The 72,089-nt window shown below is 38.5% G+C and overlaps 2 long non-coding RNA genes and 1 pseudogene across 3 annotated transcripts; 1 reads left to right on the top strand and 2 right to left on the bottom strand.

Annotated features, from left to right (window-relative positions):
- Positions 1–23,123: 23,123 nt before the first annotated feature.
- Positions 23,124–23,951, bottom strand: LOC145539601 (DNA polymerase eta pseudogene; annotated as a pseudogene).
- Positions 23,952–24,077: 126 nt separating this feature from the next.
- Positions 24,078–41,018, top strand: LOC145538678 (uncharacterized). The gene is made up of 5 exons (XR_014077175.1): positions 24,078–24,206; positions 27,496–27,571; positions 28,387–28,525; positions 29,902–30,146; positions 38,849–41,018. It is a non-coding gene; the product is annotated as an uncharacterized LOC145538678 (long non-coding RNA).
- LOC145538677 (uncharacterized) lies at positions 39,887–62,914 on the bottom strand. Of its 2 annotated transcripts, none has more exons than XR_014077173.1 (3): positions 62,423–62,914; positions 61,063–61,226; positions 39,887–42,010 (listed from the first exon to the last, which is right to left on the bottom strand). It is a non-coding gene; the product is annotated as an uncharacterized LOC145538677 (long non-coding RNA). The 2 variants fall into 2 exon arrangements; XR_014077174.1 differs by having other exon boundaries at positions 62,665–62,914.
- Positions 62,915–72,089: the final 9,175 nt, after the last annotated feature.

Below are 72,089 nucleotides of genomic sequence, written 5' to 3'. Positions count from 1 at the left end.
GTGTATTTTCAGTGATTTTAAAAAATGAGCTACAAATACTGATACTTTGATGTACAGTATGCATCTCTCATTCCCTCTTGTACTTTCTTACCCCTTCTATGTTGATTTTTCTCTGCAACAACAGATGAAACAAGGTCATAACACCATCAATTCAATTTCTTCCCAGTTACCTTGCCACTTGCCTAGTATTTTTATTCATTGGAAGTGGGATAACAAATGCAAGATTTAAAAAAGGCATTTTAAAGTAGCAGTAATTTATTCACAACTCAGACTCTGAGTTTTACATTTTAAAATGTAAAACTCACCATCTGATACACATAGTGCATGACAGATATGTCACTTTCCTAAGTTGTGTTCTAAGAAAACCTACACTTGTTTTAATTGGCCCTCCCTTCTTTGACTGATTTGAAGGTTGCTACACATACCCATGATGAAATGACATGACAAGAGCTTTCTAGGAATGCTGTTGCTGCAAGTGTATGTAATGGATTATTTTAGGGCAAATTTTAAAGATAATGAGTGAAAATAAGAAAAAGAAATGAAATAATTTAGGAATAAAAACAACAATTTATTGAGCACCTACTATGTACAAGATGCTTTATAAACATTTTCCATTTAAATGACCTTATAAAGTATGTATTATTACCTTATTTCATAGCTCAAGAATCAGTGGCACAGAGAGGTTGAATAACACATGCAACAGTTTACAACCTCTTTGGTACCAGTGACCCATTTTGTGGAAGACAATTTTTCCATGGGCCAGGAATGGGGGAGACAGTTTCAGGATGATTCAAGCACATTATATTTATTGTGCACTTGATTTCTAGTCTAATGCTGCTGCCAATCTGACAGGAGTATCGGTTCACGGCCCAGAGGTTGGGGACCCCTGATATGAAAGACAGAAGAGTTTTGGTTAAAACCCAGGTATATCTGACTCTGGAGCTCAGACTTATTCCATGTAACAGATAGGAAAGCAGTGACACATTTTGTTTTTATCAGTAGAAAAGTCGTGTGCATCAACCCATTCTCTGTCTTTGTCCCTGCTTCTTCCAAATAAGTCAGCAAGGATAGGAATAATAATTTGAGTGGATCAGCCCAATTTTGAAGAATGGATTGCTGTGCCAGCACTCAGTATATTTGTCTATCTCTAGAACATAAGTATACAATGTTTACTGCTCATCAACTTATAAGGAAAGAACACCTATCAACTTAAGAACCTTCATATCTTCTGGTAATTATCTATGCTTACAATGAATGAAAACATTTCTTTTATTATATTTTTGAGATATTTTTTCAAGAAATAAATTGGGACAAAGAAGGAAGGGAAAGAAATAAACTCCATTGAAATGCTTGTGAGTGTTCACACATTCTCAGCATTCACATAGTAGATGCTCAGCACGTGTTGGTGCATTAAAAAGTTTATTTTTCCATTTTTTTTTACAGTAGGTCATTGTTGGTTATCTATTTTAAATATAGCAGTGTGTACATGTAAATCCCAAACTCTAAATCTTTCCCCCCTCCTTCTCCTATAAGTTCTCTCTCTGAGTCTGTTTCTGTTTTTAAAATAAATTCATTTGTATCATTTTTTTAGATTTCCCCATATAAGCAATAGCAATATGATATTTGTATTTCTCTGACTTACTTCATTTAATATGATAATCTCCAGATCCATCCATGTTTCTGCAAATGGCATTATTTCATTCTTTTTAATGGCCAAGTAATATTCCATTGCATATATGTACCACATCTTCTTTATCCATTCCTCTGTTGATGGACATTTAGGCTGCTTCCATTTCTTGGCTATTGTAAACAGTGCTGCAATGAACATTAGGGAGCATTTATCTCTTCAAACCATGTTTTCCTCCAGATACATGTCCAGGAGTGGGATTGCTAGATCATATGTAATTCATTTTTAGTTTTTTAAGAAACCTTCATACTGTTCTCCATAGTGGTTGTACTAATTGATATTACTACCAACAGCATAGGAGGATTCCCTTTTCTCCACACCTTCTCCAGCATTTATTATTTGTAGAATTTTTGATGACGGCCATTCTGACTGGTGTGAGGTGATGTATCATTGTAGTTTTGATTTGGACTTCTCTAATACTCAGCAATGCTAAACATCTTTTCAAGTGCCTCTTGGCCATCTGTATGTCTTTTTTGGAGAAATGTCTGTTTAGGTCTTCTGCTCATTTTTTGATTGGGTTGTTTGTCTTTTGGATATTGAGCTGCATGAGCTGTTTGTAAATTTGGGGGACTAATCCCTTGTCAGTTGCACCATTTGTGAATATTTTCTCCCTTTTGGTGTGTTTTAGTTTTTGTTTTGTTTGTGGTTTCCATTGCTGTACAAAAGGTTTGAGTTTAACTAGGTCTCATTTACTTATTTTTGGTCTTATTTCCATTACTCTGGGAGGCAGATGGAAAAAGATATTGCCAAAATTTATGTCAAAGAGTATTAGGCCTATGTTTTCCTCTGTTTTAGAGTATCTGGTCTTACATTTAGGCTTTTAATCCATTTTGACTTTATTTTTGTGTATGATGAAAAAACTGGCTTAAAACTCAACATTCAAAAAACTAAGATCATGACAGCCAGTCCCATCACTTCATGGCAAAGAGATAGGGAAACAATGTAAACAGTGACTGATTTTTTTCTTGGGCTCCTAAATCACAGCATATGGTGATGGCAGCCATGAAATTAAAAGATGCTTGTTCCTTGGAAGAAAAGCTTTGACCAACCTAGACAGCATATTAAAAAGCAGAGACATTACTTTGCCAACAAAGGTCTGTCTAGTCAAAGCTATGGTTTTTCTAGTAGTCATGTATAGATGTGAGAGTTGGACCATAAAGAAGGCTGAACACCAAACAACTGATGCTTTTGAACTGTGGTGTTAGAGAAGACTCCTGAGAGTCCCTTGGAAGGCAAGGAGATCAAACCAGTCAATCCTAAAGGAAATCAATCTTGAATATTCATTGGAAGGACTGATGTTGAAGCTGAAGCTACAATACTTTGGCTACCTGATGTGAAGAATTGACTCACTGGAAAAGGCCCTGATGCTGGGGAAGATAGAAGGCAGGAGGACTAGGGGATGGCAGAGGATGAGATGGTTGGATGGCATCACTGACTCAATGGACATGAGTTTGAGCAAGCTTCAGGAGATGGTGAAGGACAGGGAAGCCTGGTGTGCTGCAGTCCATGGGGTTGCAGAGTCAGATGTGACTGAGTGACTGAACAACAAAAATAATAATGGTGTTAAAGAATGTTCTAGCTTCATTTTTCAATGTGGCTGTCCAGTTTTCCCAGCACCATTTATTGAAGAGACTGTCTTTTTCATTGTTATAGTCTTGCTTCTTTTGTCATAGATTAATTGACCATGGGTTTATCTCTGGGCTTTCTACAGTGTTTAACTGATCTATATTTCTGTTTTTGTGCCAGTTACCATACTGTTTTATTCCCTACACTAAATGGCATGCAAAATCTTAGTTTCCCAACTAGGGCCTGAACCAGTGCCCCTTGTAGTAGAACAGTGAAGTCTTAATCACTGGACTGCCAGGGGAGTCTCATACTGTTTTGATGTAGCTTTGGAGTATAGTTTGAAGTCAGGGAGAACCTGATTCCTGCACCTCCATTTTTCTTTCTCAAGATTGCTTTGGCTGTTTGGGGTCTTTTGTGTCTCCATATAAATTTTAAGATTTTTGGATCTAGTTCTGTGAAATATGCCATTGGTAACTTGATAGAGATTGCATTAAATGTGTAGATGTCTTGCATAGTATAGTCATTTTAACAATATTGATTCTCCTAATACAAGAATGTGGTATATGTTTCCATCTGTATGTCATTTTTATTTCCTTTATCAGTATCTTATAGTTTTCAAAGTACAGGCCTTTTGTCTCCTTAGATAGGATTGTTTTTGGGTATTCTTTTTGATGAGATGTTAAATGGGATTGTTTCTTTACTTTCTCTTTCTCATCTTTTGTTGTTAGTGTATAGAAATGCAAGAGATTTCTATGTATTAATTTTGTATCCTGCTACTTTACCAAATCCATTGATGATCTCCAATAATTTTCTGGTAGCATCTTTAGGATTTTCTATGTATAGTATCATGTCATCTGCAAACTTTACTTTTTCTTTTCCAATTTTGATTCCTTTTCTTTTTCTTCTTTGACTGCCACACCCAGGACTTCCAAAACTATGTTGAATAAAAGTGATGAGCTGACACTCTTGTCTTGTTCTTGATCTTAGGGAAAATCCTTTAGTTTTTCACCATTGAGTATGATGTTATCTGCAGGTCTGACATGGTGGTAATGATAGTTTAGCCACTAATTCATGTCTGACTCTTTGTGACCCCATGGACTGTAGCCCTAAAGGCTCCTTCTGTCCATGGGTTTTTCGAGGCAAGAATACTGGAGTGGGTTGCTATTTCCTTCTCCAGGGGATCTTCCCCACCCAGCGACTGAACCTGGGTCTCCTGCATTGCAGGTGGACTCTTTACCAACTGAGCCACCAGGGAGGCAAGGTCTGCCATGTAAGGACTTTATTATGTTTAGGTATGTTCCCTCTATGTTCACTGTCTGGAGAGTTGTTTTTTTTTTTTTTATCATAAGTGGGTGTTGACTGTTGTCAAAAGCTTTTGCACCTATTGGGATGATCTGCTACTGCTAAGTCGCTTCAGTCGTGTCTGACTCTGCGCGACCCCACAGACGGCAGCCCACCAGGCTCCGCCATCCCTGGGATTCTCCAGGCAAGAACACTGGAGTGGGTTGCCATTTCCTTCTCCAGTGCACGAAAGTGAAAAGTGAAAATGAAGTCACTCAGTCGTGTCCGACTCTTTGCAACCCCATGGACTGCAGCCTACCAGGCTCCTCCATCCATGGGATTTTCCAGGCAAGAGTACTGGAGTGGATTGCCATTGCCCGATGATCATATGGTTTTTATTCTCCAACTTGTTGATGTGGCATATCACAGTGATTGATTTTGTGGATATTGAAGAATCTTTACATCCCTGGGATAAATCCCACTTGACCATGGTGTATGATCCTTTTAATGTATTGTTTAATTTGGATTGCTAGTATTTCATTGAGGATTTTTGCATCTATGTTCATTAGTGTTATTGGCCTGTAATTATCTTTTCTTTTGGTGGTATATTTGTCTGGTTTTGGTATCGAAGTGATGATTGCCTCACTTCAAGAATTTTGAAGTATTCCTTCCTCTGGAATTTTTTCAAATAGTTTTAGAAGGATAGGTGTTAATTCTTCTCTAAATGTTTGATAGAAGTTAACTGTGAAGCCATCTATACTTTTGCTTGCTGGGAGTTTTTAATCACAGTTTTTGTTTCAGTACTTATGATTGGTCTGTTCATATTTTCTATTTCTTCCTGGTTCAGTTTTGGGATACTGTACTTTTCTAAGAATTTTTCCATTTGTTTCAGGTTGTCCATTGTATTGGCATATAGTTGCTTGTAGTAGTCTCTTATGATCTTTTGTATTTCCATTGTGTCTGTTGTAACTTCTGCTTTTTCATTTATAATTTTATTTATTTGAGCCTTCTCCATTTTTTCTTGATGAGTCTTGCTAATGGTTTATTAATTTTGCTTATCTTTTCAAAGAACAAACTTTTACTTACATTGATCTTTTCTATTGTCTTCTTGGTCTCTATGCCATTTATTTCTGCTCTGATCTTTATGATTTCTTTCCTTCTGCTAACTTTGAGTTTTGTTTGTCCTTCTTTAGTTGCTTTAGATGTAAGTTTCCATTGTGTATTTGTGATTAATTTTTTTGTTTGTTTGTTTTCTGAGTTAAGACTGTTTTGCTATGAACTTTATCCTTAGAACTGCTTTTGCTACATTCCATAGGTTTTGGATCTTTGTACTTTCATTTTGTTTCTAGTTTTGTTTTTTTAAATTTTCTCTTTGATTTCTTCAAGGATCCATTGGTTATTTAGTAGCATATTGTTTTGCCTCCAAGTGTTTGTGTTTTTTAGTTTTTTGGGTTTTTTTGTAATTGATTTATAATCTCATAGTGTTGTGGTCAGAAAAATGCTTAACATGATTTCAATATTCTTAAATTTACTGAAGCTTGCTTTATGGTCCAGCATGTAATCAATCCTGGAGAATGTTCCATGTGCATTTGAGAAGAATGTGTATTCTGCCGTGTTTGGATGGAATGCTCTGTAAATATCAGTTATGTCCATCTGAACTTCCCTGGCGGCTCAGATGATAAGGAATCCACCTGCAATGCAGGAGAACTGGGTTTGATCCTTGGGTTGGGTCCATCTAGTATAAAGTGTTATTTAAGGCTTATGCATTCTTATTAATTTTCTTTCTGGATGATTAATTGATGAAAGTGGGATTTAAAGTCCCTCACTATTATTGTGTTATTGTCAATTTCCCCCTTTATGGCTGTTGGTTTTTGCCTTACATATTGAGGTGCTCCTATGTTGGCTGCATATATACTTACAATTGTTATATCTTCTTCTTCTTTGACTTGTCCCTTGACCATTATGTAGCGTCTTTCTTTGTCTCTTATAACAGCTTTTATTTTAAAGTCTAGTTTGTATGATATGGGTACAGCTACTCCAGCTTTCTTTTGATTTCCATTTTCACAGAATACCTTTTTCCATTCTGTCATTTTCGATCTGTATGTGTCCCTAGATCTGAAGTGGGTCTCTTGTAGACATATATAGGTCCTTTTTGGTATCCACTGATCCAGTCTTTGTCTTTTGGTTGCAACAGTTAATCCATTTACATTTAAGGTAATTATCAATATGTATATTCTTACTGCCATTTTGTTAATTGTTTTGGATTTGTTTTGTTTCGATTTTTTTTCTTCCCTTCCTCTTTTGTTCTCTTTTCTTGTAATTTGATGACTAAATTTAGGATGTTTGGATTCTTTTTTCATTTTGTGTGTGCATCTATTGTAGATTTTTGATTTGCAATGATATATTTTTGATTTTTGATTTGTTATCATGAGATTTTGATATAGCAGTCTACATATAAACAAGAATATTTTAAGTTGCTGGTCTTTTAATTTCATATGTATTTCTAATATCCTCCATTTGTGCTTTCTTTTTACAATTGCTGGTTTTAATATCACATTTATGTGCACACGGTTTCCTACCTTTACTGTATGTAAAGCTCCTTTACTGGGGAGTTTTCCATTCATAATGTTCCTCTTTATAGTTGTGGCTTTTTGTTTTCTGTTTAGAGAAGTTCCTTTAACATTTGTTGCAAAGCTGGTCTGGTGGTGTTGAATTCTCTTAGCTTTTGCTTGTTTGTAAAGTTTTTGATTTATTCAGCAAATCTGAATGAGAGCCTTGCTAGGTAGAATATTCTTGGTTGTAGGTTATTCCCTTTCACCACTTAAATATGCTGTGCCACTCCCTTCTGGTCTACAGAGTTTCTGCTGAATAATCAGCTGATAATCTTATGGGAGTTTCCTTGTATTTTATTTGTTGCTCTTCCTTTGTTGTTTTTAGTATTTTTTCTTTGTCTTTAGTTTTTGTCACTTTGATTACAGTAAGTCCCCTACATATGAATCTTTAAGTTGTGTACTTTCAAAGATGAGAACGTGTGTTCCATCAATATCAGTATAAGGAAAATTGTAACTTGCTCTCTGTCTCCTATTGCTGATGATCCTTCAGCTCTACCATCTCCCACCTCCTCTCCCTCTTTTAGTCAGTAACTCTTGCCTGTTCACTTAATACCAGACCCTGTATGCCAGATGTTGTTCTGTACTATTGTACTTTTCAAGGTACTGTACAGTAAGATTAAAAATGTTTTATTTTTTGTGTTTGTTTTTTATGTATTATTTGTGTGAAAAGTATTATACACCCATTAAAGTACAGTACTGTTGGACTTAAAAATTGCACTTATGAATGTGCTCTCAGAATGGAACTCATTTGTGTGTAGGGGACTTGCTGTACTGAGACAATGGAGCCTTATGTATCTCACCATGTCTCTTCTTGGGTTTATCCTGCCTTAGACTCTGTACTTCCTGGACTTGGGTGACTGTTTTCCTTTCCCATGTTAGACAATTTTTCAGCTATTATGTCTTCAAATATTTTCTTAGGTCCCATCTCTCTCTCTCCTCCTTCTGCTGCTGCTGCTAAGTTGCTTCAGTCGTGTCCGACTCTGTGCAACCCCATAGATGGCAGCCCACCAGGCTCCCCCGTCCCTGGGAGTCTCCAGGCAAGAATACTGGAGTGGGTTGCCATTTCCTTCTCCAGTGCATGAAAGGGAAAAGTGAAAGTGAAGTCGCTCAGTCATGTCCGACTCCTAGCGACCCCATGGGTCTGCAGCCTACCAGGCTCCTCCACCCATGGGATTTTCCAGGCAAGAGTACTGGAGTGGGGTGCCATTGCCTTCTCTGTCTCCTCCTTCTAGGAACCCTATAATGCGAATGTTGCTCCATATAATATCTCAAAGTTCTATTAGACTGTTTGCATGCCTTATCATTCTTCTTTCTTTATTCTGTTCCATGGCAGTGATTTCCACCATTCTGTCCTTCAGGTCCCTTATGCATTCTTCTGCCTCAGTTATTCTGCTATTGATTCCTTCTAGTGTATTTTCCATTTCACTTATTATATTGTCCATCTATGTTTGTTCTTTATTTCTCATAGGTCTTTGTTAAACACTTTTTGCATCTTCTCAATCCTTGCCTCTATTCTTTTTCTGAGGTCTTGGATCATCTTCACTATCATTATTCTGAATTTTTTTTCTAGCAGGTTGCCTATCTTCACTTCACTTAGTTGTTCTTCTGGGGTTTTATCTTGTTCTTTCATCTGGGACATATTCCTCTGCTGTCTCATTTTGTCTAACTTCCTGTGATTCTACTTTCTGTTCCATAAGCTACAGGACTGTAGTTCTTCTTGCTTCTGCTGTCTGCCCTCTGGTGAATGAGGCTATCTAAGATGCTTGTGCAGGCTTCCTGATGGGAGGGACTCCACTGATTGGTGGAACTAGTCCTTGTTCCTCTGTTGAGCAAGGCTGTGCTCAGGAAAACTTTACGTAGCCTGTCCATTGATCAGTGGAGCTGTGTTCCTGCCCTGTTGGTTGTTTGGCCTGTGGCATCCCAGCACTGGAGCCTATAGGCTGTTGGGTGAAGCTAACGGTGGCCTCCAGGAGAGTTTACAACAATGAGTACTTCCAGAACTGCTGCTGTCAGTGTCTTTGTCCTTGCAGTGTGTCACAACTACTCCTCCTCCCTCGCCTCCACAGGAGACCCTCCAATACTAGCAGGTAGGTCTGGCAAAGTCTCTTATGAAGCCACTGTTTTCTTCCACCCTTGGGTTCTGGTGCACATAGGACCTTGTGTGTGCCCACCAAGAGTAGAGTCTCTGTTTCCCCTGGTTCCATAGATTTTCTGCAGTGAAACCCCACTGGTTATCAGAGCCTAGATTCTTTGCAGCTCCCTCCTTCTGTTGCTAGATACTCAGGCTTGGAAACATGACGTGGGGCTCTGGACTTTCACTCCTATGGGAGGGACTCCATGGTACAATTGCTCTCTAGTCCGTGGGTCACCCACCCAGTGAATATAGGATTTGAACTTATCATGATTGTGTCCCTCCTACTGTCATTGTGGCTTCTTCTTTGTCTTTGGCTGTAGGGTATTTTTTGGTAGGTTTCAATGTTTTTTGGTGGATGGTTGTTCAGCAATTAGCTGTGATTTTGGTGTTTCTGTAAGGAGGGGTAAGTTCATAACTTTCTACTCCACCATTTTAAGCTTGAGCAGTCCAAAGAGTTAAGTTTAGAAAGGAAGAGAAAGAATGAAAAAAGGCAAAGATATGTGGTGAGATGGTCATGAGAATTTTGCTGTTGTTCTGTAATTCTATTCTAAATTTGTGTCTCTACCATCATTCTGATTTATTGAGCATATACTATGTGATATAATGTGATAGAGGGAATTGTTTAGAAAGTAAACCTTAATTATTACATATTTATTTCATTAGACATTTTCATTAAGCTTTGATGTCTGAGACATTGTATTAGGCACTTAAAGTGAATCTCCCTTCACTTATTGAATGTGAATTTAAAGGAGGGTACATATTCTGGTCCCATTTGTCAGAAACAACCCCACAAAGGGCATGGAAAAGACAAATGAAGTAATTACCATTTATATTATTCATGACCCTCAGGGCATATATATCATGTAATCAAATGTATATACACCTTTTTTTTTCCCATTTGGGAAGCAAACCATCTCCCTTTTCTTTCCATAGACTTAATTGAAAAACTCTCTTCAGAATACTAAGAGAAACTGTAACTCAAGTGCAACTTTTAATAGATATGTAAGTTAGCTTCTCACATGAAGTCTGATAAAAAATTTATAAAAAGCGGGCAATAAACTTAATAAGGTGTTATATTAATATGCAGAATAAATATTAGTACAGTGCATGAACCTAAATGACAGCAACAAATTATAAAGCTTAGCATACAATTAATCAGTAACTGAACACTATATAGAGAGAATGTGCTCATTCTTAGATCAGTCAAAGAGCAGCTATTTGGTGTCAGACCCACCATTTGAACTAATGACACCTTAAACTTATTTTTAAACATTCTGTCATGCAATAGCTGCACTTTATGAGTGTTTTCAGTTCAGTCTTTTAGCATATGTTGTACTTGCTAATGTGTCCTCAAGGCAGGATGGTCCTAATGACCAAGAAGTAATGGTCATGTATATGCTCAAGCGAATTTTTCTGATGTCAAATTTATGAACAGTAATAATAACAGTACATCTCCAAGTGATTAGCAGGGTAACATTATCTTAGATTTAGGAACTAAGAAATGCCTGAAACTTGCCAGTTAATTGATCCTTCTGCCATGAAAGCTTTTTTAAAATTCTTAATTATTTTATCAAATTTGAGTTTGAAGTATGTTTTCTGTTCTTTAAATCAAAGTGTTATTGTTACACAGTCAGTTAAAAAAAGCCAGAGAGGTCACCTTGATGTAATTTTCTGATAAAAAGTCTGATAAGTGCTTTTAATTAATTATCTTAAAAGAAAAATAATATAAATACTGATGATCTTCAAAGCAGATTGAAGTTCTGAGGTTACTTTAAATTGACTAAAATGCTGTTTGTTAATGTGAATATTGATTAGTGCAATAGACATTTCTGATTTGTGCTGAAATGAGGGAATAAACTTCAAAAAAACAGTTCAGCTATTAAAATCAACTAGTAAGAAAGAGGGAAAGAACTGTCCATTACTAGGCATCTACACTGAGATACCTTACACATTTGATTTTATTTAATCATCATCATAACCAAATGACGTAGGGACTCATACTACTTTACAGACAAAGAAACTGAGTCTCAGAAAGATTAAATAACTTGATTAATATCCATAGCAAGGAAAGAGCAGTGGAATTTATATTTTTTCCTAGTGGTGTTAGGTATTCATTCCAGAAACAGCATTGCCTATCTAAAAAGATAACACTAAAACAACCAAAGGAATCAATTCACAGCATCTTACTACTATTTCAGTGCTTTTCAGGCCTAACAGCACACTGGAAGGTGATTATTATTAGTTCATATATTGCATATGAGGGGATGGATGTAGGGGGATAAATAACTAGTACAAGGCTGTACTATACAGTAGAGCCTGAATTTGAACACAAGTTTTTGGACTTTTTAAAAATTGGAGTACAGTTGCTTTACACTTCTATGTCAGTTTCTGCTGTACAGCTAAGTAAATCAGTTATATATAAACACGTATCTCCTCTTTTATGGATTTCCTTCCCATTTAGGTCACCACAGAGCACAGAATAGAGTTGCCTGTACTATACTGTAGGTTCTCATTGGTTATCTATTTAATACATAGTAGTGTATATATGTTAATCCCAATCTTCCAGTTCATCCCACCTCACCCTTCTCCACTTGGTATCCATGTTTGCTCTCTACATCTGTGTCTCTCTTCTGGTTTGCAAATAAGATCATCTATACCATTCTTTTAGATTCCACATACATGCATTAATATACAATATTTGTCTTTCTCTGACTTATTTCACTCAGGATGACAATCTCTAGGTACATCCATGTTGCTGCATATGGTAGTATTCTGCCCTTTTTTATGGCAGAGTAATATTCCATTGTATATATGTATCACATCTTCTTTATCCATTCCTCTTCTGATGGACATTTAGGCTGCTTCCATGTCCTACTATCATAAATAGTGCTGCAACAAACAATAGGGTGCATGTATCTTTCTGAATTCTGGTTTTCTCTGGGTATATGCTCTGGAGTGGGATTGCTGGGTCATACAGTAGTTTTATTTTTAGTTTTTAAAGGAAACTCCATACTGTTTTTGCCATAGTGGTTGGTTGTGTCAACTTACATTCCCACCAAACAGTACAAGAGGGTTCCCTTTTCTCCACACCCTTTTCAGGATTTATTGTTTGTAGATTTTTTAATGGTGGCCATTTTGACCAGTGTGAGGTGATAGCTCACTGTGGTTTTGAGTTGCTTTTCTCTAATAATTAGCAATGTGGAGCAATCATTTCATGTGTTTATTAGCCATCTGTATATCTTCTTTGGAAAAATGTCTATTTAGGTCTTCTACTTGATTTTTTAATTTTTTTTTTTTTTTTTACATTGAACTGCATGAGCCATTTGTATATTTTGGAGATTAATCCTTTGTCAGTTCCTTTGTTTGCAAATATCTTCTTCCATTCTGAGAATTGTCTTTATGTCTTGTTTACGGTTTTCTTTGTTGTGCAAAAGCTTTTAAGTTTAATAAAGTCCCATTTGTTAATTTTTGTTTTTATTTTCATTACTCTAGGAGGTGGATCAAAAAAGATCTTGCTGTAATTTATGTTAAAGAGTTTTATATTTTTCCTCTAAGAGTTTTATATTTTTCCTCTAAGAGTTTTATATTGTCTGGCCTTACATTTAGGTCTTTAATCCATTTTGAGTTTATTTTTGTTTTTTAGAGAGTGTTGTAATTTCATGTTTTTACATGTAACTATACAGTTTCCCTGGAGAAGGCAATGGCACCCCACTCCAGTACTCTTGCCTGGAAAATCCCAAGGACAGAGGAGCCTGGTAGGCTACAGTCCATGGGGTCGCTAGAAGTCGGACATGACTGAGCAACTTCACTTTCACTTTTCCCTTTAACGCACTGGAGAAGGAAATGGCAACCCACTCCAGTATTCTTGCCTGGAGAATCCCAGGGATGGGGGAGCCTGGTGGGCTGCCGTCTATGGGGTTGCACAGAGTCGGACACGACTGAAGCGACTAGCAGCAGCAGCAGCATACAGTTTCCCTGGACAAGGAATGTCAACTCACTCCAGTATTATTACCTGAAAAATTCCATGGACAGAGGAGCCTGGCAGGCTATAGTCCATAGGCTCACAAAGAGTCAGACACAAAACACAACTTAGTGACTGAACAACAACAATATCCAGTTTGCCAGCATCATTTATTGAAGAAAATGTCTTTTCTTCATAGTATATTCTTGCTCCTTTGTCATAGATCAGGTGACCACAGGTGCATCGGTTTATCTCTGGGCTTTCTATTCTGCTCCAATGATCTATATATCTGTTTTTTGTGCCAGTATCATACTGTCTTTACTACTATAGCTTTGTAGTATAATTTGAAGTCAGGAACCCTGATTCCTCCAGCTCCATTTCCATTTTTCTCAAGATTGCTTTGGTTATTTGAAGTCTTTTCTGTTTCCATACAAATTATATATATTTTTTGTTCTAATTCTATGAAAAATGTCATTGGTAATTTGATAGAGATTTCCTTGAATCTGTAGATTGCTTTGGATAGTATAGTCATTTTCACAATATTGATTCTTTCAATCCGAGAACAGGGTATATCTCTCCATCTGTATTGTCTTTGATGTCTTTCATCGTTATCTTATAGTTTTCTGCATACAGGTCTTTTGCTTATTACTAGGTAGTTATCCTTTTTGTTGCCATGGTAGATGAGATTGTTTCCTTAATTTCTCTTTCTGATCTTTTGTTGTTAATGTATAGAAATGCAAGAGATCTCTGTGTATTAATTTCGTATCCTGCAACTTTATTTAAATTCACTGATGAGCTCTAGAATTTTTCTGGTGGCATGTTTAGGATTTTCTGTGTATAGTATCATGTCATTTGCAAACAGTGACAATTTTATTTCTTTTCCAATTCTGATTCCTTTTATTCTTTTTCTTCTCTGATTGCCATGTCCAGAACTTCCAAAACTCTGTTGAATAATAGTGACAAGGGTAGACACCCTTGTCTTGTTCCTGATCTTAGAGGAAATGCTTTCAGGTTTTCACCACTGAGAATGATGTTTGCTGTGATTTGTCATAAATGGTCTTTATTATGTTGAGGTATGTTCCCTCTATTCCCATTTTCTGGAGAGTTTTTATCATAAATGTGTCTTAAATATTGTCAAGAGCTTTTCCTGCATCTATTGAGATGATCATATAGTTTTCATTATATGGTATATCACATCGATTGATTTGTGGATGTTGAAGAATCCTTGCATCCCTAGGATAAATCCCACTGATCATAGTGTATAACCCTTTTAATGCATTGTTGGATTTAGTTTGCTAGTATTTTGTTCAGGATTTTTGCATCTATGTTCACTTTTCACTTTCATGCATTGGAGAAGGAAATGGCAACCCACTCCAGTATTCTTGCCTGGAGAATCCCAGGGACGGGGGACCCTGGTGGGCTGCCCTCTATGGGGTCGCACAGAGTTGGACACGACTGAAGCGACTTAGCAGGATAGTAATGCCACATCACCCTGATACCAAAACCAGACAAAGATCCACAAAAAAGGAAATTACAAGCCAATATCACTGATGAGTCTTTTTGTCTTTTACAAGGTTTTATTTTTTACAAGGTTGTGTATGTGATTCCCTCTATCAATGTCATTTACCTCATCTACACATGTACAAATTTTACTCTTCTTTAAAAACCAAGATAAATGACATCTTCTCCATGAAATCCCCTCCAGTCTTCCTAGTCTAAAGTACCCTTTCCTTTTTCTGAACTTCCACTGCATATGTTTGTACTTCATTAGCACTTTTCACTATCTACAGTACAGTGTTATGCAACTGTTACATATTTTACATACTTTAAAATTATATGTCTATAAAATATATATCATACTTACTTGTCTCTCATTTTGCACTAATAGAAGGAAGAAGTGTCCCAGAATTAGGTATGGAAGCAAAGGGATGCCAGCTTTGGTTTACAAGTTATATATAGACATTTACTGAAAGTTTATCACTTAAGGGTGGGTTATTTGTAAAATAATGGGAATATTTTGTGGTCTTTGATGGCTGGTAATAGAGTTGCCCTTTCTATATGTAATTTTAAAAGTTGACATATGTTAACTCTCTTAGTGAAAGAAATATTTATGTAAGTGAAAGGTTTCAAATCCGTGCATACATTTGAATGGGAGGAAAGGAATAATCTCCTGTATTCCAGGAGAAAAATTTCAGAGTTCATGGTAGAAATAAGGAGAGAAATTTTAGTGTTGATATCAGATCTGATCTACTCATCCTTAGAAACAGGGAGCCTTTTGGTTCTATGGCTATGGAGTTATGCCACTCACTCCCCCATCAAGAAAGAATCTGCTTGAAAGTGTAATGAGCAGACAGCCTCCAGATGTTGCACCTTTGGGATCCTCTACAGTCTTCAGCTTCAAGTTCATGCTCTTCTAGGCCTGCTCACAGAAAGTAATAGCCCAGGAGGGGTTCACCAAGTGCTGCAGAGCCAGGTCATTTTGGCCCCATGTGGACCTCTTCTAATTTTTGCTCTTGTCTTCCCCATTGCCTTGGCTGGGACTTTCTTGAGCTACTGCAGTTTGAGGCTTTTCCTACCCAATCCTCCTTCCTTTCTTCTCTCCATTTACAAGTGACAAAACAGCATTGTGATACAAAGGCTTTTCCTTCCTATTCTTCACAGCAATTTATTTTCCCCAAAACATTCCTTTCATTTGTAAGTCCATCCCTGTATCTGCTTCCAGGAGTACCTGAACCTACACAGCTTCACACTGTCATGTTGAGCAACCATCATGGCAAAATTGGACTTGAGTACCCACAAGACTTGAATTCATTCAACTTATTTTAAAAATATTTTTGAGCACTTACCATGTGCCAAGCACTTTTGTTCTAGATACTAGTCATATAGGAATGAAAAAGGCAGGCAAGATTTATGCTTTGAATAGAATCTACATTTAGAAGGAAAGCAATTAAATGATTATTGTTTCTCACTTATCTGTTATTTCATAAGGTTGTGTAGCTCATGAGCATTTCCCAATTCTTAGCAACTTGGTGTCTCAGAAGGTTTCTTTATGTCCTTCCTCTCTTTCTGTCCCTCCTGTACCCTCTCCCTCCTTCCTTTACTTCCTCCCTCCCCTTTCTTTCCTTCCTTCCTTCCTTTCTCCCTTCCTCCCTGTCTCTTTCTTTTCTTTCTTCCCCTTCTCTCCTTCCTTTAAATTTTTTTCTTCCCTCCTCCCTTCCATCAGAATAACTACTAATATATGTTGCTAATGAAAGAAAACATATAGATGGTAGTAGATTTGGAGGCCACACCTTAATCTCAATGCAGGCAAACCATATTTCAACTTGGACAGGATTAAGGATACATTATCAACACAGCACCGAGGAAAAGAAGGGAAAAGTCTGGGCTGTCGAAATATTGGTTGGCTGCAGGTTTGAGTTGATATTGGAGGGTTTGGTTTCTTTCAGATTCCAGGGAATTTTGCATGTAAAAATATGCTCAACACCATCTGTATCATTTTTTTATTGCCAAATTTGTATTGTCATGAGGCCTGATCAACTGATAGACTCTTTTTCTAGTTGGTTATTATCTGTGGCCACTGGTGTTTTTCAGTCCTTGTTGTTGGTACTGTAATTATCTTTTCTGGATCTATTTGACTTAAGTTTCCTGTGATCTCTCTTTTTTGTACACACAGAAACAAGTATATAGCTGTACATTAAAAATACACATAAACTTATAGAAGAAAAAATATTCACTTGGACCTGTATTTCATTACTTATTAACATAAATAAAATACCATCTTTGCATTACAACTACTTTTGTACACCATTTATTTATCTATTCTTTAAGACATGAAACCCACTGGAAAAATCACCACTATAATTAGAAATAAGGTAAACTCTCTTGGAATATTTTCTGTATGAATTTATATTGTTTCTAAAAGTAATAATAGATTGCCCTTACAAGTTCCCCCATGCAGTTAACTTACTATACATTTGTATCCTTTTGGTTAATGTCCAACATTCAGTTTTGTTTGTTTTTTTTTTTTTTACTGAAAGAGCTCTTTTAAATAAGAATAATGTTACAAAATAATAGTCCTAAAAGTACTCGTTAAAAATGATGGGGCAAATAGATACATTGCTTTGAATATCACCATTATCAAAAGTACTAGAAAATGTCTACAAAAAGGTGTAGACACTCTGTTGAAGAGCCTCTAGATGCAGAATTCTTTGCTCTGGGATATCCAGCTGAATTTCACTTTAATATTTGATTATGAAATTTGATTTAATTCAGATGACTACTACCTACTACTGTGGGCAAGAATCCCTTAGGAGAAATGAAGTAGCCCTCATAGTCAACGAAAGAGTCTAAAATGAAGTACTTGGGTGCAATGTCAAAAATGACAGAACTGTTACAGGAAGTAGGACCCCTTCCAGGGTCCAAAACTGAGCTCTTGTCTAACACTTGGAAATGAATTGTCTGAGGAGACACATGTGCTGACAAAGCAAGAGACTTTATTGGGAAAGGGCACCCAGGTGGAGAGCAGTAGGGTAAGGGAACCCAGGAGAACAGCCCTGCCATGGGGCTCACAGTCTCGCAGTCTCGGGTTTTATGGTGAGGGGATTAGTTTCCAGGTTGTCTTTAGTCAATCATTCTGACTCAGAGTCCTTCCTGGTGGTGCACACCTTGTTCAGCCAAGATGGATGCCGGAGAGAAGGATTCTGGGAAGTGGTCAGACATGTAGTGTCTCCTTTTGACCTGTCCTGAACTCTTCCTGTTGGAACTAATGGTACATTAGTTCCACGTTCCTTACCAGGACCTCCTGTCGGTAAAACAACTCATGCAAATGGTTACTATGGTGGCTGGCCAGGGTGGGTGGTTCCAGTCAGTGTGCTTCCCCTAACAGAATGATCTCTGTTCATTTCTGAGGCAAACCATTCAATATCAGTAATCCAAGTCTATGTCCCAACCAGTAATGCTAAAGAAGCTGAATTGAACAGTTCTATGAAGACCAACAAGACCTTCTAGAACTAAAACCCAAAAGAAATGTCTTTTTCATCATAGGGGACTGGAATGCAAAAGTAGGAAGTCAAGAAACACCTGGAGTAACAGGCAAATTTGGCCTTGGAGTACAGAATGAAGCAGGGCAAAGGCTAATAGAGAATGCACTGGTCATAACAAACACCCTCTTCCAAAAACACAAGAGAAGACTCTACACATGGACATCACCAGATGGTCAATACTGAAATCAGATTGATTATATTCTTTGCAGCCAAAAATGGAGAAGCTCTATACAGTCAGCAAAAACAAGACTGGGAGCTGACTGTGGCTCAGATCATGAACTCCTTATTGCCAAATTCAGACTTAAATTGAAGAAAGTAGGGAAAACCACTAGACCATTCAGGTATGACCAAATCAAATGCCTTATGATTATCCAGTGGAAGTGACAAATAGATTCAAGGGATTAGATCTGTTAGAGTGCATGAAGAACTATGGACGAAGGTTCATGACATTGTACAGGAGGCAGTGATTAAGACCCCAAGAAAAAGAAATGCAAAAATGCAAAATGGTTGCCTGAGGAGGCCTTACAAATAGCTGAGAAAAGAAGAAAAGTGAAAGGCAAAGGAGAAAAGGAAAGATATACCCATTTGAATACAGAGTTTCAAAGAATAGCAAGGAGAGGTAAGAAAGCCTTCCTTAGTGATCAATGCAAAAGAATAGAGGAAAACAAGAGAATGGGAAAGACTAGAGATCTCTTCAAGAAAATTAGAGATCCAAGGGAACATTTCATGCAAAATACATACAATAAGGACAGAAATGGTATGGAGCTAACAGAAGCAGAAGATATTAAGAAGAGGTGGCAAGAATACACAGAAGAAGTATAAAAAGAGATTTTCATGACCCAGATAACCATGATGGTGTGATCACTCACCTAGAGCCAGACATTCTGGAATGTGAAGTCAAGTGGGCATTAGGAAGCATCACTAAGAACAAAGCTAGTGGAGGTGATGGAATCCAGTTGAGCTATTTCAAATCCTAAAAGATGATGCTGTGAAAGTGCTGCACTCAATATGCCAGCAAATTGGGGAAACTCAGGAATGGCCACAGGACTGGAAAAGGTCAGTTGTCATTCCAATCTGAGAGAAGGGCAATACCAAAGAATGTTCAAACTACCACACAATTATATTTATCTCACACGCTAGCAAAGTAATGCTCAAAATTCTCCAAGCCAGGCTTCAACAGCATGTGAACCGTGAACTTTCAGATGTTCCAGGTAGATTTAGAAAAGGCAGAGGAACCAGAGATCAAATTGCCAACATCTGTTGGATCATAGAAAAAGCAAGAGAGTTCCAGAAAAACATCTACTTCTGCTTTATTGACTATGTCAAACTCTTTGTGTAGATCACAAAAAACTGTGGAAAATTCTTTAAGAGATGGGAATACCAGACCACCTTACCTGCCTCCTGAGAAACCTGTATGCAGCTCAGGAAGAAACAGTTAGAACTGGACATGGAACAACAGACTGGTTCCAAATAGGAAAAGGAGTACATCAAGGCTGTATATTGTCACCCTGCTTATTTAACTTATATGCAGAGTACATCATGAGCAATGCTGGGCTGGAGGAAGCACAAGCTGGAATCAAGATTGTCGGGAGAAATATCAATTACCACAGATATGCAGATGACACCACCCTTATGGCAGAAAGTGAAGAAGAACTAAAGAGCCTCTTGATGAAAGTGAAAGAGGAGAGTGAAAATGTTGGCTTCAACTCAACATTCAGAAAACTAAGATCATGGCATCTGGTCCTATCACTTCATGGTAAAAAGATGAAGAAACAGTAGAAACGGTGACAGACTTTATTTTTTTGGGCTCCAAAATCACTGTTGATGGTGACTGCAGCCATGAAATTAAAAGATGATTGCTCCTTGGAATAAAAGCTATGACCAACCTAGACATCATATTTAAAAGCAGAGATATTACCTTGCTGACAAAGGTCCTTCTAGTCAAAGCTATGGTTTTTCCAGTAGTCATGTATAGATGTGAGAGTTGGACTATAATGAAAACTGAGTGCCAAAGAATTGATGCTTTTGAACTGTGGTGTTGGTGAAGACTTCTGAGAGTCCCTTGGATGGCCAGGAGATCAAACCAGTCAATCCTAGAGGAAATCAGTCCTGAATATTCACTGGAAAGACTGATGCTGAAGTTGAAGCTCCAAAACTTTGGCCACCTGATGCAAAGAACTAACTACTTGGAAAGATTGAAGGCGGGAGGAGAAGGGGACAACAGAGGATGAGATGGTTGGACGGCATCACCAACTCCATGGACATAAGTGTAAGCAAGCTCCAGGAGATAATGAAGGACAGGGAAGCCTGTCATGCTGCAGTCCATGGCATTGCAAAGAGTCAGACATGACTGAGTGACTGAACTGAATTGATAATTTGATAAAAAACAAGACCTAGATTGTCTTATAGCTGATACTTAGAACTATCATAATCTAATATTACCACACAAATAAGTTTTTATTGTTCTAATTTATTCTCTTCTAAGAAAATATGTTTTAACCATCTAGTACATTTTATTTGTCAAAGCACTTTCATGCAGATTATATTCCAAGTTTTTGTCAGGGAGATAAAGTAAGTAAATATGAACTTATAATTAAATCACTTATCAATCCCCTTCATATCACTAGCCAAAAAAAAAATAATAGAAAAATGCAAAATCACAATAGCAATAAAAAAAATCAAAGCACCTAACTAACATATTGAATGCACAAGACCTTTAAAGAGAAAGGTAAAGCTTTTAATAATAAAGATATTATAATTGGATGCTCATAATAAAAAAAAGGAATCTTGACCCCACCTCACACCTTACACACACAAACACACACACACACACACTGAATTATAAATCTAAGTATAAAAGGCAATACAATGAAGCTTCTAAAATAATATAGGAGAGTTTCTTCATGAGCTTGAAAAATACTATCCATAAAGGAAAAAAAAGATAAATTGGACCAAATTAAAATTAACAACCTTCTCTACATCGAAGGCCACCATTAAAAGAGCGAAAAGCCACAAATCAGAAGATTGTAATACATATATTTGATAATGATGCATACCCAGAATATATAAAGTCCTACAGTTTAATGAGGCAAGACAGTTCAACTCCAAAAAGGGTTAAATACTTAAATAGGCACTTTATGAAAGAAGAATGGTCATCAAACTGACAAGAAAGTGCTCAATTTCATTAATACCAGGAACATGCAAAATAAAACCATCATATGATATCATTATACACTTATTAAAATGGCTAAAATGCAAGAACAAGTGTTGATGAAGATGTGGAACAACTAGAACCCTCATGCTGTTAGTGGAATTATAAATGGGAACAACTATGACACAACTTAGGGATGAAACAACAACAACAAACAACTATTTTGAAAAACTTCTGGCAGTATCTAGTAAAGCTGACTACCAGGGAAACTAAAACAAAGGCAAACTCCACAACTGAGCACTTTCAGTCATAGACCGAACAGAAATACATACATTTGTTCACCAAAAAATATTTACTAGAATGTTCATAGCAGCGCTATTCTTAGTAGTCCCAAACTGGAAACAACCCAGATATATATCACAATGGGTAAATTGTGGTATATTCATACAGTGGAATACTACAGAGCAATGGGAGTAAACAAACTCAACTACATACAACAGAATAGGTGAATCTCACAAAGACAATGTTGAGTGAATGATGCCAGACTCAAGTATATACTGCATGATTTCAATTTTATAAAGCTCAAAAATAAGCTAAACAGAAATCAGGACAGTGGTAATGGAGGAGAGAAGGGATAATGTAGGCTTAGATAATGACTAGGAGGGTAGGTAAGGGTGGCTTCTAGAGTTCTCATGTTTTTTTTTATCTGGGTGCTGCTTACATAGGGCTTTCCAGGTGGCTCAGTGGTAAAGAATCCACCTGCTAGTGCAGGAGATGTGGGTTCGATGTCTGGACCACAAAGATCCCTGGAAGAGGGCATGGCAACCCACTCCAGTATTCCTGCCTGGGAAATCCCATGGATGAAGGGGCCTGGCTACAGTCCTGGGGTCGCAAAGAGTAGGACATGACTGATCAACCGAGCACACATGCACACTGCTTACATAAGTGGGTTTACTTTGTTAAAATTAGTCAAAATGTACACTTACAATCTGTACACTTTATGTCTATTATATCAATTAAGAGTTTAGATGAGAAAGAAAAAGGAAAACAAACTGGATTCTAGATCTCAAAAGAAGCAGAACTATAAATGAAAATTTTTAACTTAAAAATCACTAAAAGGGACATAAATGAAAACCTAAAATATTGGTGAAAAAATGTTCATGGTTGGGATAATTTAACATTAAGATAATTGTCCTCTCTAAATATGTGAACTCAATGTAATTTCATAATGATTTTTGAAGAATTCAACTAATATTCTAAAACATATACTGAACAATAAAGGTGAATAAACAGCCAAGACAATTTTGAAAAACAAAAGCTAAGCAGTTCTTATCAAATATAATGAAATACTACAAAATGTGTTTCTGTGACAGAAGCAGACTAATGGGATACTACAGAAATAGACCCGCACATATAAGAAGTTAAGAAAGAACGGCTTGTTTAATAAATAATTGCTGGGAAAACTAAACCTTTTCTAACAAGACTAATAATTAAGGTGGCTCCCTACTTTAAATCAAATAAAAAGGTAAATTCCAAACAGTTGAAATACCTAAAAAGAAACTAGAAGGCCAATAGAAGAAAAATGATTCAAAGTGCACAAACCACAAGGTGAAAAACTATGGACTAAGAGAATTTGTTCAACAAAATGCAGCATAAACAAAGTTAACGGATGACTTCTTTCACAGCTTATCAACGTCCACTTACCTGGAAAGATGAGAGAATCTATATATCCTTCCATGTGAGCCCTTGTGATTTATTCAGGTTGTAGCATAAGCTTCCTTTTAATCAATCCAAGGAGGATCAGAGTGATCAAAGCAAGTTCCAAAAGCAGGAAGCAGAAACAATGTGATGCTCTGGAAGTTCCTTTCTGCACAGTCCCTTCTGTTGCTGGAGCGCCTTGGGGCAGCCCTTCAATGTAGGTGCTCGGCAACAAGTCGGCTAAGACAGACTGACCCCGGAGCTTTTGCAGTCTCTCCCCTACGGCAATGGTCAGGTCTCCATTAGCCTCGTCAAGGTTGGCACGTTCAATCACAGCAAAACGAGACCTCACTTCTACATTGGCTTCCCGGTACTCGGTGAGGTCAGCATTCCCACGGGGCTCACGAACTCGTGCCAGTAGACCATCTGGACATAAAACTTCTTAGCATCATCTGCCCACATATTTCTAGTGACCCCAAGCGCACGAACTTTATAATGTGCTACAATTGCTCCACCCAGACTTCCATGATTTATACTGTACAACTGCACGCAGTTTAGTCTTAAAAACAGGATTTTGTCATTGCTCCACATGAACAGAAAAGAGTCCATGTCCACCCGAGCAATGGTCCTGTCCCTCAGACATTTTTCAAGGTGACAAACATCTGACAAAACCGCAACTCGCGGATGCCACCGATGCCGGACTCGGTGTCCACTGTTCTTAGCCGTCCCCTTTCTGGTAGCAGGCCAGTTGCTTTCGAGAGAGATTTATTCCCCAAAACGACAGAAGAAAGAACCAAGGGCTGAAAAGACTCTCTTCATGCTAGCGGACTGCACAGCTGGGCAGGCTCAGCTGAGGCCGCGCGCTCAGCAGATCACCCTCCTGATGAGACCGGAGGGCGCGCGCCTGCAGCCAACCTTTGACGCGCCTGCGCACTGCGCCGCTCAGTCTCCCCGGAAGCCTTCTAAATGCTGTTTCCGTGCCATAATGAACTCTGCCCTCCATACTCTCAACTAGTCTAATGAACCACAATTGTTATTATATTTTGGCTTGGATGTTTGAATCATCACAGTATTGTGAGTAGCAATTCTTTCAATTGGATCTGTTGTCATTTCACCACATGCTATCATCTTAGAAAAGTCTTGTTCTTCTATAACCATAGGACGTTCTGTCACCATCGTATTTGTTTCTGTTCTAAAACATGAACCTTCCAAGGAGTCCTGGTTCCTTTGAGTGTGATTTGAGACCATAATCTGTGCTTTATGAGGACTTATGATGGCAAGCTGTGTACACAGGTGCTACTTCCTCAGTGGGTGAAATGCTTTTAATAGAAAGGCTGGGAAATATTATTTTTAAAAGTGTGCACTCTTACATCAGATTTCTTTCTAAAGGAAAAGATTTTAATAATATAAGTTATTTTGCTTCAGTGGCAATATGGATCGAATTGCACGAAGGATTTCAAAAGCCAAGGCTTGCTTCTCTTCAGAACCAATATTCTCTGAGATGGGCTATCTTGGAATCTATGGTTTTGATCACTCAGCAGCCCTTCCCCTTTTTTGTTACTAACATTCTAGTTTTCCTTCTGGGGAAAAGGAAAACTTCCATGCTGTTCTAGTGAGAGAGTCATGTGCACTGATTGGACACATGTCTGAGGTTAAGACTAATTCTACTTTCTCTGAATCTTCAGTGAGTGGATACAGACACAGAGCATTGAAATAGGTCCTTCCACAAGCCATCCATTGAAGAGATAATCTGTTAATGCCTCTTTTCTAATTTCTTGGAGCATCTTTGATACTATTCTTCCCAAGGCCTGATTGTTCACTTTTTCATTAGAGTCTGTAATTTATTTTTTATAATTGTTTTTGTTACGTTGCTTAAGTTAACCAGAGTCTGTTTCTGTCATCTGCAACCAAATAATCCGAAGTAATGCACTTTTCTTTGTGGGTGGGTATGTGGGTTGCCAGTAACTTCTACCGTAACCATGGTAGGTGATTCTGAAAATTATTCACATGTTGACATAATCAGTTTACTTAGAGAAGATTTCAGTCAGTAACGAGGAATGTGGGAAAAACTTGGGTCTTTTTTATTCACAAAACAGGCTGTTTTTTTGTTTTACTCACATTTTGTTTTTCTATTTGTTTTGTTTTAGGTATAATCATTTTCAGAGTTATTTATTTTTATGTGAAAAAGATTACTCACAAATTGTCATTTTCAGAAAGTGAGCACATAAGACATTTTTTGAGGGAAAGGCTTGCCTAACTTAACCACCCTGCCCCCTAATGTTATCTAAGGTTATATATCTTGTGTATACAACACAGCCTCTGTCTTCACAAGGAAGAAGGCCAGAGATACCTTTGCATTGTTTTCTTTGATGTCTTAGTGTGTTGATTTGTTCATAGACAATGACTTTAGGCTATCAAATATTTGAACTCATTTGAGTTGAATTACATGATTTCTACCAGCAAGGATGCTGTGTTTTCCCCATCTATGAAGTGCTTTTCTCATTTCCTGTGTTCAGTAAATGATAATGACTGACCTTGAATTTTGTGGGACTAGTGCTAGGTAAGCAATAAGTAATAGCGGTGAGTCCATGAGATCACAATCTAGGTAGGGTGCTGTCAGCATTTTTCAACATTTCATTGTTGGTTCGGTTTTCAGTTTTCAAGTTGCTAATTCAATCTTTAGATCATATATAGTAAGCTATTCCAAATCATAGGTGTAATAGTGGCTACGATTTATTGAATATACTATGCTAGGTACTGTATCGGGTGGTTTGTAAAAAGTATGTTATATTTTTACCAATATCCAGGGTAAATACTGTCATCATTTTATACACAAGGGAACTGGGATTCAGAGTTCTGTGATTTTATAAAGATTCCTTATTCTACTTTTTGACAGTTTATTCAAATGACAGATATCCTAGTCCTGCATATTTCACATAAGAGTGTTCATAAATAAGGGGATAAACACAATATGTGCCCATGTAGCCCATGTTTCAATGATTTTCAGAGCTCAAACTCTTTTACCCCTATTCTTTGATCACATACAGCATTCAACTCCTTTTCAAGTCAGAAATCTGAAGTCACCCTTGATCTTTTCCTCTTTTTCTTCCTTTTTGTTAATCAGTTATCATCTTATCAAAAACATATTTTGAATGTGACTATTTTTTCTTCCTATTGTCACTGCTTTACTTTAGTACCCTTATCTGGTCATCTCAATAATGGGATTACTGCAACAGTATTCTGTCTGTACCTAAAAGGAAATGTCTCAGGTAATTTATCTTATCCAGGCTTCTTGGAGACATGGACTTTTTGGAATGAGTTATGGTCCTAGAGGTGTAGAGAGCAGAGCGTGGTTGGGTGATAATGGGTGGTCACAGACTTGGATGAGAGATCATCTATGGGGAAAGAATACAGATTGGGTTGATTCATTTTAGTGGTAGGCTAAAATCATTTTGGAACCTTTTTAACCAAGGGTGAGAGATTAAATCAGTAAGCAGGAAATGGAGCTGTTTTTGGATTTGGACATAAAAGATCAGTGTGCTACAATTTAGAGGCTAAGTGAAGGTGTTAAGAGAACAATAAAAAATCAGCAATATATTAGGAAAAAAGAGCAAGATAAAGTTGGAGAGGTAAGATGATTACTTTCCTAACATTTATTGTGTTCTATGGAGGACCTGTTTGTTGAATTATACAAAGGCCATATTCTTATATATATTGTATAAAGGTCTTCCCAGGTTGAGGGTAGATTCAAAGTGTCTGGGACAAATAGACCTTTAGGAGCCAAGGGCTTGAGGTCTAAGTGTAAGTTCTTTGAGTTTAGTAGTGCCCTGTGATCATACCTTTTTCTCAGCTAGAGATCGGTAAGTGGCCAATATTATGCCCAAGCAGGTCATGCCCATTTTGGGCTGTCCAAAGGCAGAATAAAAGATATGTAAAAAGATCAGGTGATATTTTTAAAAAGATAAAATTAAAGAAGGCAGCCTCATAGGAGAAAAACCTTATAAGCAGAGAGATCGTTCATCCTAAGTAAAAAAACAAACAATGTTAGGTGGATTCCACAAGGCTATGGGTGATAGTTGTTGCTGAATCACTGTGGATTATATCAGCTAGGGTACCCGCTTATTGTGTAGTAGGTAGAGTCTTGGGGAACAAGAACAAATAGTGGATTCTCTATCAAATAGCACTCTTGGCCTGGGAGACGAACGTTGTGGGTCTCTCATAGCCAGAATGAAACAGTATTTCATTGAAAACATTCTCACTCTAAACTCACAGGGATTCTGATTTCTAAATTGGTTTCAGTTAAATATTTTTCTCCCTTTGAAGAAAACAATGTATACTTATATTCTCTTCTAACTATTGGCAGATCTGTGATGCTATAGCACTCCACACCTTCCCAGTGGCTGCAATTACACACATCAAATTTCAGGATGGACGACAAGGTAAGATTCTGGAGGTAAAAGGCTACCACTTATGGTCTCCATGTTGCTCTCATATGTCACAGCCTTTTATTGTCAGGAGTTATTTAGAGAAACAGTCATCAGCTAACAAAACCATCGGTTAGTTAACAACAGCAAATATGAGGCTATTTCTAAATAGCTTGGGGCATTTCAAGTTAAGGGCAGACGAGTGCCAACTATTTTTTCCCTTCAGTCTTTCCTTGTTAAAAAAGAATACATTTGTTATCAAAGCCAGTTTGGCTAATGTGCTTTCACCTCATACATATCTAGAAATCAAAGCTGCCTAGAAAGTTATTTGAGGGTATGTTCTCCCTTTGGAGCACATCTTGCTCCAGTCATGCTAATAGGAATTTCACGTGTGTGTCAAGAGGACAATATAGTCTTTATGCAATTCAACCAACACGTCCTACTCAGAACATGGTAAATGTTAGGAAAGCAAAAATGGTCTCACTGGACAGATTTAGTAAAATTCCTCACCTTTGTGCTTGTCTGCACTACTCCATTACTTTTTCCATCTGGGGGAGGAGGGGTGGTAGATGAAGAATCTCTGTAGTCCCCCTTTTCCCTTGCCAGATAGTTTCCCAAATCAGCTAAATATAACTCCATTTATTGTCATGCTAAAATGTTCTATTTAGCTGTATTTAACTGGATATCATGATTCCATGGACTGACCTTTCGCTCCTGGGAAGTCGTTTTAAATTCAATCCCAGCAAAGGAAAATCCTTCCAATTCGTTGGCTGTGAAAGGTCACAAGTGAAATGTGTTTTGATGGTATCTATCTATGGCTTAATTCTCAGTAAACCTGAGCACTAACTGGGCCTCAATTGTGCTTTGTCTTGGGAACCTGAGTTCTAAGAAGCCTGGGAGAGCTGAGTGGGAGACGTGGGGCTGAGTTGCTGGCATCAGCCAAGGGTACACAAAGGTACCAGCTGAAAGGTAAGGTATATGGTCCTTAGTCAATGCTGCCTTCTTTCTGAGCTGATTGGGGATTCAGACTAAAATATATAGTTTCTCTCCCTGTTTCATTTGATCCGTTTAAAGAGGGGGCATTTCCCACTTTCTGGGAGGCAATGAGGGCTTAGGGTGAGATAGAGGAGGAACTAGAAGTGTGTGAACTAGTCAAGAGGAAATTGGAGTATCTTGAAAATTAAACCATTTCAGGGTCCAGATCATAAACTCAGTGTTCCAAGTTTGGCTATTTCCCTTCTACAGCTTCTTTCTCTTCATAATTTAGTAGCACGTCAGTCTCCAGTGACTTCTTCACCATCATCATTTTGCTGACTCGTAACTGAATTAAAGCACTTTTGTTACATCTTATCAAAGAATCTTACCCCTGTTTAAAAAAATCACATTTTACCAAGCAATATTAGTAGTTCTGGCAGAGACTTTTGAAGAGTTTAGTGGATGGAATATTGAGGTGAAGTTTCTGGATTTTTGTTTTATTTTTACTCTATCTCAACTTTTTAGTGACTCCATGCCATAATCATTCAATCAGCACGCATAATATCTGTCTCTTTCTAACTTAGAAAGAAGCTCTGAGAACAGTCTGTCCTCCCAGTCCCCTATTCCTTTATCACACACACATTGTGCTCTCCGCCAGGAAGGAGTCAATGTTTCCTGAACACAATTTGCAATTCTATATTTCCATGCCAATGTTTATGTTGCTTCCTTTTCCTGGAATGTCTTCATTTTTTCATGAAAGTTCTATTCATGCAGAAAGGCCAAAATGTCACTCCTTTCTGTAAGCCTTCAAAAGGCTTCTCTCCTCTCACCTGTGTCAAAGGCAAGCATGCCTTCCGTAACATTATGTCTATGAATCTATTATACTTGGATATTCTATTGTGGTGTATCTCTGTCTTCCACTCAACCCAACTCCCTGAGGGCAGAAGCTAGGTCTTCTTCATCTTTGTACCCCAGTGCTTAGCTCAGGGATTAATCTAAGAAGAGGAGTCTTTAGCCATCCTGTCACAGGAGTATGAGCAGTTAGGCCTTTGATATCAAGGTGAAGAAATGAAGTGATATTTCTTACAGCAGATGTATCTTGAGAGTTCATAGTAGCCACAGGAATAAGCAGAAAGCAAAAAACTCATTCTCTAAAAGCAGTTCTCTGGCAATAAATGAGAAAAATTCTGCTTCCCTTTTTCTTTCTTTTTGTGTTGTCAGTTCTTAGAAATATCTGGTTGCAAGGAGAACTCTTAGGATGCTAACACTGAGTTCAGATGGAGAGAAATGGAGGTGACTCTAAAGGTGGAGTGGAGGCAGTTAAACTTGGCTTCATTTCCCTGGCTTCTCATTTTCTTCTTCCTTCCTAGGTCTTCCACCCAGAAGACTGCAGGCCAGCTCTGATTCCTGAGATTTCTTGAAAGAGAAAACAGTATATGACATGTTGACCCCTGAGTTCTGCAGAAACAGCACTTGGTGATCCAGGTGCAGTTGGTAGAGCAACTTCTTGCTCTGCCTCCTTTACCATCAATGACATCTGGCATTTAGTAACCCAGAGTGGTCCTGGGTATCCATATTAGCTCCAAATGGCAGCACTCTCTGTCCCTCCTCAGAGGTGAGTTTCTCAGCTACTGATCTAACCCATTGTATCTGTCAATCTAACCCACTGATGATTGTAAGAATCCAGTAAAGCTGGTATAAGAAGAAAAGCTATCCAACCTTCTGGTGGCTAGAAACTCTGGCTTGAATGCTACACAACTAGGAACAATGGGAAGTTATGCTACAAGGCCTTTTACTCACAAAAGTACTACTCCTAACGTCCCATGCTTCTACCCCATAGAGGCTAGTCACCAGGACCTTCACCTTTTCCTCCTTCCAAGGCTTGAACACATTTGCCACATGTTCTCTGCTGCTGCTGCTGCTGCTAAGTCGCTTCAGTCGTGTCCGACTCTGTGCGACCCCATAGACGGCAGCCCACCAGGCTCCGCCGTCCCTGGGATTCTCCAGGCAAGAACACTGGAGTGGGTTGCCATTTCCTTCTCCAGTGCATGAAAGGGAAAAGTGGAAGTGAAGTCGCTCAGTTGTGTCCAACTCTTAGCGACCCCATGGACTGTAGCCTACCAGGCTCTTCCGTCCATGGAATTTTCCAGGCAAGAGTACTGGAGTGGGGTGCCATTGCCTTCTCCGACATGTTCTCTAGAAGGTGGCTTTCACAGGCCTTCTTCTTTATGTTGTATTCTTTTGAGAAAAAGTCCCTCATGGTTGCATTTGATAGGAGGATCCTAGGTCTCATGCATATGTCTTAGCAGCTAAGTTGTTGGGGAGACTTGTTTTCCAGTTTCTACCTTGAAGAATTGAAACTCATAAGTGAAAATATTTTCCAAGTATTTCAGGGTTCTCAAAAGGTGCTGAGCAACTAGAAAATATGACAAAAATCTATTATATCCTGTAGGGTATTAATATTTTTATTTTAACCAATATAAAACCATCTGACATTATTATACTAATTTCCTTAGTCTGTCGGATAACTTAGTGGTGTGTGAAGCTTTTTTCTGGGGTTTGAGGCTTAAATCACCTTTCCCATTCCTGATATCTCTCTTCCTAAAGAATATCTTTGCTCTTCATTACCTTCCTCATATTGTTTCTTCTGCCAGATTCATTCTCCCATGTGTTGGTATTAGTGACCTTGATGCACGGCACATGTCTTCTGCTGGGAACCCTACATACTATGGCCATGGCCCAGCTTTGAGATGGGACCTTCAGTTGCCAATAATTTTCAGAGTCAAGCTTCAGCTTATGACTCTGAATACAATATCCTTGATTCTCTGGGTTGCCTTTTAAGACCAACTACTAGGGCCAATTCAGTTCACCTTAGTCCTGAGCTCCAGTCTTTATGAGAAGATCTTAGCTCCAATATAGCTTGATTTTTCTCCATGCTGACTCCATCTTGACAAGGGTCAGTATACCTTGCTTGTAAAAAGTAGATATAAAAATGGAGAGCTTCCAATGCAGATTTTTCAAATTAAAATAAGGTTGTTTATGCTGTCCAGTGATTTCCATTATGCTATGAGTTCTTCAACATCTAGAATCATGTCTTAATCATTAATCATCTCTGTATTCCCAGTGCTAAGCATAGCATCTGACAGGAAGCAGGCTTGCAATTCAATTTGAATGAATGAATGAATGAATAAGTGAATGCAAATTGCATAAAGGTCACCAGCATATTTCAGTATCACAGGCTGATCATTCATTTATTTAGCAAACAGCTTGTGAGAAGTTGCTTTTGTGTACAAAGCACTGTACTAGATACTCTGGAAATCTGAAATAGCCCTAGTGTTAATAATTACAACCATAAGCAACATTTATTGCATACTTACTAGATGAAAAGCACTGTTAACTGTTCCATGAACATTCATCGAATTCTCACAACAACCCTGTGAGGCAAGCATACTATTATTATTATTCCCAGTAATAAGGGGAAGAATTGATTCTCAGAATGGTTAAGTAAATGAAAACAAGTTGGGGATATGATGTTTACATATAGAGTTGAGAAGGTACAAGAGCCATCTGGAATGTCTTGAATATCACAGGGCAACGCATTTTCAGTACTCAAATTCCGTTCAAAGAGTCCTTGAGTACTAAATGGATATAGCTGGAGAATCAGAAATTACCTGGTGACCTTTAAGCAACCTGAATTTTAGGACTAAGGGACTCTGGTTTATTCATTCATCCATTCATTCAAAAAACTTGAATGGTATGCCTGCTATGTGCTAGGAACAGTCCAGAGCACGGGGGGCAGGGCGGGTGCAGCTGGGAGACAAACATGTCAATAGATCATTGCAGTTCATAATAAGAGCTATAGTAGAAGTGTGAATATATTTCAAAGGAAATATGTTTTTATCTTTCATATTTCCAACATTTCACTATTAAGTATGGAATTTGCAGTAGGTGCTTATGGTTGCTTTCTATTAAATTAGAAACAGTCCTTTTATTCTTAGTTTGCTAAGGGTTTAAAAAAATCGTAAGTGGATTTGCATTTATTTCAAATGTTTTTCCTGAATCTATTCAGATGAACTTTCTATATCTGTGGAGATTATTTATCTTCTTTTACTTATTAATGTGGATACCTAACCACTGTCTATTATGAATATTTTCTAACAGTAAACCAACCTTGCATTTTTAGGGTAAAACATACTTTTTATACTTTTATAGACCTATTCGTATTTTCTTTGATTTAAATTTAATTTTCTTTGATTTAAAAAAATCCTCCATTCACACTTACTAAATTGCATATTTGTAGAATGTATCTATATATTAAAATTTATTACAGTAGAATTATTCATGCTATCAACTTATTATCTTTTAAAGTGGAAAATTCTGAAAGAGGTGGGAATACCAGACCACCTTACCTGCCTCTTGAGAAACCTGTATGCAGGTCAGGAAGCAACAGTTAGAACTGGACATGGAACAACAGACTGGTTCCAAATAGGAAAAGGAGTACATCAAGGCTGTATATTGTCACTCTGCTTATTTAACTTATATGCAGAGTACATCATGAGAAATGCTGGGCTGGAGGAAGCACAAGCTGGAATCAAGATTGCCAGCAGAAATATCAATAACCTCAGATATGCAAATGACACGACCTTTATGGCAGAAAGTGAAGAAGAACTAAAGAGCCTCTTGATGAAAGTGAAAGAGGAGAGTGAAAAAGTTGGCTTAAAGCTCAACATTCAGAAAACTAAGATCATGGCATCTGGTCCCATCACTTCATGGCAAATAGATGGGGAAACAGTGGAAACAGTGGCTGACTTTCTTTTTCTGGGCTCCAAAATTACTGCAGATGGTGATTGCAGCCATGAAATTAAAAGACGCTTACTCCTTGGAAGGAAAGTTATGACCAACTTAGACAGCGTATTAAAAAGCAGAGACATTACTTTGCCAACAAAGGTCCATCTAGTCAAGGCTATGGTTTTCCCAGTAGTCATGTATGGATGTGAAAGTTGCACTATAAAGAAAGCTGAGCGCCGAAGAATCGATGCTTTTGAACTGTGGTGTTGGAGAAGACTCTTGAGAGTCCCTTGGACTGCAAGGAGATCCAGCCAGTCCATCCTAAAAGAGATCAGTCCTGGGTGTTCATTGGAAGGACTGATGAAGCTGAAACTCCAATACTTTGGCCACCTGATGAGAAGAGCTGACTCATTTGAAAAGACCCTGATGCTGGGAAAGATGGAGAGCAGGAGAAGAAGGGGACGAGAGAGGATGAGATGGTTGGATGACATCATCGACTCAATGGACATGGGTTTGGGTGGACTCCGGAAGTTGGTGATGGACAGGGAGGCCTCGTGTGCTGCAGTTCATGAGGTCGCAAAGAGTTGGACACGAATGAGCGACTGAACTGAACTGAACTGAACTGAAATTGTTGAATAACATAGCATCTATAGTTATGGTCTCTTAATTAGTATTGTTTACTTACTCTTCTTTTTCTTTATTAACATTACCATAAAACTTTTAATTTTATTAGTTTTTTCAATGACCCCCACTTTGGCTTTGTTTAATTCCAAATTTTTTCTAATTTCATGTTATATATTCTGCTCATTAATTTTGAGCCTTTTTTCCTACTCTAAAAATTTAAAGCTATGTTTTTTCCCCCAAGAAATACTTTAATTGCATCCCTCAAATTTTGATGTGTTAATTTTTCATATGTCATTCTTTTGAAGTGTTATATAATAGTCCAAGTTCCATTATGATTTCCCTTTTTTGTCTTGAATTATTTTAAATGTATTAAGTTTCTAATAAAACAGATTTTTATTTTGTTCTTTTCGAAAAGGTGTGTTTACTACATTGTTGCCAAAAGATGTGGCCTACAGAGAGCCTTTGAAATTTATTAGACTTCCTCTATAGCCTAGTGCATGATTAATTTTTGTAAATAGCCCTTACATGTTCAACAAGTAGTTAGATGCAGTGTTCTATAATATGTCCTTTGGATTAGGCTTGTCATTTGTGTTCAAATCTATATCCTTGCTGCTTGTTCTTTATTCATTTGATCTATCAATTACTGAGAGAAGCATGTTAAAGTGTGTGAACATATAAATTTCTCTTAACAGATACCTCAATTTTGTATCATATATTTTGAAGGTATAACACATACCTAAGAGTTTAAAATTATTATGTGTTCCTGTGAATTGAAGCTTTTATTATTATGTAGTGACCATTTTTATTTCTAACACAATGCTTTTTACCTTCAAGTCAATTTTGTGTGATAATTTTGCTATGCTGGCTTTCTTTTGGTTAGTATTTGCTTGGAGGCAAATGGTTCCAAATGGTTAACAGTGGTAAATGCTAAGCCTTCCAGGCAAAATTAGTTGTCCCCCTTGTGGATTTTGACATTACTCTATCAGAGTACTGGCTCAAAGCCAGTACTCACCACTCTACCTTGTAGACTTTGATTTGCTGGGGGTCAGAGACCTTTCTGTTTCTGGGTAGAGTCATGCTGTAAGCCAGCAAGGTCCATCACACAGAAAGGGTGGTTTACTGGAAGCAGGTTCCAGCCACAGAGTGTTGGTAGATCTCTGGGGTTGTAGGGCTGGACTTCCAGGGTGGACTCTATATTTGGAACCTAGTGTTAGGGCACATGGAATTTTGGCCAGATCAAGCCAGTGTTTATTAAGTGGAAACATCTTCACAAACACCACTCCTTGTAAGAGCCCTGTGAGGGATGCATTATTGCCATTTGTGGCAAATTGTGGGGCTTGGCTTGCTGCACCTGTTCCAACCCCCTCTGGTATGCCTTCCTGGTCTATAGTGACTGTGCAATTAAAAATGGCATTTTCTACATACCCTTACACTTATGATTTTAGATGAAGTTTTAGTTTTATCACTTGTACTCCTGTGATACTTGTTAGTCATAGGGTTAAGTATAGGAGGAGAGATTAGGTGTGAGGCAGCTATATTGCTAGCAAGGAAGGTGCCACAGGTTAAAAGGGGCTGGAAGCTGTATCTGGAAACTCAGCCTGGAGCCTAGTCATCTAGCCCTCCAGTGATTTAGGAAGCTACTCATACTTAGTAATAAGCTGCTTTGTGGTTTAGCAAGTTAGAGTGAATTTTTCTGTCTATAGTTGTGCTCTGACAGATGCACCCATTGTATACCAGAGGAAGCTGAGACTGGAGCTAGGAAGTGACCTGCTCCTGGTTGCACAGTTAATGAGTAGCAGAAATGGACAGTGAGCTTAGGTCCTTGCATGCTAAGTCAAGGCTCTTTCAGCAGTAGGACAAGCAGCAGACTCAGGGAATGCTTTTAAGATAGTACTGAAAAGCCACACATGCAGATCCAAGGTCTGGGTGCCATAGTGGCACTTTGACCACATTGCCAAGTAAGTAACATGGTCCCTACTGGCTTGAGCTGGAAGTAGGTGACAAAGTAGGTTGCTCCCCATCAATCCCATCCAATTAGTTGCCTCTTCCTGCATTTTTCTTTTTGGCTTTTTTCCTAAGTGTGTTACTTTCTGTGCTAATATTGTGATCCCACAGAGTTTGGGCTGCTTATTCATCTGTGTTCACATTGTACTGTGTGTTCCTTTATTGTTCTTGGAATATTTTATTGCTTCTTCAGTTTTTGAGGGGAATGAAGGAGAGACATAACAGACCTATAGGTTGACAGGCAAATATGTAAATAGTGAATTATAACTATCAGATTACTTTTCTGTCTCACACTAAACTATCTAAAGTAGCTGTCCTGTCCATTTCAGTCTGTTATTGTCTTATGTATGGCTCTCCTCATAAGTTGTAATTATATTCTTAAATAGAGGTAGGTTATGTTTGTTTTCTTTTATATTTTCCGTATTAGGAAGTAAGTTTCATGAGATCAGGGTCCATGTCTACCCTGATCAGGGCTGTGTCTGTAACCCTTACTCCATTCCTGGCACAAAATAGATATTTGAAAATGTTTACCAAGTGAATGAATGAATGATAAGCGGGGACTATGTCTTGTCTTTTCATCCTTATATCTTAGCATCCAGTTCAGAACCTGACACATAGAAGTTGCCGACTCATTTTAATTGAAAAAAAGCTATAGTATGTGTACATGACCTACATTCATGAATATAAATTTTATTTTTTTCTTTTCAGTGTCTTTGTAACCAGAAATTTTGGGTTGTTCATCGTTCACTTGCTGTTTATTCAACAAATATCTGTAGAGTGAGTTGATACAAAGATAAAAAAGAAATCTTTCATAGCTTCAATTTTAGCAGAAGATCTAATGCCTTATATATCTTTAATAGACTTTCTAGAGGAATAAGTACCTGAGTGAAAGAATGTTAAATTTGTGTGTCTTGATATTACTTGTAGAGAAGAAACTCAGCATTTTCAGACAATAGGGTAATTAACTTCAGTTATACTGCATTGATTAGATGCACGGAACATCTTTCTACACAAGATAGTATTTCTTAGATGGCATTTGCTCTGGTATTTCTTGTCTGGCTGGTCATGGAGAGCAAGAATCAGCAACATCTTTGTCTCTGAGTATTACTGGAGGGCCTCTGGGCACCACTCACACAGCAGAGGCACTTACAGAAGAGAGTAAAGGAGAATGAGAAAGCAAAAAGAAAAGAAAAAAGGGAAATGAGAGAGGTCAGAGGATGGGAATGAAGTAAAGAATGGAGGAGAATTTGGAAGAAATAATGGTGATAATCCTAGTGATACCTGCCAGTTATTAAATGCCTTTTCTAGAGATTCTATATGTCTTTCAACACATGCTGTTGTTCAGTCCCTAAGTTGTGTCTGACTCTTTGTGACCCCATGGACTGCAGCAAGCCAGGCTTCCCTGTCCTTCACTATCTCCCAGTTTGGTCAAACTCATGTCCATTGAATCAGTGATGTCATCCAACTGTCTCATCCTCTGTTGCCCCCTTCTCCTCCTGCCCTAAATCTTTCCCAGCATCAGCATCTTTTTCAATGGGCTGGCTGTTCACATTAGGTGGCCAAAATATTGGAACTTCAGCATCAGTCCTTCCAATGAATATTCAGGGTTGATTTCTTTTTGGATTGACTGATTTGATCTTCTTGCAGTCCAAGGAAGTCTCAAGAGTCCTCTCCAGAACCACAATTCGAAAGCATCTATTCTTTGGCACTCAGCCTTCTTTATGGTCCAACTCTCACTTCCATACATGACTACTGGAAAAACCATAGCTTTGACTATACAGACCTTTGTGAGTGAAGTGATGTCTCTGCTTTTTAATATGCTATCTAGGTTTGTCATAGTTTTTCTTCCAAGGAGCAAGTGATTTCATGACTGCAGTCACTGTCTGCAATGATTTTGGAGCCCAAGAAAATAAAGTCTGTCACTGTTTCCATTGTTTTCCCATATATTTGCCATGAGTGATGGGACTGGATGCCATGATCTTAGTTTTTTGAATGTTGAATTTTAAGCCAGCTTTTTCACTCTCCTCTGGTTGAGTATACACACACACACTCAACCAGAAAAAGAAAAGAAAAAATTGTTAATTTTTGTGTAGACTTTGATCAGAATAAATACTTAACAGAAAAGAGGCATAATGGATGACAAATGGGGCAACATTCTCAAATGCCATAATTCCAGAAGTAAAGCAAAACCCCTGACTCTAGCCTCACCCCCCACGTGTAGTGGGTAAACAAAGCCACAAAGACCAAAAAAAGCAACAGGAAAATAATAAATAAAATTGAAGAGCCATGTAAATACTTTCTGAATGTCCATTCCCCAAAGGGTTGAGGTTAGGCATATGGTTCTGTTCGCCAGACCTTAAACAAAAGACTTGGGCTATTTTATGCTCTGGTCATTATTGTTAGTTAAATTAAAGCATGATCAAAAAAGTGTAATGAAATATTAATTTCAGTTAGCTAATTGAAACCATAATAGGAGTTGTGACTATGGAAAATAGAGTGAGAACACTCAGATGCACGTCCAAGTCTAGCTTACCCATTTCAAGTTGTGCAGTAGCATATTTTTGAAAATGATCATTATCCCTAGAGTCTATACTTAAGTGAAACAGGAGAAGTACTTGGCCTGGGCAAAAAGAGCAGCAAGTAAATCTCAGCTATCAGCAGACTTCAAAAATTCAAATTCAATTTAAAAACTACTATTTGTTTGTTCACATGAAAGACATTGCAAAAATACATAATCCCTGTCAAGCCAAGGACTATGTGATTTTCATCTTGCTGTTGCCAGTCTGAAGCCTACATCCTGGCATCTAGGGGTTGCGCATCAGTAATTGGTGAGTGAATGACTGAATGATTGTCGATGACCTTTGTTTACTCTAATAAATGAGATGGTTTTCTTTCTGACAGGTAACCTCCCATCCTAAGTGAAAGTGCAGATCAGCAAGATTTGGGGGAAAGAAGACAGCTCTACTTTAGTTTGATACATAAGCCTGAGAGAGAGATGAAAAACATAAGCAGAAATTTGTATATTTTGTTCATTACTGAACAAAAATGTCTGGCAAATGTGAGGTATTCAACAAATATTTGTTAAATTAATGAATAAATGCTTAGCATGGAATCAGAGGGGGAGAATGAGTTAAACAACGAAGGCAACATGGAGAATTTAGAACTTCATAGTGTTATTTTACTTCTCTGCTGGGTTACCAGTTCTCAAACATTGGGGTACATTCTTACTTGATGTAAATACAAGAATCCCCACCTCAAATCAGTATAGTCTGCCTTGTGGGGTTAATCAGGTTTCTCTTTATGAGGGACCAGGATAATGCTTTTAAAGGCATCAGTTCCAACAACTTGGTGAAAGTTGCTCTAGAATCACTTAAGATTCAAGAGGAATATTTCAGGGCCTTGCCAGTCATTCTCATGTTACAAGGGAGTGTTATGTCCTTAAGGAGAATTTGTATTAGGTTTCTGAACTTTGTACCCTCAACCTCCATTACCTACTTATATTCGTTGATTTTTCCTGGAAGAGCTTTATTCTACTCATTTTCTTCAGGCAAAAATACTTTACTGATTATCAAAGGCCAGCAACGCAGAGGATGTACATGAGAGGCCATGTTTAAGTAGCACTGAGAGAAATGTTCTTATGAAGAATGCTCCTAGAATGTGTCCTTAATGTACACTTGACAACATAATGGAGGGAAACACTGGCAAAAAAACAAGCTGGATGCACTTTAGCAGGAGTAATTTGTATGGGGTAGAAAAAATGTCATCAATACTCAACAGTTACCCTATATGGCATCTGACTTTTCTTCATAAAGGGACTGTGTGTGGTAGTCTGTGTGTGTGGGTGGCATTTTTTGGGCTTTTTCAGACGAGGATGTATATACATTGTTCGTTGTTTTCTCCTTTTGTTATACTCTTAACCATCAATTTAAAGGGGAAAAATGACTGTTGAAACAATATTTATTTTCATTTAGACAAGTACAACATTTTCTGAATCCATTTTGAATTCAGTTCAAGTGATGGAAAGTTGGTGAAATTTTGCATAATACCACAAACTTGAAAAATTGTCACAAAGTTTAGTGCTCCTCTATTGTCTCATGATCATACATGGGAGCAAGTCATCTACTTTTGAACACATCTCTTTTGCATTGAATTCCCAGAACTGTGGTGCAAAGATGCAGGCAATAATTTTCACACAGTAAGGAAATGTTCAGTGGGCTTTTGTATTTTGTTCTACCTAAAACACTATTTGAATGTGACTCTTTTACATCACTGGTGAAGCTCTCTGGTGTTACTATACACAATGGGGCTCTCTCTACCAACAACAAAGAGGGGGAAAGTTATAAGAGGGCAAGCAGTAAAGCCAGGGGGAGCAGGGTTTATGAATGCAAAACCTACAGTAGAATTTTAGACAGGAAAAATTTTGACGATGCAAGTTAAAGCTGGCCCCAGGCAGCAATAATTTACTGAAGTGGCATTTATTTGGCTGATAACCCAAGGTCTTGCTGAACAGCATTGCTAGTACAACAGAGGTAATCTTTATGGAAGAATGAATTACAATAGCAGTTTACAGTAACATTAAATGATCTTTCCCTTATGAATGACCTTATAAGCTCCACCATAGCTGTAAGTTCCAACTTTCTGCTAGCTATCTCAGAAGATTTTCCCAATAGGTTTGCAGCTTATCTCACCTGCAATAGGGTGAATGATAATGGCGTAATGTAAAATTTGATTTCATGAAGTAACTGAGCTGAAAGTAGATGGGGTAAGATATTTACATTCTGAGAAGTACAATGACTTGCTCAGAGTCACACAACCAGGTGACCTGCTTCAAGTGCCAAGCCAGTAGCTACTAAGAGCTAATTAAACAGGCTCAGATCAAGAAGTCTCAAGATGAAAGAGGATTATAAAAAAAGATTACACTGCTTTTCTGACAAGCATGGGTGTCAAGAGAGTAAGATGAATGCTGAATTATTTGTTAATACTTGTAAATTATTGTAAATAGCATTCCTCTATTTTTTATTCTCTAATCAGGAATGATATTAATGGGCATTAAATAATTTTATAGCTGAAAGTCTGAAATTTATTTACAGTGTACTAAGAATCTTCAATGCATTTTGATGCATAGATATATGTTTGTTAAGAATGCAGAGAGTTTTGGGGAAGGATGAAAGTTCATCATTTTAAGTTAAAGACACATGGAGTATTTTCTCTTCCAAGGTACATGCACTATTCCTTAAACACCCTCTGGATCCCAAGCAACATTCAGTCTGGGTGGGGTAAAAAATATGGCACCACATATAGAGAAGTGCTGAATTATCCATCAGTTGCAGTTCAGGTATTCAGAGCTGGCTGAAGGCATAATGATGAGGCAGGGATCCTAGGTTTCTTATCTACCTCCTCCCCTTCCAGTGTCTTCCTCTCACCTTGAAGCTCCAATTTGGAGGCATTATGGGTAAGATAAGACTAGAAATAATAAGCCAGTGTCAATCAGGGGGACTGAAAATCTCTTTGTCTCTCAAGATGCCATTTTCCCCCTCAATACCACCACAACTAACACTTTCTAATCACCAAAAAGAAAGAAAATCACCATTTGTATTCCCCTGTAAGTATTGTATTTTATCTTTTCTCCTTCAATAGCTTGAGACTTATTTGAAGTATCTTTCTTCCTGTTACGTTGGCTACTACACTCCTCCTCAATTTAACATTGGCCTGACATTTGCATCTACCTTGCCTCTGAAATGGCTCTGACTAAATTCATTAATGAGATACCTGCCAAATCCAACAGCATGGTAAACTTGTTATATTAGGCAACATATCTATGGTCTTACATTGTTGATTTCCCCTTTATTCTTGAAACACCTGCTTGGCTTCCACAATTCCCTTCTCACCTTGCTGTCCTTTGATTTCGTGAGTCTCTTCCCTTTCACGTTGGTACTCTCCAATGGTCTTCTCTGGGTCCCTCTTCTTTTAACCTTCATACCTCCTGTCTTCTGTTCATATAATTTTCAGTGCCTTCCCATGAGTTCTGGACCCATATTTCCAATTGAAATCTTCCAATTTGTACTGTAAACAACCACAATTGAAGCACATCTTAAACTGAACTGTCTCTCTTCCAAAATCAGTCGTTTATCTTGTACTTTAGATTCTGCTTAATAACTCCATCATATATCTGGTCCTCTGTGACAGAAATTTGGGAATAATTCATTATACTTTCACCCTTGCTACTTCTATAAATGTCATCAAATTCTCTTAGTTTTGCTTCTTAATCATTTCTCAAGCCTATATTTTCCTTTGTCTGTTGTCACTACTGTAGTTTAGTTACTCATTTTTTAACCCTATCTGGTTAATCAGCATGAAAGTTGTTATGGAAATAATAGAAACAGTGTGATATGACAGAGTTTCTGGGACCGTCTCTTTGAAGAAGTGACATTTTGGTCTGATGACCAGGAGCCACCCTGGAATGATATGGGGAGTAGAAAAGTGCCAAGAGTAGACCAGATAATGCACAAAAACTCCAAGGAGAGAACAAACTTGGTGGGCCTGAGAAGCAGAAAGCAAGCCAGAATGGCTAAATCATAATAAATCAGGGAGAATATAGGGGTACAATGTCACAGAGATTACACAGAAAATTTTTGACCATGGAAAAGATGCAGTACTTAAAATTTCATTGTAAGTGTCGTGACAATTCATTTGCCACGGAGAGAGAGAACAAATACTTATGGCTCTGGGATATTTATGACATATCTGTTGAAATGAAGTAGAGAAGAAGGGCCAATTTGATGGGGAAGGTGGATTTTAGTTTGAGGATTTGGTCAATGGTTCTGAAAATTAAAAATATGAGTATAGGAATTGAAGAATTCATTACTTAGAGATCAGAGTAGAAGCTCTTGATTTGATGAGATTACCAAAGACAGTGAAGACAGAGATTATAAGACAGAAAAGTAAGGAAGAGGGACAAGAAGAAAGTCTTGGAGAAGTGGAAATGGTGATAGAAAAGTCTTAAAGGAAATATGTAAGAATAAGGGAGAGCTGGGCATATTCTCAGACATAGGGATGGGGCCATTGGCAGAAGAGATAGAAGATGCTATTAAAAGTTGTATTATACCCCAGATCAAGGTTAGCTGGGACCAGGTAACAATGTATACACCTTATAGAAAGATGAACAGTCAAGTTGGGGTTGCCTCGTGAGGGTGGGGAGCATAGGGAGAGAGAACTTAAGAGAATGGCACAGATTAGGTCCAGCTAAGCCAGTCAGGCAGGTCAAGGCCCAGGTCTAGTTTAGTCAAGGACCAGGGTAAGGGGCTCATGCTGCCTGAATTTCCTCAGTGAAGCAAATGTGAAGGTCATCCCCTGTGAGTGAGATTAAGTTGAAGGAAGTCAAGGGGTGGGCGCTTGAGGATGGATGTTTCAAACAGTCACCGTGGTTTCCTATAATAATTAGTCAACAAGGGATGTGTAAAACCATTCCTGAGGATCAGTGAGAGCTCGGCTGAGGTTAGAAAGCATTGCTTTATGGTGTCCCAGTTTCCATGGTTTCCTTTCTCATGCAGCTTGGGAAAAGGAGCAGAGAAAATCAATTATTGTCTACAGTAAGTCTAGGTTAAGAAATACTAGCTTGATGTTAGGGGCTACTGTATGTTTTTCCCCTAGTGCCACAATATTATTTTGAATTTTGTGGAAAAAAATAGAAAGATTAGAGGTCAAATTGAATTTTGTTATTTTTCTATGTTAAAAATTATATATGATTATCAGCCCAGTTTTGAAAATCTGCAAAAGGGGAACCAAGGTTTTACATTAAGAAGCCTACAATAATTTATATTTAACTCTGATTGTAAAAGAAATTTGAAAATGTTGGACCACTGTTATAGTGATTTGGGCTCTTATCTAGCAAGAGATATATAAGAGACCAAGAATGTACAAATAAATAGTAATGGTATAACACAAATTTCAAATTTTTTGAGTGACACATTAACAATGTGAAGTTTTCCACTGACTGATATTTTAAATGTCACACCCCCCAACAAACCTATAATTAAAGTTATTTTGGCATTTTCATCTCAAATCTCTGCTTTTGGGGGGTGGGCGGGTTATAATTCCACTTTTAAAATGAGCTTCCAGATACAATTTGACATAAAAAATAAAGTCTTATCCTAGCAACAATTTCCCCTCTACCCTTCCATCATTTGTTTGAATTTTTGACCAGAGTGTATATGCAGGAACTAAAGTCTGACTTTAGAACAATTCACACAAACATCAGAGATCATTATAGCATGTAACAGTTCTGCAAGAAGGCAGCAGTCCTACTTACTATGCTTGTCTGCTTTTAATTGGACTGTTAATTAACTCATATTTTTCTTTGAGAGAAATAATACTTGCCCTGTGGTTATTCTCAGAAAAAAGAGTTTGGGTCTATAGTTGAACATTTTAAACAGCATATGAATGTTAGAGCAATAGAATCAAAATAGAAACAAAAAGTCAAGGCAACTGAAGGAGAATCATCTCTCTTTTGTACATTGTCCCTTTCCCTTAATCTCTTGAGCACAGAAATTTTATACGAATTCTAATGATTTCCTTTCCTACTCATTTATTTTATATATATGCAAATATATGTCATGTGTATTATTTATTGTATGTGTATATAAACACACACACACACACACACATACACACACACACACATATATATATATATATAGGCTTCCAGGTTGCACTAGTGGTAAAGAACCTGCCTGCCAATGCAGGAGAATTAAGAGATCAGGTTTGATCTCTGGGTTGGGAAGATTCTCCTGGAGGAGGGCATGGCAACCCACTCCAGTATTCTTGCCTGGAGAATCCCATGGACAGAGGAGCCTGGCAGGCTACAGTCCATAGAGAGCACAGAATTGGACATGACTGAACCAACTTAGTATGTACACACACACACACACACACACACACGTATATATAATGTACTATATATGCATATATATAACCAAGAGATAAATCTCTAGAAGAATCGTCTTCTGGGCCTTTTCTGGCTTGAATGTGAATTTTGACTTAGGTGGGGGAAAGCTTTAGATACTTCTGAATAAAGGAGTTAAATTCTTCACTGGAATTCAGAAAGTAAAAGGAAAGTGCTTGGGAAGAAATCTTATGCTGAGGTGGGGGGCGGTCATAGAAAGGCCATTCAATTCTTGCAGGAAGGTCATAGGGGCAGTGGGAGGGGTTATAGACTGAGGATCATTTGAAGAATGCCATCCTTTAAGTAGGGTTTAGGCATATTATTGGTTGGGAGACATCAATATGGTCTTTCTTGCACAAACAATTCTAGGAAATGCCTCCCAAGACATTTTATAGCCCAGAGTGGGGGTGAGGAGAGGGGTGAAAACTGAAACAACCATTATTTATTCTCGTCAGAATAAGTACTGAATCACACACAAAAATCCTTTCTGAAACTCTTGGTCATTTTACATGGATGAGGGCTTGACTTTGCTTGGGAGAGACATTTTTCTTATCAACACCTTGCCTTCTCTCCTCCCCAAACATGCGTAACCTAATATCCTCAGAAATAACAGAGATCAAGCCCCAAATACAGCCAGAGATTTTATACCTCTCGTCTCAAATTTTAAAATTCTCTGGTGTCACCGTCACATATATAAAAATGAAAGAAAGGAGCAACATCAGCGACTACCATTGAGCTAAGTGTAGTGTTACTTAATGTAGTTCTCGATGAACCTTTATGGCAAATTAGAGGTTTCCCATTTCCCCAGTAGGCTAGCTATAAGATGTCAGGAGGGCTTTTTTTTTTTTTTTTCTTTAACACGCGGCTCTTAAGAATTTGTAGCTATGTATTTTTAATACTGTCAATAAACAGCTTCCTCAAGACTCAGAGGGGCAATAATGGAAGCTGTTAACAAAGTGTGAAAGCAATGGGCTAGCAAAGGTTAATCACATGGCTGCCCACTAATGACCTCTACAGCCCTCAGTTTAAACCCAACAGCACTTGTAAAGACCAATCACGTGAATAATTTCCTGTCTGAGGTAGGCTTTATGGTTAAGAATAAAAGCAGAGCTGATTGTGAATAGAAAGACCCCGGCAGGGGAGGTGGTTATTATTTTTAAGCTGATCTAAACACCTGGGTTTCCCACTGGACCCTATTAAACTTCCTCCATTATGTCTAAATGTTTCAATCATTTCTACAGCAGTTGTGAATGAATGTATTACTAAGGTAGACAAGAACTAGGATAGAGGAGGTAGGTTATCAAATGGCAAAGCCCCTTCCTCCAGGTGATGACAGGTAGGGAGAATCCCAGGCTTTGGGAAGGGAATTAGAAGGTCATCCCTTCCTCTGTAACTCCCTAACCCCACTCCGCTTCCAGGAAGACCACACGTAAAGTAATTCAGACCAAGAAAATTTTACTATTTTAAAGGCCTGTGGATGAGGAGATTCCTGAGCTTGCCCTGGAAACCCATTTCATTGTTAAACAGCCTTCACTATCAGTCAACAGTTTTCCCATATAAAGAACTTAAGGAAGTTCTGCTGTGGTTTAGACCCATTTTCCCTGCCCTGTCTTTGGATGGCTGTATTTTGCTGATCCTTCCACATTTTAGTATAGACTTGGTTAAACATTACTCCAGTAAATTGCTAAGCCTTTGAAGATTTTATTTGCTACTTCTAGCTTACAGATCTGAACATATTTAAGTGAGGAGCACTTATCTAGTGACAATGCCTTTTTTAGGTTCATGGCAAGGACAGGATTTAAATGAGTAACCAGGCTTCAAGATTCCAATTTGGTACCTAGAACTGGGTGGTCCTGTGGGCAGTGGGTCAATCCATACTCAATCCTTCTTCTCTCTTTTGCCACTCCTTATTCGTATCAGCTCTTATCTTGTTATGTTATCTGCATAAATATCTCTCTTCCAAATTGTATTGTAAGATCCCATAATGGGCAACATGTAGCTGAGGAATATCTGGGATATGCATCAGGTCTAAATTCAAACTTTGCCTCTGTTTCTTCTTGTGAGAATGTGGACAGGTTGCCAACCACACTAAAACTCGATTTCATAAAAATAATACCTACTTCCTAGAGTTTCTCTAAGGATGAAATTAAGTAATTTGCACATATTCCCTGAAATGCACTGGGCACACAGTATATGTTAATTCTTGTTCCTTTCTACTTATTAGTATCCCTAAATCCAGCCTCGTGCCTTATAATGTTAAAGATCCACAGGACATTCACATTTAGCATACTGGGGATAATTTGGTTCCAAATGGCAGGCACACAACTTAAACTAACTTGAGCAAAATGGAGATTTACCGTTTTGCCTACCCAATCAGCAGGTGAGGGCAGCTTGGTCTCAGACATGGCTTGAAATAGAAACTCTTTGGGTACAGTCACCAGAAACATTTTTCATCCTCCTTCTCTGCTCCTCTCTCAGATCCTTAGCTTTTTCTTAGACCAACTTCTGCTTCGCTTGAAACATAGCCTTCTGTTGCTCCAGACCCACTTTATTGTCACAGAGACGGCCAACCCAACTCCAGCTAGATCATGGGTTCAAATTCAGATTGGCCCAAATTTGTGCTCATTCCCAAATTCATTAATTGAGGTTAGGAGTTGGGAGGAGAAACAGTGACCATCACTTTCTATCAGAGTCATATGATTGAAGCAGTGGTAGGGTTAGTTCCCTAAAAGTAGAGGGGCTGTTTCTAGAATAAGGGAGGGTGCTGGACAGCAGAACAATGAGTATTCACTTAATTAGAAATCCCAAAGGACCCCTTTTCATCTCAGCCTTTACTGCTACAGAGTTTTTGTTTAGTTGCTAAGTCATGCCCAACTCTTGTGACCCCATGGACTGTAGCCCCAAGCTCCTCTGTCCATGGGATTTCCCAGGGAAGAATACTGGAGTGGGTTGTCATTTTCTTCTCCAGGGGATCTCCTTTACCCAGGGATCAAACTCACATCTCCTGCATTGGCAAGCAGATTCTTTACTGCTGAGTCACCAGGGCAGCCCTACTGCCACAAAGTTGCTATGTTTATTTCCATAGCCAGAGAACCTTGGCAAAAAATTTAAAAGAGGATATTTTTAATTTCTTTCCCTGACTGGTCATTGATAATGATGATGATGATGATGATGATGAGAATGACTAGATTTTTTATATTTGCATAATGCTCTAAAACTCTGTCAGGTTCCAGATCGTTCTAGAGACATCCTATCTGCTTCAGAGTTCTGTGATATAACTGGAGTGATTTTTTTTTTCCAGTAAAAAGTTGTCATGCATATTATGCTTATTTTCTTCTTTGTGTTTCTCTGAGCTTTTCAAATTTAGTGTAATGAACTCATATTATTTTCATAATAAAACAAGTATTGTTGGAAATAAATAAGATTTGTGGTGTGACATATGAACACTCTAAGCTCATCCTACCTTCAGGGCTTTCTACATTACTCTTTCCCTGGCCCTGGATTTTCTTTTCTTGTGGATTATTTTATTTGCTTTCCTTGGGTTTTAGCTGAAATGTCATCTCCACTAAAAAGCTGTGGCCAGGAGCAGATTTTGTAGGGCCTGAAACTTATGTACTTTGGAGATTTTCCTTAAGGAAAAAAATAATGAATATAAATTTATACTCAAAACTGAATGCTTAACTTGATAAGAAAAGACATCACAAAATATGATAAATTAAAAAATGTTAAGTAGTACCATAAATAATGCATTGATTGTTTTTCCCTGTATTCTTTGCTTATGTATCTTTCTTTTTTAACTGAGATTTAATTGACATGACTACATGTCTTTTGATTGTCCCTTCATATGACAATGATATTGTAATATATTACATGGTGAGAATAGAAAGATTGTTTTCCTCTATAGTAATCAAAATTTGCCTTTTATTATTGACAGCCTAGAAAAGTTTATTTCGGCTTCATAACATTTTTATTAGTCATACTATGCAGATGTTTGGTGGTGGTGGTGGTTTAGTTGCTAAATCATGCCCAAATTTTTTATGAGTCCATGGACTGTGGCATGCCAAGCTCCCTGTCAATGGAATTTCCCAGGCCAGAATACTGGAGCAGGTTGCCATTTCCTCCTCCAGGGAATCTTCCCAACCCAGGGACTGAACCCACATCCCCTACATTGCAGGTGGTCTCCTCATTGCAATCAGATTCTTTACTGCTGAGCCACCAGCAAAGCCTATGCAAATGTTTAGTAGTAATATTTTCACACAGGGAAAAAGGTCTATCTTGTCCCCTGCATTTCATATCTGGCTTCTCTGTCACCACCTATCTAGTTCTGATGCCAGGTTGTGGAGGAAAATGTCATATCAAGGGACACCCTCAGCCCTGCATCCTTGTGTCATCCTGTTGTATGAATTGGTTAAAAGCCTGGGAGGACTGTTGCTGGAAACTTTTCTTATATTGGGATGCTCACACTAACTTAATTACACTTTGTAATATGTCTCATCAAATCCAATTGAGATGTATTCCCATCTCAATTTTCCCCTAACTAGATTCCCCAAATGCCCATTTTCATACAACGTAAGGGGAAATATGACAGAGGAAATCAGAATGGAAAGAGACAGAAGTCTTAACTAATTGCAATTAAAGTATCTCACATTTGCAAAATTTACAAAAACATATAGCTATATGAACACACTGTAGGCTTCCCTCTATTTCCAAAGCTTTGGGGGGAGCCCATGTAAATAAGAGGTTTCAAGCTTAAACTTCATTAGTTTCAGTGTAAATTTATTTTTGCATTCAATCTAAAAGGTAGTCCATATCATTCTCTCACAATCTACTGTTCTTTTCCCTTTTAACTCTTAGCATGTTTTAAAATGAGTGTCAGTATGCTTGCTTAAAGCTCAACCTTCAGAAAACTAAGATCATGGCATCTGGTCCCATCACTTCATGGCAAACAGATGGGGACACAGTGGAAACAGTGTCAGACTTTATTTTTTTGGGCTCCAAAATCACTGCAGATGGTGATTGCAGCCATGAAATGAAAAGATGCTTACTACTTGGAAGGAAGGTTATGGCCAACTTAGATAGCATATTTAAAAGCAGAGTCATTACTTTGCCAACAAAAGTCCGTCTAGTCAAGGCTATGGTTTTTCCCGTGGTCATGTACGAATGTGAGAGTTGGACAGTGAAGAAAGCTGAGCGCCGCAGAATTGATGCTTTTGAACTGTGGTGTTGGAGAAGACTCTTGAGAGTCCCTTGGACTGCAAGGAGATCCAATCAGTCCATCCTAAAGGAGATCAGTCCTGGGTGTTCATTGGAAGGACTGATGTTGAAGCTGAAACTAATATTTTGGCCACCTCATGCAAAGAGTTGACTCATTGGAAAAGACCCTGATGCTGGGAAGGATTGGGGGCAGGAGGAGAAGGGGACGACAGAGGATGAGATGGTTGGATGGCATCACTGACTCGATGGACGTGGGTTTGGGTAAACTCCAGGAGTTGGTGATGGACAGGGAGGCCTGGTGTGCTGCAGTTCATGGGGTTGCAAAGAATTGGACACGACTGAGTGACTGAACTGAACTGAACTGATGCTCGCTTGTTTAATGTTTGTCTCTCACATTAGATTGTGTGCATCATAAGGAGAGGTACTTTATCTGCATTCACATCACTGTATACCAAGACCTGTACTAGGACATTCTCAATAGTCACTAAGCCTTACTTAAAAACAACAACAAAAAATAGAGTCCAGGACAGCAGGATTGAATGCTGACCTTGATTTCCATTATTACTATTCCTCCTCAGCTGCCCAGTGCCCAGGCTTTAATTAAGTCACCTCTCCCTGGTTTACCTTCTTTAGGCTGCACATGGTTCTAATATCACAGCAGTTGGATGCCCATGAATAAAATCTACCAGTCCTTTCCAATTTCTCTTTCCCTGAGGCCAAGTTATTTTCTGTGGGACCAAAAAGCTGGTCCCATTATAAAAAATTATAATGATAATTTTTTATGACTTACAAGACATATCCCCATGCATGATGCTAATATGCTAATGGGAAAAGGTGAGTGAAAGACGATAGGCATTTTTGCAAGGGTTCTGAAGATATCCAGCCCACCCTGACACCTACCACTGTGTGCAAAAACTTACAATGGCAAGAATTTCAAGCTAGTTTGGAAGGAGGGAAAGATTTATGAGTCAAAATCTTTGAGGGTCTTGCAGTTCTGTCTGGAAATCATACTGTTTGTTGGTGGGAAGCCATCAACTTCAGCTAGTCCTAGTCCCTGCTTTAATCTCCTGATTCTGAGACAGTTTATGTTTGTTCTTATTGGTCTTGGAGTTCAGGATTTTGTGACATTATATTAAAGATGCAAAAATTGGAGAAAGGTGGAGTTACCTGAATTTTAAAAATTTACTTCCCAAACTCTCTCATTTCATTTTTATTAACCTCACAAGCTAAGTAAAACAATTGAGTTATGAATATTTGCTTGAACTGGGTAGTAAAAGTACCAGATCTGGTAAGTTAATACAATAGAGTGGATGCGGGAGAATGCAAGAGTTAAGGCTATCCTAGGCCCCCCTGTATATTGCTCTCCTTACCCTGTATCATGTCAGCTCTGTGTTTATGTTTCCATCACTTGAAAGTTGACTTGCAGCAGAACTTTATATATTCATTTCTGATACTATAAGCATTTATTAAGTGCCTACTGTGTATGAGGTAGGCACTATCTTAGACACAGGGGATGCTGAAATGAATAAGGCAGAGTCCTGCCATCGAGTTTCTTATAATCTAACAGAGGATGTACATGTGTGCTCAGTCACTCTGTCATGTCCAACTCTGTGACCCTGTTGACTGTAGCCCGCCAGGTTCCTCTGTCCATGAGATTTCCCAGTCAAGAATACTGGAGTGGGTTGCCATTTCCTCCTCCACTAATAGAGGACACATGTAAGAAAATAAATTACAAAATGGTGCCTAGAAGGCATAAGAGAACATTTGAAATAGGTGGTGTGGGAGAGAGACTAATGAACTTGATCGGGGGAGTGAGGAAAGGCTCTAATGAGGAAGTGACATGAATTTTATATCTAACGGGGGTGCCAAGCAACACTTGATGAGTCTCATTCTCCCACACTGTAGCAGTAAGGTGATCCACAAGGCAGTAGCTCCTCACTAATGATATGAGCCTGTGTTTGCTGAAGACACTTCTATTCCAGACACTGTCCGGGTGCGACATTTATGATCTCATTAAATCCTCACAATGCTTTGAGGGTTAGTACTCTCCACTTTATAGATGAAGAACGTGAGGCTCAGAGAGTGGATCTTGCCCAGGGTTATACAGTTGCTCTGAGGCAGATGCAGGATTCTAATTCTGGCTCTGGGCCCACGCTCTTGACCGAATAGCATACACAGTGAAGAGAGGCTGTGGATACTGCTCTTGGTGTTTTAGGCTTTTCACAGTGCTTTCCCCTATATCAATTTACTTGAGCCTCTTAAGCACCCTTGGGATGGCACTGGAAGGACATTATTATTCCATTTGAAGACAGGGAAAATATCACACAGTTAGTAAGAGGTAGAGCTGGGCCAGGACTCGGGCTGTTTGACTACAGTTTACTGCTGTTTTCATTAGAGAATGACTGCCAGAGTCTGTCACATGCATAGCAGCTTTGTTTCCCACACACGGCCCTCTTTTCCACCATCCCATCCTCCTACCACCTCCTGCCACCAGGTTTCCTATGCTTGATTTTTAAAATCCAAAGAAAATTTCTCTACACAGCTAGATAGGAAAGAGTGGGAGTGAAGGAAGGATCCTTCTTTCCTATGCTGGTAGGGACAGGAAAGACCTACTTTATATTCTTCCTCATAAATTATACTAGAAAGGGAAAATGTAGGCTATTTTATTTCTGTTTTAAATGATCAATCAGAGGTGTGTCCCATGTAGGTGACCCATCATATTTACGTATGGGTGGGAACTGATAATGGTGCAAATATGTTAGAATCCCAATAAACCACAGGTTTTTAACAAATGGATTTGGATGGCCTATGTTCAAAGTAAGTGGTAAATTATCTTATTATGTAGGTTGAAAGATTAGCAACACCCACTAGCCAACAAGGTGAGCCTTCAACCATGTGGCAGCCTCTTTAAGGGCCTTCATCAGGCAAAACTACTTGTCTTTGTCAAGCTGGCTTCCTTCCAGGGCCCAAGGTCTCTCCACAGTTATTCTACCAAGGAATCCCAACTCAAATCTTTATATGTGTGTATATGTGTGTGCTCAGTTGTGTCTGACTCTTTGCGACCCCCTGGACTGCAGCCTGCCAAGCTCCTCTGTCTATGGAATTTTCTAAGCAAGAATACTGGAGTGGGTTGCCATTTTCTCCTCCAGGGGATCTTCCCAATCCAGGGGTGAACCCATGTCTCTTTGGTCTCCTGTATTGGCAGGAGGATTCTTTACTAGCTGAGCCAACTGGGAAACCCAAATCTTTACCAGCCACAAACAAAAAGTTCCCTTCATGTGATTTGTACTGATCACAGGGCTTTCAATGTTTAAATCTCACCAATTTGAAAAAGATTACCTGTTCTCACTTCGAGAATTTCTTCAGTTCAGTTCAGTCGCTCAGCTGTGTCCGACTCCTTGTGACCCCATGAACTGCAGCACGCCAGGCCTCCCTGTCCATCACCAACTCCCGGAGTCCACCCAAACCCATGTCCATCGAGTCCGTGATGCCATCTAACCATCTCATCCTCTGTCGTCCCCTTCTCCTCCTGCCCTCAATCTTTCCCAGCATCAGGGTCTTTTCAAATGAATCAGCTCTTCGCATCACATGGCCAAGAATTGGAGTTTCAGCTTCAACATTTTACCCTAAAGTTTATTTGTAAAAAAGACTTATAGAAGAGGCCCAAACTTAATTTGCCTTTCACTATCATCTGAGTTTAGAAGTATTTTACAGGAAAAATGTACAGGAAAACTCTAAAGGAAATGTATTTTCTCAGAAGATGCAAATTAAAGCAGATAAATACAAGATATCTACTATGTGGCAGTTCTCAAGGGGGCATAAAATGTATATGAAAAAATATATATGTTTTATATATATATAATAAATGAGAAAAACTATAAATTTTGAATCATTATACATATGTCAGTAATTTGGTAGCACCCTCCCATCCTCACTTCTGATGTCACCCCATGGAGAAAGAGTTCTAACTTCCTAACCACTCTTCTACAACCAGGTGGGTTGTTGTTTAGTCACCAAGTTGTGTCCGATTCTTTGTGACCCCATGGACTGCAGCATGCCAGGCCTCCCTGCCCCTCACCATCTCTTGGAGTTTGCCCAAACCCATGTCCATTGAGTCGGTGATGCCATCCAACCATCTCAGCCTCTGTTGTCCCCTTCTCCTCCTGCCCTCAATCTTTCCCAGCATCAGGGTCTTTTCCAGTGAGTCAATTCTTCACATCAGGTAGCCAAAGTATTGGAGCTTCAGCATCAGCATCAGTCCTTCTAATGAATATTCAGGGTTTTAGGACTGACTGGATTGATCTCCCTGCTGTCCAAGGGATTCTCAAGAGTCTTTTCCAGCATCACAGTTTGAAAACATTAATTCTTTGGTGTTCCCCTTCTTTACATTCCAGCTCTCACATCTGTACATGACTAGTGGAAAGACTATAGCCTTGACTATTGGACCTTTGTCAGCAAAGTGATGTCTTTGCATTTTAATATGCCTTCTAGGTTTGTCAAAGCTTTCCTTCTAAGAAGCGATCCACTTCTAATTCCATGGTTGCAGTCAACATCTGCAGTGATTTTAGAGCCCAAAAAGTGGAAATCTGTCACTACTTTTACCTTTTCCCCTTCTGTTTGCCATGACGTGATGAGGCTAGATGGCATAATCTTAGTTTTTTTAATATTGAGTTTTAAGCCAGATTTTTCACTGTCCTCTTTCACCCTCATCAAGAGACTCTTTGTTCTTTTTCACTTTCTGCCATTAGAGTGGTATCATCTGCATATCTGAGGTTATTGATATTTCTCCCAAGAATCTTGATTCCAGCTTGTAACTCATTCAGCCTGGCATTTTGCAACATGTGCTCTGCATATAGGGCTTCCCAGGTGGCTCAGTGGGTAAAGAATCCACCTGCAATGCAGGAGACTCAGGAGACAGTGATTCAATCCCTGGGTCGGGAAGATCCCCCAGAGGAAGGCATGGCAATCCACTCCAGTATTCTTGCCTGGAGAACCCCACTGACAGAGGAGCCTGGCGGGCTACAGTCCATAGGGTCTCAAAGAGTTGGACACGACTGAAGTGAGTTAGCATGCACGCATGCTCTGCATATAAATTAAATGAACAGAGTGACAATATACAGCTTTGTGGTACTCCTTTCTCAATTTTGAACCTGTCAGTTGTTCCATATAAGGTTCTAACTGTTGCTTCTTGACCTGCATGCAGGTTTCTCAGGAGACAGGTAAAGGGGTCTGGTATTTCCATCTCTTCGAGTTTTCCACAGTTTGTTATGATTCACCCAGTCAAAGGCTTTAGTGTAGTCAATGAAGCAGAAGTGGCTGTTTTTCTGGAATTCCCTTGCTTTCTCTATGATCCAGAGAATGTTGGCAATTTGATCTCTGTTTCCTATGCCTTTTCTAAACCCAGCCTGTATATCTGGAAATTCTTGACTCAAATACTGCTGAAGCCTAGCTTGAATGATTTTGAGCATAACCTTTAGACTATGAGCACACTTACTAACATGGAAAAAGACTGAGATTGTCCAGTAGCTTGAACATTCTTTCATACTTCCATTCTTGAGAACTGGGATGAAGATTGACCTTTTCCAGTCCTGTGGCCACTGCTAGGTTTTCCAAATTTGCTGGCATACTGAGCCCAGCACTTTAATAGCATCTTTTAGGATTTTAAATAACTCTGCTGGAATTCCATCACCTCCACTAACTTTATTGGCAGCAGTTTTTCCTAAGGCCCATTTGACTTCTCAGTAAATATTTGTGGCATTAATGATCAAATGAATAAGTGAACTTCTTACACAAAACCTTGTTATAGAGACTGGAAAATATTTCTGATAAAGTCTTTAAAAATTTCAAGTATAGTTGATGTACAATACTGTGTTAGTTTCAGGTATACAGAAAAGTGATTCCGTTTTATATATATATATTCCAATCCCAAAGAAAGGCAATGCCAAAGAATGCTCAAACTACCGCACAATTGCACTAATCTTACACGCTAGTGAAGTAATGCTTAAAATTCTCCAAGCCAGGCTTCAGCAATACATGAACCGTGAACTTCCAGATGTTCAAGCTGGTTTTAGAAAAGGCAGAGGAACCAGAGATCAAATTGCCAACATCCGATGGATCATTGAAAAAGCAAGAGAGTACCAGAAAAACATCTATTTCTGCTTTATTGACTATGCAAAAGCCTTTGTGTGGATCACAATAAACTGTGTAAAATTCTTTAAGAGATGGGCATACCAGACCACCTGACCTGCCTCCTGAGAAATCTGTATGCAGGTCAGGAAGCAAAAGTTAGAACTGGACATGGAACAACAGACTGGTTCCAAATAGGTAAAGGAGTACATCAATGCTGTATATTGTCACCCTGCTTATTTAACTTATATGCAGAGTACATCATGAGAAATGCTGGGCTGGAGGAAGCACAAGCTGGAATCAAGATAGCCAGGAGAAATATCAATAACCTCAGATATGCAGATGACACCACCCTTATAGCAGAAAGTGAAGAAGAACTAAAGAGCCTTTTGATGAAAGTGAAAGAGGAGAGTGAAAAAGTTGGCTTAAAGCTCAACATTCAGAAAACTAAGATCATGGCATCCGGTTCTATCACTTCATGGCAAATAGATGGGGAGGCAGTGGCTGACTTTCTTTTTCTGGGCTCCAAAATCACTTCAGATGGTGATTGCAGCCATGAAATTAAAAGACGCTTACTCCTTGCAAGGAAAGTTATGACCAACCTAGACAGCTTATTAAAAAGCAGAGACATTACTTTGTCAACAAAGGTCCATCTAGTCAAGGCTACAGTTTTTCCAGTGGTCATGTATGAATATGAGAATTGGACTATAAAGAAAGCTGAGTGCCGAAGAATTGATGCTTTTGAACTGTGGTGTTGGAGAAGACTCTTGAGAGTCCCTTGGACTGCAAGGAGATCCAACCAGTCCATCCTAAAGGAGATCGGTCCTGGATGTTCATTGGAAGGACTGATGTTGAAGCTGAAACTCCAATACTTTGGCTACCTGATACGAAGAGCTGACTCATTGGAAAAGACCCTGATGCTGGGAAAGATTGAGGGCAGGAGGAAAAGGGGATGACAGAGGATGAAATGGTTGGATGGCATCACCGACTCAAAGGACATGGGTTTGGGTGGACTCCGGGAGTTGGTGATGGACAGGGAGGCCTGGCATGCTGTGGTTCATGGGGTCGCAAAGAGTCAGACATGACTGAGCAACTGAACTGAACTGAGCTGTTATATATCTATATATATATTTATATGTATAAACGCTTTTTCAGATTCTTCTTCATTATAGGTTACTACAAGATATTGACTCTAGTTCCTTGTGCTATACAGTAAATCCATGTTGATTATTTTAGTATCTTTAGTTTCTGTTAATCCCGTACTCCTAATTTTTCACCCCCCAACTTCCCTTTTGGTAACCATAAATTTGTTTTCTTTGTCTGGAAGTCTGTTTCTGTTTTGCAAATAAGTTCATTTATATTATTCGTTTGGACTTCACATATAAATGATGCCACATAATATTTATCTTTCTCTTACTTCACTTAGTATGATAATCTGTAGGTCCACCCATGTTGCTACAAATAGCAATATTTCATTCTTTTTTATGGCTAATATTCTATTGTGTGTGTGTATATATATATATAAATATATAATACCACATCTGCTTTATACATTCACTTGTTGATGGTCACTTAGGTTGCTTCCATATCTTGGCTATTGTAAGTGTGCTAACATAAGCATTGTGGCTCATGAATCTTTTTGAATTAGAATTTTCGTCTTTTCCAAATACATGCCTAGGAATGAAATTGCTGGATTATATGGCAGTTCTATTTTTAATTTTTTAAGAAACCTCCATACTGTTTCCCATAGTGGTTGCACCAACTTACATTCCTACCAAAAGTGTAGGAAGTTTCTGATAAAGGCTTTTTTTAAAGTAAGGTTAGGAAGACCAAGTGATATTGTATAGACAGCTGTCACTTGGAGTGTCACAGTGCACATTGGTTAATTAATTAATTGCCCTGAGACATTTTGGCATAAAATTTGCTTTGTTTTATCCAGCATGTACAAGAGTCTGACCACAAAATCAACCTGAGGAACACTGAAGTAATATCATCTCTGAGGATATGCTGCTTTAAAAGTTAAAATAAAAATATGAGATGTCACAAGGCTTAATTAATATCAGATGAATGCTATACTCTTTATGGTACCAATTTGTAAATGAGAAAGATTAATGTGAAATGATCTGCAAAATCTTCTTGAAGGAAAACAGAAGCTTGAGAGATGGATGGAATCTGGCTTGGTGGGAGGTAAGGCAACACCGTAGCTTTCTAATTGTTTTGCCTCCTAGCACCTGATAGGATACACTTCCACCAAGAGCAGTGTCGCACTGTTGGGTGTGAGTTTGAGTCTGGAGGAGGGGGTTACGAACAGTCCAAAAACTAGGCTCTCACCCATTTTCCACCGTGATTCTGACCTCAGACTAACATGATCCACCTTGAAGATACTGGGGCTTTAAAGATGGGTGAGTGTTCAGAACTTACAGGGACTTCATAACAAGCAATTTCCTTTTATTCTTTTAGACTCCTTTGAGGTTTCTCAGCCTAACTGAAAAGCTTCCATTAAAGTTGTGAGTTTTGGGGATTCACTTCTTTGGGGATTTTAATCTTGGCAGTGAAAGAGGAACAGAAATCTCCTTGTCTACTACTTAGGACTTCCCTAGAGCTCAGATGGTAAAGAATCTGCCTGTAATGCAGAAGACCTAGATTCGATCCTTGGGTCAGGAAGACCCTCTGGAGAAGGGAATAGCAACCCGCTTCAGTATTCCTGCGTGGAGAATCCCATGGACAGAGGACCCTGCCAAGCTACACTGTGGGGTTGTAAAGAGTCAGACACGACTGAGCAACTAACATTAACCCTAACAAACTGTCTAATACTTGGCGCAAAATGTACTATCAGTCTTGTCTGGTTCTACCCATGAATCAAAGGAGTTTGGAATCAGATGACATCTTTGAGACTAACTAATGATTCAGCTTTCTTGTGTCATAGACAAAAATACTGAGGTCAGAGAGAGCAAATTATGTCCTCAAGGCCACACTGAGTTGGGGTTGAGATTCTTGCCTCCCAGTTACTTACTTATTTCTACTAGGGAAGACCTCACCCCAAATCTCACCTCACTCTAAGTGGGAGGGAAAGCTTTACCCATTTACTGAGGGGAAACTGATAGGGGGTAGTGTGTAGAGTCTCTGTGCTTTGCTGATTCTACAGGTTACACACAGGTAATTCACACTTTCATGATGAACAAAATTGTCCATCCTTTATTCATATTTTATCTAAAGTTAAAAAGAGGCATTGTTTTCACTGGGACCGATGGGTATACCCAATGTCCTTGGCTTGCATTCCTTTCTAACTCTGTTTTTGACCCAAAGTCGGATACTTTCTAAGCAGTATAACTGCTGCCATGGTTCAACCTCCCCCAACTGGTCAAATCACTCTTTGAAAATATAAATGTGGTGAGACATTTTTAGCTTCCTGCTTCTTGAACTCTAGTGTCCCTTCCTGTGATTCATTTACATTTTCAGACCCTAAAGATGATTTAGTTAATTTTCATGTTTTATTAATGTGCACATTTCTTTTACTAGTCTTCATATTAATCTCAGAGATTTATTCTGAGAAAAATACTTGTATTTCAAATATATTTTATTTATATTTTGTCAGATAACTGATATATTTGGAGCCTTTCATAGGGGTGGGGAGTATAGTCTGGGAATTTTCAAAAACTTCTTCCCATCCCTCCAAATCTCTGCTTAGGTTAGTAGGTAGAATAAATTTTCAAGAAAAGTGAAAAGTGTTTTTAAGATTCCAGAAAGAGAGCCTCACAAATGCTTTCCCACTTTTCAATATGAATTATTTCCTTTTGATTTTCTTAAAGCAAGCAGAGTCCAGGCCAAACTTATTTGGAAGTTCGTCTGAAATGAGTGAATCTGGGTCTCTCTAATAAGAACAAAAAAAGGCCTTTTCTGGAGCACTCAAGCACATCATTCACTGCTAACTGTGTTATTCTATAGTGTGGATAAAAACATATATGATGGATCACATACTCAAAAACCAAATAATGCTTGTGTAGGGGAGTAATTTATCCCTATCATAGAAACAGAAATCCTGTAAGTAAAAATTCTGGGGAACAGAAACAGTGTGTACAATGACCTGACGTGAGGCATGGGTTTTTATTCTTTTTCTATTGGTGTTTTTTACTATTAGTGAAAAACTATTACTTTTTCTGTTAGTGTGTTTCGTTTTAATAAACCATATGGAGTTTTCCTGAAGTCCTGGAAAAGGTTCTGTGGCTATGCATGTATCTGTGTAAATGTGTATGAAAAAGCCTCATGTAGGCTCCTTTCACTCCTTTGGTAAAGGCCTCCTTGAAGCCAGTTCCTCCAGTCTTCTTGCTAAGGAAAGAAAACACAGCTTGGAGCCAATATTAGGCAGGAGCTGTCCGGTGCTCTCTAGCAGCACACACGCTTACAGCTCAGTTTAGAAGAAATTGTGGTGCAAACACCTACTTTTTACAGAAATGCTGGTCTTGGGAGTTACTAATTAAAAATCCTCACGCTCTCCCTTCTTTCCTGTTCAAATCTGCAAGGTTATTTAATTGAAGTCCTATTTTGTGGGTGCAGATGCATGATGTGTTTGAATCATCAAACAGATTTATAGTGTGTTTTGATTGTTGTGTGTGCCTCATTGCTATTCCCAGAGTGTCGAGCTGAGCTTATGCTCTTCGGGAAGACTTAGCCGCCTGAAACAGTAAAAGAGTCCTTTCTTCTCCTCCCGCCCCCTCGCGCACCCCCTCCTCATTTTCCTTGAAACTTTGCCAATATTGGATCGCGCGCTGTCTGTTGCTGCATTAAAATGAAGTCATTCCCTCCCACTTGTCGCCCTCCTCGCTCCCACCCCTACCTTTCTCTCTGCTCTCCAGTTCCGCGATTTTCTCACTAAATGGGGGAGCCTCTCTTGCCGCTGTGGACGAACTTTTTTAGTTTTATTTTCTTCCGCCTTTCTTTTCTCTCCATTTTTTCTCCCCATTTCAACCCCTTTCTTAGAGGAGGTTTTTGGATTGGGGCCTGTGAAAAGAAAAGAGAAGGGGCCTGTTTTCCTCTCGAGGTGAAAACAGGCTTGGAACCGGCAGGTGCACAGCCCCAAGCAGCTGCTTGCGCCTCGCAAGCTGAAGCTTCTTACTTTCCCCTCTAAGCCAAGAGCACTTCATATAATCCTCTCATGCAATTCACACTGTAATTGCAGAAACCCCGACTGCTGGGGCTCATCTTATTATTATTATTACGATTATTGTTGTTGTTGTTGTTGTTGTTGTTTTTCACTGATAACAAGCTCCTCTGCAAACAGGAACCTGTCATGTTAATTAGGTTTTTTTGTGTGTGTGTAAGATGAGCTGCTTCTCTAGAAGCAGGATTTTTTTTTTTTTTTTTTGTCTTGCTCTTAGCCCTGTTCCCCTGCCCTCTTCAGGCCTTACCCCCTTATAGGCCACTTAGGGAGTAGCACATGTGGAACTTCTATGTGATTCTATAGGGCCTTTTATTAGCCTGTGGGCCTCACCCTCTTCTTAAGAAAGAAGCCAGTAGTTAGGTGCTGGCAATGAAAATTATTTTCTTGAACACCAGCTTGTTTTCTCAAGGTTCGGCTTATTTCTTCGGTAATTATGGGGCTAAAGGATCCTTCTTCTTTTTTTTGGTTGACCCATGAGCGCTGTAGTCTGTGGAACAATTGTTTCATGGTTTTGTGGAAGAAAGGGCCAGGAATGAAAATATGGAGATTTTATTTTTTAAAATTCTCTTAAGAAATGCTTACAGAATTAATGAAAAATGTTTTGATTGCCAATTTAAAGAAAACCTGGTATTTTGAGGGTCAGAAAATATACAGACTGTTACTGATGCTTAAATATTTTGATCTACAACTTTGGCTCATTTTTTATTATTTACCAAATTCAGCAACTTCTGTCATTTTTTAATATGGCCACACTCTACTTGTACTATTACTTAAATAATATTTTCTTTGTATGGACTTACCTTTTAAATGTAGTTTACTTGCAAGAGAAACTATATCACTACTATAAATAGAAAACAAATGTGATAAACCATACAAACATAACTGTTAAAGTAACAAATGAAAACTGTTAAGTTCATTTGTTAGAGGTATTGAAAATTATAGGAACAGTGTTCAAGATTAGCAGTAGGACTTCTTATTCTCACTGTAATCAGAAGGATTGAAAGAGAACAAACAGGAGAATAACTGTCTCACTCACTGTGTGGACTACTGGTATTCAGCATCAGGCCAGTATACTGCCTGCATCTGCTCATCTCCAGCAGCATGCCCACACGTTACACATGTTCTCCACTTCAGGAAATACCAGCCCATTGTGTCACTGAGGGCTCAGGTGGTCCAAAACCCATTACGGATAACTAATTCTAGGGTGACTATTATTTAAGTTGACTCTTGATGTATATGAAATATATACTTCTAGTAAAGAGTGATAAGAACACCTACTCTTTAAGAGGAATTTAAATCTACTAGTGGAGTTAATGAAACATTGAGCATAAGGAACTGAAGTTGTAAAAGAACATCAAGGGGGAAACTTAAGAAAAATCAAGTTTCAGGATTCTTCAGTTCAGTTCAGTTCAGTCGCTCAGTCGTGTCCAACTCTTTGTGACCCCATGAATCACAGCATGCCAGGCCAGTCAAAGTCAGGATTCTTAATGGGAGCCAAAAATGGAAGCCAAAATAGGATCAAAAGTCTGGACATAGTAGAATGGGCATGATGTCATAAGTGAAGTGAGATGGATGTTCTAGAAAAAAGTATTTGTGATTAGAGCTGAGGTATCTGAGATTTTACCTTACTGGCATGTGATATACAAGATGGTGTGGCAGGATAAAAACTGGGTAAAAATCAGATTTGAGGCTATAAAGAAAAGCACTTCTTAAACTTCTCAAATAAATAAATGAAGAGAATTGCCTATCTCATCTTCACACACCCACCCAGACTCTCCAGAGATACAGGGGTTGGAATACTTCATAGTTTTTCTTAGTCATAAGCAAAATATTTTTAGAGGGTTTGTGTCTCAAACTCTTCCACACAGCCAGCTATGATTTAGATATTTAAATCTTCCCAGTTATTCCTAATGGTTCTATGCAGTTTATCTCCCCACAACACTCTGCCCCTCCCCAACTCCATTCCCCACCTTTAGGATGAGAAGGACAATTTTGAAGATGCATAAATAATCTAGTAAATATTTCTTTAACCTGAGCTCAGTAGACCTTCAAGGATCTCTTTGCACTGTCCATGTTATTATTTATTCTCTAGAACAGTATGGTGAGAAGGTGAGTGTTGATGGGTTTCATTATGGCCCTATGCCTTCTGTGGTTGGGCTAGTTAATGACAATTTCTAACACTGATAGAATTTATTAAAAATTATTTTTATAATTGATCAATACAGCTTATAGCTGAACACTGCAGATGATTATATAAAGTATTAGGGTGTACATAAAATAAATCTCTTTAACAAGTATTTTCTAAAGACTTAATATGTGAAAAGCTAGGGCCTGAGGTGGTTAAGTAGGACAAACAAGCACACTGCCTATTGCAACGATATTTGATAAAAATTCTGATAAAGTAAGGACTGGAATGCCATAGAAACATGAACAGCCCCTATCCAAATTTTCCTCAGTCAGGAAAGGCTCCCATATAAGCTGAGAACCTTAAGACTAAATAAAAATTAGCTATGGGGAGTCTGAAGGGAGAGGTTCTGGGAGAAAGAGTATACAAGAAAAATAAGAGAACCCCTGAAGATCTGGAGATGAAGATGAATAGGGGCAGTTTTGAGATATTTCAGCAGTTCAGCATAGCTAGAGACTGGGCGGAGGGCAGAAATGGAAACAGACTAAAGAAGTAAAGAAGAGTTTGGAAGGTTACATGAAATTTAGGCTTGAAAGCTAAATGAAATAGGGAGCTACTGAAGGAGTGAAAGCACAAATTGAAACCTGGAAAGAAATAAATTGTGCTGTGTTGGAGTGAACACATAAGCAGTGGTACAGAGGTTAGGGTGTACTGGGGCCAGGCTGGCCTGAAGGTAGGTGGGTTACATGTGTCACCTAGGACAGGAGGTAACCGTCAGTTCAGTTCAGTCACTCAGTCGTGTCCAACTCTGCAACCCCATGAACCGCAGCACGCCAGGCCTCCCTGTCCATCACCAACTCTCAGAGTCCACCCAAACCCATGTCCATCGAGTCGGTGATGGCATCCAGCCATCTTATCCTCTGTCATCTGCTTCTCCTCCTGCCCTCAATCTTTCCCAGCATCAGGGTCTTTTCAAATGACTCAGCTCTTCACATCAGGTGGCCAAAGTATTGGAGTTTCAGCTTCAACATCAGTCCTTCCAATGAACACCCAGGACTGATCTCCTTTAGGATGGACTGGTTGGATCTCCTTGCAGTCCAAGGGACTCTCAAGAGTCTTCTCCAACACCACAGTTCAAAAGCATCAATTCTTCGGTGCTCCGCTTTCTTTATAGTCCAACTCTCACATCCATACATGACCACTGGAAAAACCATAGCCTTGACTAGACGGACCTTTGTTGGCAAAGTAATGTCTCTGCTTTTTAAGATGCTATCTAGGTTGGTCATAACTTTCCTTGCAAGGAGTAAGCGTCTTTTAATTTCATGGCTGCAATCACCATCTGCAGTGATTTTGGGGCCCAGAAAAAGAAAGTCAGCCACTGTTTCCATTGTTTCCCCATCTAGTTGCCATGAAGTGATGGAACTGGATGCCATGATCTTAGTTTTCTGAATGTTGAGCTTTAAGCCAACTTTTTCACTCTTCTCTTTCACTTTCATCAAGAGGCTCTTTAGTTCTTCTTCATTTTCTGCCATAAGGGTGGTGTCATCTGCATATCTTAGGTTACTGGTATTTCTTCCAGCAATCTTGATTCCAGCTTGTGCTTCCTCCAGCCCAGTGTTTTTCATGATGTACTCTGCATATAAGTTAAATTAGCAGGGTGACAATGTACAGCATTGAAGTACTCCTTTCCCTATTTGGAACCAGTCTGTTGTTCCATGTCCAGTTCTAACTGTTGCTTCCTGACCTGCATACAGGTTTCTCAAGAGGCAGGTCAGGTGGTCTGGTATGCCCATCTCTTGAAGAATTTTCCACAGTTTATGTGATCCACACAGTCAAAGGCTTTGGCACAGTCAATAAAGCAGAAATAGATGTTTTTCTGGTACTCTTCTTGCTTTTTCAATGATCCATCGGATGTTGGCAATTTGATCTCTGGTGCCTCTGCCTTTTCTAAAACCAGCTTGAACATTTGGAAGTTCACGGTTCACGTATTGCTGAAGCCTGACTTGGAAAATTTTGAGCATTTACTAGCATGTGAGATGAGTGCAATTGTGCGGTAGTTTGAGCATTCTTTGGCATTGCCTTTCTTTGGGACTGGAATGAAAACTGAACTTTTCCAGTCCTGTGGCCACTAGAGCTATTAGCAACTGATTCTGAATGCACACATAGAGATCAGGGCAGCAGAGACTGTTCATATTGCCTGAACACCATAATAGTGGCTAGGGAGTGGGATTAAGCAGAGGAGAGGGGTAGGTAGCATGCATGGAAGTCTGTTTTTGATGGATGGAGATATTATTGGAGGATAACTTGGACTCCACAGTTTTGGAAGATAACCTGGACTCCATTTGGCTAAGTTAGAATTATTTTTTTGTTTCTAGTGTGCTTTATATACTTGGCTTACCTTGACAGAGGCCATGTGAAGGGAAACATTGATTCTAATCATCTGGTAATAGTATTAATAAATGATCACATTATTGGAGTACTTACTTTGGGCCAAACACTGTGCTGAGCCCTTGATATATATCCCATGATATATATTATCTCATTTAATCCCTGCCCCACAAACTCCATGACATATTATTACTATCTTCATCTTATAGATGAGAGCACTGAGAGGGGATAAGTAATGCCAGAACTAAATGGTGGAGGTAGGATTTCAACCCAGTGTTGATTCCAGAGCCTGAGTTCAAAACTCAAATGCCATAGTTAAGGATGTAGAGTGTGTTAGGCACTGAATCTAGTGAATGGCTGTGTACAAAATGTTGATATTTTTTAATGAAAGGAGATTTTGTTACAGAGTTTTTTTGTTTCTTTCTTTATCTTTCTTTTGGAATTTTGCTCTAAGAAAAAAGCTTTGATTAGTAAAGGGTTAATGATTACTCATCCTCAGTTAAGCATGGTCTTATTGAACAAACAAAAACAAAGGGAAAAACAAACAAGGCATTTTTCCCCCCAGGTTTTAATATTGTAAAGTTTTAGAGTAAATTTGTCAAAATAGTAAGTAGGTTTTTCCTTTTATATTTTACATACAAAGGCCATACTCTTCTAAAATTCTTACACTGGAAAAGATTCACAGAATTAATCTATACTAATCTTTACATAGTCATAGCCTCCACTGAAAGAACAAATTGCAATACCAGAATTACTATAGCCTTCCCAAGGTAGAAAGAGTTTAATGATCAGCACCTAGAGTACCCTCCTCATTTCACAAGAGGAAACAAAGGACTGAAGCAACGGAGGCGCTTACATGCCCAAAGCCACACAGTGAGTCTGCAGTAGGGCTTAAGACCAGAGTCCCTTAGCCCCAAGGAAGGCTCATTGGTTGCTGTACCATCTTACCCTGGATAACAGTATTTGAGTAGGTTAATCTTCCTGAAGTATCAGTTTTACACTAAGATTTAAAAACAAGCAAGCAAATTATATAGTTCATAATTTATATCCTTGTTATATTAAAATGAACATGGCCATATTGTGGAGTAAAAATCATCAAGATTGAATACATAAAACAGGAGACTTCAAAGAAATATCCTTTTTTAGAAGAGAAGGTAGGGAGCAAGTAGAGGGGCTATCTTAGTCTTTACTCCCAGATGTCTTGTGGTTCAAATGTATTCTCTCTGCCTTTAGAGATTTTTCAGAGGCAAAATTTTTTGAGACACTCTGCCATCTCTTAGATGTGTCATGGAAAATAGTGAACTACCAATTAATAGTTCATAATTATGCTGTTAAATGACATTGTGAGATGCCAGAAACACTTTGCTCTTTCCATTAATGTATAATTTAAATTTGTCTAAATACATGTTAACAGATCCTATAATGCAATAGATTTAAAATTTTCTCTGAGAAATTTAATTTTTTAAGCTAATTTCATAGAAAATGTTCTTGGTCAGTTAGAAATATGTTACATGAATGAATGCATTTTGCTACAAAGGTTATCTTTGGAATGATGTGAATAATCTGTTTTATGCCCACAAGTACTGTGAATGCTAACACTTCATTCTTAGCTCATCTAGTTGTCATTAGGTACAGCAGCTGATACAATCTTCCATTAAGCAGTCTCAGAACTGTGGGTGGTCTTGGAAACTATACCATATGAACTGTAATACACAATAGAGTGAGTTAGGTTTTCTTTTCAGCTTTAATTCTTAATCTTGCCATTGCTATTGGTTAAAATTGAGTAAAAGAATAAAAGGAACTTGATTTTAGCATCAATCTATATTGATGCAGAGCTCTGTATATACTCATTGATTAGAGAGTTTCAACTTACTGCAGTTATTTCTTTTCTATTTGAGTTGTTTAATTACTTAACTAAAGGAACTGAAATGACAGTGCTAGCAAACAGGGGCTCTGTCAGATGTTTACATTTTTAAAACCATATGCTAATAAAATAAATTAATGAGAGGAAAAATATAATAGATTTTAACCATACTTTGATTAACCCAGCACTGGATAAATTTTAGTGGGACATTTTGAAAGTGTAACACATAATTGACATCAATACCAAATTGGCTGTGTTAATTGTGGGGTCATTATAAAGAGAGTTATTCATTGTGTTTGGAAACTTAACACCACTTTAAAGGGCTGAAACTTAACAGTATTATATATATATGTATGTATGTATATATGTAATAAGTTTATTATAAAAATAATTTAAAGAGCCTTAAATATAATAAATGCTCAATAAATAGCTATTGATTTGATTTCCACGAGAAATATAGTGCATTGGAAACCCAGAATGAAAAGAAAATGCAAGGTAAATTAGTAATAATTTTGCATTCACTCGGTGGGGATGGAAGCAAGTGGCATATATGAATTTAACAACTGAAGAAAGAGAAATCTGCTCACAGATCTCTGAGATGAAGTAATCATTTGTTAACTTCACAAGAAATATTCTTTAAAAAATTGTGTATATACATTTAGAGAAAAAAATCTTTCAAAACAATTGAAATGACAAGCAAACTGTCTTTCATTTGTGGTAAGTGAGCTACAAATGTATGCATTTACAATTTCTTCAGTATTCAAATGAGGACTCCACAACCACAAAGAAGTTAAGTCTTAAAAGTGCTACTTTTTTTTTTTTCTGGCATAGATGGTCCCCAGTCTTTTCTGTTATAGTCTAGAGTCTCTAATAAAGAAACCGCAAGCTATTCTCTGGTACAGCATTTTAGCTCCCAACTTTGATTTTGGTTTTAGTCCAACAGACATTTTAAAAAGTTTTCTATGTATCCTAGTGTGTTTCTTAAACTCTCTCAAATCTTAAAAGGATATACTTGTAGTGCTGTTCATTCTGTACCTTCCATCTCTACCTGCTAAGTTTTGATTTTTAATGTTTTAGCACAGATACTTCAAAGTTCAACTGCTCTCCCTTCTTTTTCTTTTTCTAACCCCCTCCACCCACCCCTTTTTCTGCTTGCTTTCTTTCTTCCTTCTTCCTCCTCCAGCTCCCTCTTGGGTCCCCTCCCCATCAACAGCCCCCCCCCCAACCATGTCCCTTTTCGAAGCCCCTGGGATGACACTGTTCATTGATGCATCTCCCTCATTAGCATTGCTGCAGCTTGGCTCAGAGGTTTCAGAGGCAATCCGTCATGAGAAAACTGAAGAATGTGCCCCATTTGCATGATTCTGTGCCAGAATGCAACTTTTTCTCAGCTGTTCTTTGTGTAATTTCCCCTTGAGCGTTCAACTTTCCCATGAAGTCCTAGAAATCATATTACGGATTTCCAACCCAATTGAAATGCTCCTCAGATTAGCTTTACATACTTGCTTCCTTCCCTCAACAACTTCATAGTTCTTCATAAACAGAGCAAATTAGTAGCCCCTCCCCCTCAAAAAAAACCCACCAGTGTTCGCCTTTTATTGTTTGGAAATGTAGGACACATTAAATAAATAATTGTGCTTTGAAAGTGCAGGGATACATATTATATGTGCAAACGTATATTTATTACATATGTCCAAATGAGGCCACAGTGCTAATGAATACTTAGGCAATTTCTGCTTCATAGTCACTTAGTGCCTCTGAAAACCACATTCTGTAAACCATCACAGAGAGACTCAGAGCAGAAACACAGAAAAAAGCTGGATGAATACTCACTGTTTAATAAAGAGAACTTCTCCTGTAAGTCGAGGAAATCTGCTTTGCAGCTCTCCGATGAGAACATAATAAATTATGAATTCATAGTAGCTAACTAACTGCTAATTGAATATGTAGTCTCACAATATTTTTTCCTAGATAAAAAAATGATTATGATAATTTACAACAGTGGGACATACAACCTGTTACCAAGGTTTTAATTTTCCAGAAATTAAGATAATGTGCTATACACACACAGTGCCCCACATTCCAAAAGAGAAAATACTCCATTAAAGCATGTTCATCACATTGCATTTGAATTAACAAAAACAGAAAACAATTTACACACACACACAGGCACATACAATTTTAGCTCTTTTCAATGATGTGTTATTCTCCCCAGTGTCATTATATACAAATCAATATAGAGTCTTTTCATTCCCTCTTGCTTTTTAGGATACTTAGGAGTAAAAGTAAACTACTTATTTTTATTATTTGCATCCTAAAAACTCTAGAATTATTATTTTCTGATTACCCTATGACTCCTGGCTGGAATGTATCCATTTGGGTAAAATAATGAAGATAGTCTAAAAGTGCTTTAGTTTTAACTACTTAAAATTTTAAATTATGTCATAATCTTTTAGAAGGAAAACATGACTTGAGAATGGGAAGGCAGAAACATCAAACTTACTGAGATCCAAATGGAATTAAAATGACTTAAAGATAATTCCCTGCACTAACAGAAGAGAATAAAACTCTTAAAGTTCAAAAATTTGGTTGTTGGAGGAACGCTCACACGGTGATTAGAATTAGGTTGCAGAAGATTTCATTAATTATAGGTGACTGATTTTCCCTGAGCAGACAACTCAGGTCTCGCACCCGCCTTCCCCCCGCCCCCCCCAGCTCATCTCAAACTGTTGTCTAACCTTTCCCTTAATCCATCTCATCTTGAGCTGATGGGAACTGCTTTCATTCCACCTCTTGTGGAGGTAATGAAACAATCTTCTTATTCACTTGGTTCCTCTGAGCCGGTGACACGCAACAACAACAAAAAAAAGCAAGCGCCCTGATTAATGGCTGCTAATTAGCAATGTTAATGACCAGGTGTCCGAGAGCACGGCCAGCTCCTCTCAGCATGGAGTGATCGCTCAATGAGGGCCCTGCAAATCCATTCCCAGTGACCCTTCCCCTCAGCTGCCAGTAATGAAGGCCGCTTGCTCGTTACTCCCGGGTGAGGCTCAGGAGGAGACCCGGGCCTGGGACCCAAACTCTTGCCTGGGGTCTAGTGGATCATCCATTAATTAAGGTTAGCGTTTCTGGCCCCCAAAAGCTCAAAGGTAAGGGAGTGAGTAGCAGCGAAATGAACTCAACCACTCTTATCTCGGGAGGAGATTCTTTTCTAAATGGAACAAGTAGTTCATTTGAACTGTCTATATGTAGAGCTATAATTTTGACTCTGTTAGCTGTACATACCATCTTCTCTGGTTCTATTACTATCCCGAGATCATTCACATGGATGAAGCAAATCTCACACTAACTCTCAAATACAACTTTCTATCTGGGGGGTTTATGCTTTCTTTTTATCATTCAGCACAGATGAGCGGCAGCAAAAGCTCAGAGCACCTAGGTCTGTGCTTAAAAAAATTAGCTATCTTTTAAAAAATATTTTCCTGGTTAGGAGATGGGTAGAGCATGCACATGCTCTTGCTCTCATTTAGGAGTAAGGGAATTATATTACTTTAAAAGAAAATAGCATGAAACAAAAGCAAGCTTTTCCAAGAGCTTTCTAGAGAATCAACTCTACAGAGACCTAAAAAATTATTTTACTAATAGGAGTTGATTCCTATTTTTAAATACTAACCAGAAAATTGAAAAGTGACAAGACTGAAGTCTTTGCAGATAATTAACTATTAACTGTATTTCCCAATTTGTGACAAGCTGATTCTCTGAGTTTACACATTTATTTTGTCTCCACTGGTGAATGGCCTTGTACTTTCTCCCGGGGATGGGGGAGGGATTTTGGAGGGGGTTAGGGGGATGCTTCAGTTTGGAAGAAACAAATTAAGATGAAAAAAGGTATGCTATGTCATTGCTTTTAACAGGCCACACACATATATATAAGAGGCTTTTTATATCTATCTGTCTGTCTATCTTTTAATATCTATCTATCGGGGCTTCCCTGGTGGCTCAGCAATAAAGAATTTGCCTGCCAGTGCAGGAGATGTGGGTTCAATCCCTGGGTCAGGAAGATCCCCTGGAAAAGGAAATGGCAACCCACTCTTGCCTGGGAAATCCCATGGTCAGGAGCCTGGTAGGCTACAGTCCATGGGGTCGCGAAAGAGTCAGAGATGACTTAGTAACTAAACAACCACAACAACAAATCTACTTACCTACCTATCTGTCTATCCATCTACCTACCTAAAGTGAGGATAACACCTTCGTTACCTTAGACATCTTTTCCCTTACCTTTAAAAAAGTTTCTACATGTTGCAATGTTTTTTGCTTGATACCATT

The sequence above is a fragment of the Giraffa tippelskirchi genome, chromosome 2 (assembly GCF_054371585.1).
Source record: "Giraffa tippelskirchi isolate mGirTip1 chromosome 2, T2T-mGirTip1v1.2.pri, whole genome shotgun sequence".
Taxonomy (NCBI): domain Eukaryota; kingdom Metazoa; phylum Chordata; class Mammalia; order Artiodactyla; family Giraffidae; genus Giraffa; species Giraffa tippelskirchi.
The sequence above is the reverse complement of the archived record's forward strand: the minus strand, read 5'-3'. Positions and strand labels throughout refer to the sequence as shown.